General features: G+C 41.1%; 1 protein-coding gene across 1 annotated transcript; it reads right to left on the reverse strand.

Moving 5' to 3' along the window:
- Window positions 1-1,066: 1,066 nt before the first annotated feature.
- On the reverse strand, window positions 1,067-44,042 carry LOC135511256 (uncharacterized). The gene is made up of 27 exons (XM_064932878.1): window positions 43,943-44,042; window positions 41,733-42,295; window positions 37,011-37,106; window positions 36,233-36,466; window positions 35,951-36,098; window positions 35,452-35,478; window positions 34,838-35,373; window positions 26,516-27,042; window positions 26,238-26,328; window positions 15,397-15,987; window positions 14,967-15,062; window positions 14,352-14,585; window positions 13,836-13,998; window positions 13,727-13,753; window positions 12,624-12,994; window positions 11,272-11,476; window positions 9,585-9,604; window positions 9,377-9,485; window positions 8,467-8,594; window positions 7,898-8,238; window positions 7,601-7,796; window positions 6,994-7,089; window positions 5,103-5,336; window positions 4,878-5,025; window positions 3,069-3,095; window positions 2,184-2,451; window positions 1,067-1,337 (listed from the first exon to the last, which is right to left on the reverse strand). Exons 2-27 carry the CDS (start codon window positions 42,291-42,293, stop codon window positions 1,067-1,069), a joined length of 5,745 nt encoding a protein of 1,914 aa, XP_064788950.1. The 5' UTR covers window positions 42,294-42,295; window positions 43,943-44,042.
- Between the last annotated feature and the right edge of the window lie 11,539 nt (window positions 44,043-55,581).

Below are 55,581 nucleotides of genomic sequence, written 5' to 3' on the forward strand. Positions count from 1 at the left end.
CATGATTATTTTAGTCACATAATAATTAAACCTAGAGAATTGATAATATACAGTCTTCACATTTAATGATAGTCCAGACACATTTATATAACTCCAAGTCCACTGTGAATTTCACAACTTTGCTGTAGTGGTTTTCTTTCCTAGGACTTGGGTTGAATAACATTTTAGGGGCCATTTACTTGATAGAACATCTTTATTTAAAAGCTGCAGATTGAAGTACAAAAGTAAAAACTTTCCTGAATTTGCTGTACTGTATTTACATATTTAATAGGTTATTGTGTATGTAGTGAAATGCTTGTGTTCCTAGCTCCAACTGTGCAGTAATATCTAAGAATACACACCAATCAAAAAGTAAAACAATGGAATAGAAGTTTTAGCATGAGCAATGCCGGAGTCGGGACTCCATTCGTACACACACACGAAGTTGCTGTACTGTAGTTGTTTATAGCTTTCAATTTAGTTCTAGACTTAAAAATAGTATTAAAAATATATAATGAGACATAAAAAAGGTAAACTGTTCCACAGTAAGGATTTTTAGAAGATATATTTTTATCCAAAGATCGATCCCTTTAACAAATACTTAACATGTTTAGTTATTTAGTAAAGCAATAATCAAATAATCAAAGTATGGCAATACCCAGCTAAATGTCCATTTTTATTAATCCAGCTATCAAAATAGTTCAAATGTAAAGCATTAGACTTCTGTGTATTAAAGCAAGTAAGAATCTGGACAGTAAGGTCAATCAAACATTAGCTTTTCCTGACCATGTTACCTAACCTGAGGAAAACTCTGGGCCTTAGTTATATAGTATATTGGCTATCACTTGGGTACCACAGTTTTTCCTGGTAAGATCACACAGTGAGGAAGAACTCAGGCCCCTAACCAAGTGGCTAAACTGTGATTGGTCAACCTCTGAGCAGAATGAGTTGTCGTCAAGTTGCATCCCAAATGGCACTCTATTCCCTGCACTACGTTTGACCAGGGCCCATAGGAGTGCAGTCAAATTTAGTGTACTGTATAGGCAATAGGATGCCATTTGGGACACAAACCATGCCATGTTTTGTCTCAGCTATGTTTCACAGCACTGATGATGAGCGGGGCCGTGTTCTTTCCATCCTGGTTGAGACAGGGACTGAATATCGGATACAAACTCTCACTGAAAGTATCCACGAACGTGAAGAGGTGCGTGCGCGCCTTGACGTCGTAGAACAACAACTGGCCACCTTCATAGTCAAGGAAGATGCCAATCTTCTGGGGGTGAGAGGTCAGCTGGAGGGGCTGTCGAGTGGATGCCAGAGCCTTGACCTCCCCACTCTTCAGCCACAGGCACCAGTACCTTTGATGAATTGACATTAGATTATTATTCTTGCTAAATATCACATCCATAAATTATCTGTAAATGTATTAGCTAATGTTAACTAGCTATTTGTTCATGTCTATTCATGTACCCTTATCGGCAAGTGTCAGCAATAAAATTAAAACATCCTACTCAATATTTGAAAAAGGTAGGATAAAAAATTACTTTGCTACACTGAATAATATGCTTTATAACAATAAGGTCATGAAAGCTATCTAGACTCTGAAGCTTTTTGAATATGTTATTATAAATTTTGTATACATTTGTTTACCCACTTTCTCCCCAAATTCGATCTTGTCTCATCGCTGCAACTTCGCAACGGGCTTGGGAGGCAAACAAAGGTCGAGACATGCATCCTAAGAAACATGACCAGCCAAACCGCACTTATAACACCCTCCCGCTTAACCCGGAAGCCAGCCTTTCGAATGTGTCGGAGTAAACACTGTTCAATTGATAAGAGGTCAGCCTGCAGGCGCCCGGGTCCACCACAAGGAGTCGCTAGTGCACAATGAGCCAAGTAAAGTTACCCCAGGCAAACCCTCCCCTAACCCGGGCAACGCTGGGCCAAATGTAAACTGCCCTTTGGGACTCTCGATCACGGCCAGTTGTGATAAAGCCTGGGACTGAACCCGGGTCTGTAATGGCGCCTCTAGCACTGCAATGCAGTGCCTTAGACCACTGCGTCACTTGGGCAATTTGTGATATTTTGTGTTCAAATTTGTGGAAGGATGTGTTGCTTTTTGTATTACATTTGAACTTTTATCCTTAAAATGAATGACATTTTAATTGAAAAAGTAAAACAATTCAATAGAAAGTCAGCATTACCCTCCGTCAGGGCTCAGCTTTATCTCTCCTTTCCGGCGGGCCGATGCCCGCATCACACCCACAGTCCAGGCAGTCTTGCGGCCCACCTCAACCTCCCAGTAATGGCGTCCAAAGGAGAGGCCCTCGCGAGCGAGCACAAAGAGTGCAGGGCTGAAGCGACGAGTGCCTTCCGACTGGTTGTGCTTCCGTTCCTCGTATATCACCTGGCGACCGTCCTCTGACAGGACCAGGTTCCTCTGGGCAGTACCCGGGTCCAGGTACACTTCAGCTGGAGGAGCAGAGAGACAGCCATGTTGAGAACAGTGCTGATTCTATTTAGAACAGCATTGATTCTTATGGAGAAGAGAGTAAGTTATATTTGGAAGAGGATGGGTTATATTGTGACCAGTCCAAGTTCCATTTAAAACAATGCATGTACTGTAGTTGACCAAACAAAATGGAGGAGTGGACATATTCCTGGAGTAAACAACTGGTGGAGGCTGCTGAGGGGAGGACGGCTCATCATAAAAAGGTCTGGAACGACGCAAATGGAATCAAACACATTGAAACAATGCGTCTGATGTTGATACCTTTCCACTTACTCTGCTCAGCCCTTACCGTGCCGTCCTCCCCAATTATGGTGCCACCAACCTCCACTGCAGGTTTGTATCAAATACTAAATGTTATCATGACCCAGTACTGACAGTGAAGTATAGACGAAGCTGAATTATGGAGGTTCAACAGAGCCTTAATTTTCCTCTAATGTCGACCAACATTTTAGAAGTCCACAGGATTCTGTCATTAACGTTAAAACAAAGTTGTTTCAAAGAGTATGTTTAGCAAAATCACAGTTGAAAGTAAAATTCGCACCAATCTAAAAAACTAAATACAGGTAACTGTACTCACTTGCATAGTTCTGCAGCTGCCTGAGCTCTGCAAAAGACAGAGCGAGAACAAAAAGTTACTTGAAATTGGAAAGAATGAACCAAAAGACAGCAAACTAGAAAGCTATTTGACCCTAAACAGAGAGTACATAGTGGCATAATACCTGACCACTGCGACTGACACAAAATTAAGGAAAGAATTGACTATGTACAGACTCAGTGAGAATATCCCTGCTATTGAGAGCTGTAGCCGTAGGCAGACCTGGCTCTAAAGAGAAGACAGTCTACAGGATGTGCCCACTGCCAACAAAATGAGGTTGGAAACTGAGCTGTAATTTCTAACTTCCTGCCAAACGTGTGACCATATAAGAGACACATATTTCCCTCAGATTTCCCAGACCCACAAAGAATTTGAAAACAAATCATATGTTGATATCTCCCATATCTATTAGGTGAAATTTTGTGCCATCACAGCAGCAAGATTTGTGACCTGTTGCTACAAGAAAAGGGCGACCAGTAAAGAACAAAAACCATCTCCATATTTGTTGATTTATTTTCCATTTTGTACTTTAAAACTTCTTCAGGATTGGTGGGTCCCCTGCGGTACAGTTGAGCTAATGTAGGCTAATGCGATTAGCGTGAGGTTGTAAGTAACAAGAACATTTCCCAGGTCATAGACATGTAATATTGGCAAAAGCTTAAATTCTTGTTCATCTAACTACACTGTCCAATTTACAGTAGTTATTACAGTGAAAGAATACCATGCTATTGTTTGAGGAGAGTGTACAGTTTTGAACATGAAAAGTTATTAATAAACAAATTAGGCACATTTGGGCAGTCTTGATACAAAATTCTGAACAGTGAACACAATGGTTAATTAGATCAGTCTGAAACTTTGCACAAACACTGCTGTCATCTAGTGGCCAAAATCTAAATTTCAGCTGGGCTAGAAAAATACATTATGGCCTTTCTCTTGCATTTCAAAGACTGTACCAAGAAAAGCGTCAGTCGGCGCGGCCGGGCGAGCGACAGTCAGAGTCAAAGTCAACAATGGAGGTAAATAACCAGTGCTAATCCCACCTTCATGTGGCGCTGTCAGTAATGAGATGGAAACAACAGGTGACTAACAGATGGCTGACCTTTGGCATCTACTGTACTTCCATCTGATGACTCACTCTTTATATTTAGAGGTGCTAGTCCAATGACCTACATCTACATAGACACCACAGGAGGTTAGTGGCACCTTCACTGTGGAGGACAGGCTCATGGTAATGGCTGGAGTGGAATAGTATCAAATACATCAACCCAATGCCATTCTATTGATGCCATTCCATTTGCTCCTTTCTGGCCATTATTATAAGCCGTGATAAACACTGATGTAAGGTCAGTTTGGTGGGGTTTTTCTTCCCTGCAGTTGAGGTAAGGATTGAGTGAAACTAACTGATCCCTAGATTGGTGCCTACAGGTATGGAGAGAAATGGGATTTGGAAACAGAAAGTGAGGTCATAGTAAGCAAGTGAAAATGGTTGTCTCTCGATTTTCAGTTTTACACATTTGACTAAAGCCTTATACTGTAGATCAGGGGTAGGCAGCCCTGGTATTGGAGTGCCGTAGAACTTCATGTTTTTGATTTAACCGATGTGGAACACCAGGTGTGTTGAATTTAGGCAATCACTGGACTGATCAATTAGCTGAGTTGGTCAGGAGTGGTGCCAAGTGGCAAAATCCTGCAGTACCTGTAGCCTACCCCCGCTGTGGGTAGTGCAGCAATAGTTTACCCTGAAAAACAAGGTATCAATTGCTCTATATAATAATGGTTGATTTTTCCCACCTTTTCCATACAGACTCTTCAGTTCTTCCTGGAACCTGTCGACAAGGGTGCTTACGGATGATTGGATGGTTCCTAGGTAGAGGTCTGTGTTCACACTCACGCCTGACCAATTACTGGGCTCTGGGAGGGGCGCCAGGGTGGGCAGGCTCTGCAGGGGAGGACGAGGAGGGGTTTAACTGCGGGTGTGTGTGGGTCTGTGTATCCCCTCGTCATGTCTTAGCCTACCTGGAGGAAGATGACTTTATCCTGGTTCTGTGCCAGGGAGTCCAGCTCTCCGCTCCTCTTCCGGAGCTGGCTCAGTTCGTCCTCCAGACCTCGGGCCAGCTCCTGGGCATGCCTCTCCGCCTCACGCTGTCTCGTAGCAATCAGCTCCACTAGCTCAGCCTGGCTCTGCTCCACTAGACGCTGCAGCTCTGCATACACCTGCCAGCTGTCCTCCAACTCCCTCTGGGCAGTGCTCTATAAAGACAGGTGATAGAACAATGCCTCAATGTCTGTGTATGTCTATTTTCTAAATGTTTTATTTCACCTTAATTTAACCAGGTAGGCCAGATGATAACAAGTTGTCATTTACAACTGCGACCTGGCCAAGATAAAGCAAATTGACAAACACAGCGTTACATGGAAAAAACATTTAAATAAATATGCAAACATTTCAAAAACAACACAAAAAAAAACTGTTTTCACATTGTCATTATGGGGTAGTGTGTGTAGATTGAGGAAAACTATTAGAATAAGGTTGTAACGTAACAACATGTGGAAAAAGTCAAGGATTCTGAATACTTTGAATGCACTGTATACAGACATTCTGGAGATGGAGGAGAGTGAAGGATTTATCTCCATCTCCCTCTGAGCACTGCTATAAAGACGTGATGCAGGAGAGAGGTTGTGGTATGAAAACACACACAGCTGAGGTAGGTGTTTGAATGCTGCAAAGTGACTAAAGCTGTGGACACACCCACCCCAGTTTGCCAACAGCACAACTCACCAAACAGGTCTGGCTGCCTTATCTCCCTCAGCCCACATTCAAATATCTACCGGTTTGAGTTGGAGGAAACCGTGTGTGTTTTTTTATACTTCCTTTCCATTTCACATGTTCATGATTTCACAGGAAAAGTGTATAATACAAAAACATTGAAAATCAGAACCTATTAACAGAATTGGTTATCATGCCCCCCCATCATCCCTTTCCCCCCTCCCTCCCTCCAGTCAGAAAGTAACCCACCAATATATTCCGTCCCTCTGTAAACTCGTCCTCATCGCATTTTTAAACATGGCTCAAGTGAACTGCAGTTGCACTGTGCTCTATTTACAGTCAATATCTGACCAGGAGACTGGTCACCCAGTGTAGCAGTGAACTTAGGAAGCTTTAGTGAGTGGAAAGTACTGCTACAGAGAGAACTGGAGTTGTTTACTACCATTTAGCCTAGTCTCAATTGGCTGTGTCTACAGTATGGAATCGCTGCAGGAATTGACGCCACGACCTTGGCTACTGTCTGTCTATGCATTTGAGAGTGGCTACATTTTCTCTAGTCTCATGCCTCAGCTGTTTACCTAAACAATTGGCAGGGGTGGTCGTTTTGCTGATATTCGAATACCGGATTTCCCCTACAGAAATTCTACCTTATTAACCTCTTTGGTCCACAAAGGGAGTTTCCAGGAGGTTCTAGATAAGGAGTATAGGATTAAAACAGGGTGTGGGCACTCAGGTAAATGTTTACACTTGCCACGCCGGTTAGTCTGCCTAGGCCTAGGGGATGGACCAGAGCCATTACAAACATGGGAGCAAAAACACTTTCTATGGTAGTCAACTGTAAGATCTAGCGTAAGGGCTGGGGACACTATGCAAATGTATTCCATTTAATTTATACATCATATAACTTTATTCACCATATGTCAAGATAGATGTTTATGTTACAGAAATAATAGGAAGAACAAAAAAAAAGGTCTGATCAAGAGGCAGTATGCCAATCAACTAAACTGTACAATGCACTATTGTTGATTTGCTACAGTTTGCCCTAATGAATACAATCCAGTTTACACTCACTCAACGAAACACCACAAAAGTCAAAGGTGGTGCATTTTGATGAAATCACCATTTATACAAGGGACTCACTTTTATGACCCGTATGGAGTGGTTGATCTCCTCCAACTTCTTGGCCCGCTCCTTGATTAGGTGTTTAAGCTCCGACCTCCACTTGCCCAGATGACTCTGTGAGGGCAGAAAATATCCAAGTCTGATGTATAGTACAGTACAATTCCAAACATACACAAGAGGGGTGCTTTTGTTGCAATTACTGGCTAGATGTGATGCAGATGCTAGGTGTGATGAATGCCAAATCACCTCCATTACCCCAGTGGCCGGCTGTACCCAACAATAATGTATCCACAAGTTATATACTGTTACACATCTCAGCTTGCCCATCTGTCTGTCTGCCTGCTGAACTAATGCACTGTAGTGCTACACAATTTCTATAATTATGATCAACCAGGGTATCCTGTGCACTACAAGACTGTTAGCCCGCTGAGCTAAAGCCTGGCTATCAAGCCTATCTTTTTGCTGTATCTGTCTGTGGACTCAAATCAAATTTATTTATATAGCCCTTTGTACATCAGCTGATATCTCAAAGTGCTGTACAGAAACCCAGCCTAAAACCCCAAACAGCAAGCAATGCAGGTGTAGAAGCACAGTGGCTAGGAAAAACTGTACAAGAATGACTCACCATCTTCTTCTTCCACTCACGGTCGACGGAGACGATCTCGTGAGTCTTGTGTGAGGCTTCTGCGCAGGAGATGCAGACGCAGCCATGGTCGTTACGACAGTAGACCTCCAGCAGGCGCTCGTGCTTCTTACAGATCTTCTCTTCCAGGCGGTGCATGGGCTCAACCAGGCGGTGGGATGTCAGAGACTTCACCTTCCTGTGTTTAGGTCAAGTTTAGCTTATGTGTCAGGGTGCGGGTCAATTACCTTTCAATCATAGGGAGAAGGCGGAAAAATATTTATATTCTTTATTTCTCACTTGTGATGTCGGAGATGTGCGTCGCAGTATGACCCGGGACAGTTGAGACAAGACTTCAATGCCCTCATCTTCCTCCCAATGCATGCATCACATGGCACCTCGCCCACCCGGGCGAACTCTCCACCCTCCGCCGCAGGTGACTCTCCGTGAAACCCATGTCCCACCGCCAGACACCCAGCCACCGCACCCGCCTTCGTGTTCGGTGAAATCACCCCCACATCGAGCCCCTGGAACTGGGAAGAGATCTCGGCGAGGACACGGTTTATGCTGAGCTCCGGCCTCCGGGTGTAGCTCTTCTTACACATGGGGCACTGGAACTTCTTGCTGTGATCCCAGTAGCCCTACAGAACGAGGACGAAAGGGAGGGAAGAGGAGAAAGACACACATTTTCTTTACAGTCCATGGAAACACACACGAGGGGTTGGAAGCACGTAGTCTAGTATTCTTCCTAGGTTCCTTAATACCTTCTAGAATGTTTTCTTTGCTTTTCAGGGTCTAGGCCAGGTAACTGTAAAGCATTTTGTGACAACTGCTGATGTAAAAAAGGCTTTATAAAATAAATGTGATACCTGAAGACAGGCCTTGCAGAAGCTGTGTCCGCAGGGGGTCGAGACAGGCTCTACGAAGACCTCCAGACAGATTGAACATTGGAATGACTCCTCTGATAAGGTGCCCCCCCTCCCTGGGGATCTCACACCTGACGGGGGGGGGAGGAGAGGGAGGTGAGAGAGAGTGTGTGTGTGTGCGCGAGTGCATAAGAGGTAGAGACGAAAAAGCCAGTATGTTGGAAATGAGCACCACAGCCCTAACTTTTTAAACATCAACACAATGCTCACTCCCGTCAGCAAACAGGTCATGAAAGAGCTTGTTCCAAACGCTTCAGCTGTAAACCACCCCTGGAATGTAGAAATGCAGGCTGTACGTCTACCTTGTAGCTGCTCTAGGTTTTAAAAGAATCTGTACGGATGCGTACTGTCCGCATCTCCCTGTACAGTGCACTCTGGTCAAATGTAGTGCACGGAGAGGATATGGTGCTCTTTGGGACACAACCTACTTGAACAGAAATGACATGCCATGTTTCGATAAATACCTTTTCAACTTCAAATAACGATACTATTAACCAAACAGCTTAACAAATACAGGAAGTTTGAAGTTACAGGGAGAGCATATGGAAGAATAACCAATGTCAATTTCCACAGAGCTATTATCAAATTCATGCTAAAACAAAACAAAACACTGACACTATTCTTTCATGTTGACTTTAAAAATAATTTCTCCACCCATACCATTGATTCATACTTTTGTAAATTGTTCTATACTAGATCAACATTTCTTTAAATGCACTTATGAAAACACTCCTCACATGCTGTGAAAAAAAGCTGTCCAAACAAGTTTACAATCATTCTTGGTAACCAACTTGATGACATATATTATAATAAAAGGGATAAAAATGGTTATAAATATAAAAGGTTGACTTACTCTGCATGCTGATTAAGGTATCCTGTTTCTCATGTGTCCACACAGTCCCGTGTCTCTGTACAGGACTCCAGAGTGTTCTCCCTACTCCACTGTATTGTACTTGCAGTCTCTATGGAAATACACAACAGGTTTAGGCCCTGTGAAACTCACTAGTGTCTCTCCCTCGAGCTCAACATCACACCCTGCAGTATCTCCCTCCCTCTCTCACTTTAATCTGAGCAGTGAGCACTGTGGGTGTGTCCAAACTTCACCTGAGCCTGTATTCGCGAAGCAGGAGTGCAGATCTAGGATCAGGCCCCTTATCCAAGTCCATATGATCATAATACGGACAAAATGCAAAACTGATCCTTGATCAGCAATCCTAGTCAAATGCTTTACGAACACAGGACATGGTAGGAAATTAGCGCTTCTCTAGTCCCCACCTTTAAACACGCCCTACTCAATCCCAAGACATCACAATCACTCCAGAAGCTTAAGCAAAGTTGTCCAAATTGTCACAATTAGGCCTAGGCTATAATGGATTGTAATTTTGTTCCTTTCCATGAAAACATTACAAAAACTAACCAGATTAAGTCAAGATATACCTGTGACAATGCACACTGAAGTAGCCTAAGCACAAGTGTCGTTTCACTCCATTGCCATCAGTTGGAGCTAAACACAGATTGGAAATATTTGTGAAGTCGCAAGAGATATGGGTTTTGGTTCAAGATTCACATGACATTGACCAACACACTATTCTATTATCAGATATAGCTTCCTCTAGAAAACAGTCTGCTTGAAAGACTGTGCAATTGCTCAGTCTGGAATTGTTCACTAATCCAGTCACTACTCATGGCCTTAACTTCTGTAAGAATTGTATTGGTCAATGATTTGTCCAGTCATATACACTGTATATTTAAATTCAACATTCTTCAGAGTGTAAAATGGAGGTAAGTTGAGGTGATGTAGAAATTACCTAGGCAGCATCCCGATTCCCAACTCTGTCACTTGCATACTCCCAGTCATGATTGAGTGCTAACAATATCTCCTTCCTCCTGAAGTGTACACTCCCAGTTACAGATTTAACAGTGGTGGAAACTTTGCAGCAAATGCTTACACCAATCAAATGCTTTCCAATACATGACCTCTCAAGTACACTGAGAAATGTGTAGAAGTGGAATGCAGCCCAGATAAAAAAAAAAAAAATTGCCCTCTTACCATCTGCAGCATTCTGAACAGATTACCCCAATCAATTTGGAGTGGTTTGGGAATTGACCGTCTACTGTGACCATCACCTTTGCAAGTACCCAGTTACTGTAAGCTCCTGCCCAAGTCTAGCAGTACATGAGCCTAAACTTTGGCTGTCTGAAAACATTACTAGCATTCAACCCTTGCTTCCTCCATCCTGGAAAAGAGCACAATTTCATACCCCTCGCATAATCTCCTCCTCAAAACCGATTGGAGGAAGAGTTCAGAGGGACCCCTGGCTTACTCATCCAGTGGGTTTTGAGAATGAGACTAGAGAGGACACGAGGAGTATGCAATTGAGATTTTCCCCTGGGTCTCCTGAACTCCATTAGAGGGGAAGACCCAAATTGACTCAGACCTCCTTCAATAAGATTCATTGAGAAAACAAGGACAGAGGAAGCAAAGGTAAATCTTTTTATTTTCAAATTCAGCTCCCGTTAAATGAGAACAAGGCAATGCCACTATACGGTCCTGTTAGATGGGAAGGGAGAGATCGGTTTTCTACATGCAACAATAAGGAGCTTGAGTTAAGTGTTACTTTTATTAAGACATCTTTAAAAAACATTTAACTGGATAAAAATAATTGACAAGAACAAACAAAAAAAGGAAAGTGATCTTGACCAGAATTCTCCCCCAAAAGGCTTGGACTGGGTCTGAGCATCATCAGCATTGGTGGTTTGTAGCAGCAAAGGGTCTAACAATCATGACGTGGTTGGCGGGGTTGTCTCCAGGACTGATGAAATCAGGGCTGAAGACAGGGAAGAGTCTTGCATTGGTTGGCACGTGGTGGTACGTGTAGAGGTGATGACCGAGATTCACGTCGTAGAAAGACACGCGCCGCTCCCGCCCGTCAAAGTACACACCCACATGTGCCTGTAAAGTATAAAATAAGTTTATTAATAGTTACTTAATAAAGTAAACAAATTGCATTTGAATAAAATTACCCCTCCGGAATAAATACATTTGACTTGAATTTAAAGGTGTAGATATGATTCTGGATTTAGCCAACGTTTCAACTCCTCTCATTATGAAATGCGACAGAGCAGGATTTAAGAGGCATGCTTTGATGTGGGCATCTCGAGTGTGCCCACGTTTGTGTGTGTTCAAACGAGGGAAGCGTTTGTACTTCCCTGCCAAAACCCACAGTCAAATCACCCTTCTAGAAAACTTGAGAGCGTCTAACCAGGTCATGTCTGGAAGTAGACTAGCACGTCAGCCAACTTTTCGCCATTAAGCTTTCCATCAGCTGGTATGCTAGTTGTAAAATTGGTTCAACTTTGGATAGCCAATCTATGGGGCTAGTTCGCGACCATCAATAACTTACACAATATAAGTGGAAGAATATCTTCATGTTACACCTTTTCGTTGTCTCATTAAATGGTTTCAATATGTATATACACATTTCTACAATGTATAGTTGGTTTGAGGTCAATAAAAAAAAATAGCTATTGACCTTTTCAAATATTGTCCCATGTACATAGTGTAACTTACTGATGGTCTCCAACTAGCCCCATAGGGATATCCACTGTCAAACCAAATTGACCAAGGGCATTACAATCAGGTCGTGTTCTGCTGCAGCCAACTTGAGTGATGCCAGCTGTGGGCAGGATTGAAATAAACCCATGGACTTTTACAGTACCCCTTCATTCTGTGATATACATTTTTTACATTTAGCAAATCTCACTTTTGGACTTTATGACGAAAATTATTCTATTTACATGTTTTTTGAGACTAGAATAAAATGTTTGACTCATATGTATGCGACATATTGAGTGATCAAACATTAGAAATATTCAACTTGTATCTTCAAATATTCATCATGACACTTTAAAGGCTAGCTCCAAAAGACATGCATGAATCAAAATGAGAGAACCTTTTCCCAGTTCAAATATTCCAGTGTGATTGCTCCCTCTCCTGGTGAGGAACATTTAAAGTATAGTTGTATTTATTTATATAATCATAGAGGTGTATTAGACTCGAGAACACTTTGGGCCAAGTGCCCTCTAAACCATTAACATACCATTCTCCTTTGTGTTCCGACAGCCACAGGGGTTGTGTTGGAGGGCCAAAGCTTTCCCTCGCAGTGTACCAGGACCCAGAACCCCTTCTCAGGGGTGAGATCCACCCCTCGTGATTTCATGGAGGATTTAGTTGCCACACCCACACACCACACACCAGATCCCATCGAAGTCCAGTTCTCCACCTCCACCTCCCAGTATGCTCGGTGGCTGCTGAACCCCTGGGGGGCGAGGACGCACAGCACTTGGGTGAATCGCTGAGCAGACATGGGCCAGACGTTTCTCCTCGTGCTCTGGTCCACTCGGATCTCACGTGACGCCTGTTTGAACAGGAGCGATGGGTGGGCTGTGCTGGGGTCAGGAGTCACCTCAACTGAGAGGAGGAGAAGAGAAAGGTAGGGCTAGAAGAACGCAACAATCAATTGTTCCCTATTATAGGTATTTGGCCAGCAGAGCCAAAGGTTACGTAAGGGTTCATTTTGGGAGGGGGTATGGCTAGAGGACAACTTTATGATCAGTGGATAGATTAATTTCAATCCAATAGCAGACAAATTCCTTAGTTTTGCCATATTGTACACTGCTGTTATTAAAAAAAGTATATAAATCATTAGCACAGCATGACCCAATTCCAGCTCCAAATATTTTTGGGGATTAACGAAAAAAGTAGATTGTGTCAATTTACTGTTATATTGAATCATGTCGAACACCATAGTTAAACTCTGTGGGTAGTGCTAAAACAATGACTTCATAGTTGAATTCCTCCATTTTATGCACCTTTGCTATTATAGACAAGTGTATGTTTGTCCCTGGTACATAAACAAGTTCAGTAAGGGTTAAGGTCAAAGTTTAGAAATCATGAGGTTTACAGGCAGCACCTTCATTTGGGGAGAACAGGCTCATGGTAAATCAGTGGAATGGTATAAAACACGCAGTCTCCATCTGGTTGATACCATTCCATTTACTCCATTCTATTATTGTGAGCAGTCCTCCCTCACCGGCCTCCTGTGATGAGGTTAGCAATCCACCTTCCAGAATCATTCAATCTGCTGGGTGGATACGAAATATAAAACATGGGACGCAGACTCAGGAGTACACCTTCGCTCACCTGTGAACTTTTTAACCACGGCAATCTCTGTGGGATAAACACAGAAAGGTTACAACAAAATGAAAACATAACCGCAAAATGTTGTACATCAGACTGAGAAAGAAAAGACCTGGGGCAGCATAGCAATTTGTAGACCAGTTGCCCATCTTGGCTAGTTTGGCTATGTCTTTCATTAAGGTATGCAGAAGGTTTCCCAGTAGGTCCGGGGGGATGTCGATGCTGCATTGTTCTCCGACCCCATCTGGAAGAGCAGAAGGGAGAGAGGGAAGAATCTAAAAGGAGAAGGAACAAAGAGATATGGAATGAATGGGGTTGAACATACAAGCCAGTTAACCTGCAACAATGCCGTGTTTAGATTCTCCACACTTGTACCCTTCTTGGATTTAAAAGCGTTCGATTTTTTTGTAAGCAATGGCTGTAGGAACTTTCCACCATAGCTACATCTGACTTGGAGTGTAATTCAAAAAACCACTTTGGGAGAAGTGGAAGCAATTCAGAGTGCAGCCAATGGCCATGTACAAGAGCATCAAAACCATGATGCATAATTAGTCAATTGTGACATTTATGGATGCAAGGGGATTTGCAGAAAAGTCACTCTGGACTCAAGTCGACTGCAATGACTCACATTAAGAAACGCAAAGGAGTCTGAGGAGCCAATCAGCCGCTTCAGCTCGGCACCTCTGCTCGTCAGAGCTGTTATGTGATCTTCAAGCACACGCCTCCGACAGGAGGCTGTGCTCTTCATCTCATCCACCCTCCTACGGGCCTCAATGTTGTAGCTTTCACAAATCCGCCCCACCTTGCTGACCAGGTCTAGTTGGAACCCATTCACAAACTGGATCTGGCTCGTCGCTACATCCTGCAAGGGGCAAGTACACAAAACAGATCTAGGCGGTGTTTTCATTGATGTGATAACTTCTGAAAGTTCCAGATCGAAATACATCACATGGACAATCATTTAATCTCAATCAGCATGTTCGACACAACACATTTATCTGAATGTTCCAAAGCATTACACCATCCTGAACACATCCTAAGGTAAAATATATTCTCAGTAGGCACAACAATGTAAGCAAATGCCCCGAAGCAGTCACTAACCCAAGTGCATAGGCAAAACTGTCCCAGTCTTTGTAACCCCATGTGAGGTTTTTTGGAATGTTTTACAGTTGAATGCTATAAGAAAAGAATGCACAATTACAACGGCCGTGACTATAGACAATTCAAATGGAAAAAAACTCACCTTGCAATGATGGAATGAAGAGTTGAATTGCTCTGCTTCTTTCCGAGTGGCCTTCAGCTTCTCCTTTACCTCTGTTTGGGCTTCAGTCAGCTGAGCCTGAAGTGAAGACCATACGTGTTAGCATTAGTGCTGGGATAGAACAACAAAAAACATGGGCATATTCATTAGGCACCAAACTAATTCATAAAAAAATGGATGAAACACGTGAGGACCTACTTGAACAATGTTATGTTCCAAAATGTTTTGATATCATGTGCCTTAATGAATACAAATAAGGACCAGGATCGAAGGAAATCATTTCACATCAGAAACAAGCATTTATTGGACAAGTTCAGCTAGTCCCTCTCAGTTTCAGTCAGTTTGCTTCCGTTTGTTGCCTAGTGAATCAGACCTTGGATTGAGGAACCATGGCTCTAAAACTCATTCTTACCTTTTGAGCCAAGAACTCTACCTGCAGCGACACAACCTGGTGGGCTGGCTCCGGGTGAGTATCACACCCCCCACACAGCATGGTCTTGTCGGTGCGGCAGTAACGCTCCAGGAGCCTCTCATGTTTCGAACACATCCTCTTCTCCAGGTTAGCCAGGGGCCTGACCAGCTGATGGCTGGAGAACCGGGCATTGTGAACCACTTCATGCTCCAGGCAGTACGACGACACACACACCAGGCAGGTCTTGACAGCCTTGGTCATCCCGTATCCTAAGCACGCGTCACAGGAGACCTCTCCCGGAGCCACAGTGGGAATGTCTACGGCCGAGCCGCCACATCTACTCGCCCCCTTGAAACTTTCCACAAGGTCTCTCAGGACTATGTTGACCAGGATGGTGGGGGTAGGCGTGAACCTCGTATTACACACAGCACAGACTGCATAGTCTCCACTGCTGTTCCAGTCACCCTCCAGACAAGACTTGCAAAAGGTGTGTCCACACGGGATTGTGGCCGGGTTGGTGAAAACGCCAAGACAGATGGAGCACAAGAACTGGTCCTCTGAAATGGCGCTGTAAGACGCCATCTCTTCAAGCTGGGGACAACCGGTTAGAAAACATTTCAATAAATTTAAGTGGCACATGAATTAGTCTGAGGCAGACCAATTCCGATAAACACCCCCTCCCCTAATTGGATCTTTTGAACAATCACATCAGATCTTTTTCACAGCTAATACAATCGGTCTAAATATCAATTCATGAAAACAGATTTGGGCTGCCTGTCTAAACAAACAGCCTGTGAATATTGCATTGACAAAAATTAATGTGAATACTGAAAATGATAAGGTTGGAAACAACCAAAAACTGGTACGTTGTTCAGCCTATTGCTTGCATTCACATTTGTCCCAAAATTATGGTAAGGTAGCAAATGTTTTAGTGACTTAAAGTAACTGCCAGATAAAAGTGCACTTTCTAAAGTTTATAGTCTGTTCTCATATGCAAATAAATGTAAACTTGCATTGACAAAGCATAAATTGAAATTAAAAAAACACCTCAAACTTGTATCTCAAAGACAGTAAATTGGTGTCGCCATTTCCTCAGAACATGATGTCATCTCCCTAAGGAGAATGAGTTGGCCAATCAGCAGCACAGAGGAGGATGAGCTGGTCAATCGGCAGTCTACCTGCATTAATATTTTTTATGACGATATATGCCCACACCATTCTATTGTTAGGGGTACGCACACACCACAGGAGGTTAGTGGCATCTTAATTGGAGAGGACGGGCTCGTGTTAATAGCTTGACTGGAGTGGTATCAAATGCCATTCTAACCATTGTTATGAGCCATCCTTCCCTCCACAGCCTCCAATATTGCTCCTGAGTGGCGCAGTGGTCTAAGGCACTATCTCAGTGCAAGAGGAATCACTGCAGTCCCTGGTTCAAATCCAGGCTGCATTGCATCCGGCTGTAATTGGGAGTCCCATAGGCCGGCGCACAATTGGCCCAGTGTCGTCCGGGTTTGGCCGGGTTAGGCCTTATTGTAAATAGGAATTTGTTCTTAACTGACTTGCCTAGAATCTGCTTTTTAACCATACCAACCTTTAAAAATATATATTATTGGAAGGACAACTATTTCAAGCCTATTGTAAGTAGCTACAGGTCATATTTCATTGAAATCTGGAAACACTGGGCAGTTTAAGTGAATCGGATCTAGTTAGGAGGGCTTGAACTAACAGAACAAATATGGTGAAAAATACAAGTTTTATTTACAGTGCAGCCCAGTGATAACAGTGCAAGAGAGAACGTAACAAATATATGAATGTAAAATGACAACGTCGAAAAATACAAAACAGTAGAAATAGTCTACCTTGGACACAAAATTATTTGGATAACCTAAAAATCAGACCTAACTCACTCAGCTGAGCATATAACAAGACCTTCAACACACGTGAATGGAAGTCTGCATGTGTAGCCTGAACAGATACTCCAAAACCCAGGCCTATGGGCTATACAAAAGACCAGTCAAAACATGCATTACAAAATGCTAACAGGCACTGGGCAGGAGCTCACCAGAACTGCGTACCAGCACCTCAATTGTTTTGCTTGGGCTTGTGTTGCTCTTATAGATTACACTTTTAAGATAGTGGAACTCCAGCACCTAAATATAAACAGTACCAGCACCCAAAATGAGTAAGGCACCTATATCAGTCCAAGTCAAGCACTGTTCGTTACACATTGAAGACCACATGAATAATGATTGCGGCAGTCACTGACTTAAGCATGAGTGAATATATAGAATTTAACAATTATTCAGTAACTGCATAAACCAATGCATTTTACCGGAGTCACCCAGAGAGGTGATGCTTGCGCCCGCAAAACATGAGACGGGAACACAAACACAGGTTGGCAACAATAATGTATGTACAAGCTGGCTTGCTGATGCCATGTATTGGCTATTGAGGTTTTGAAGCCACAGTTCGGCCATATTGGCACTCCCCGATAGGAGCAGTTCTCCATAGGAATTAATTAAAATTCTAACGCATTTCAATTAAAGGTGAAGGACAAAATTACATTTTTGTCATCATGGGGACAGTAACATTTGTACAATTTTACCCATTTGTTAATTTTGTTAAGCTCACAATTTAATTTTAAAAGTATTTATTGCAGTGTCTAAGAATTAATGAGACAAAAATGAATGTAGACATTAACAAATGCTGTTCTATACCTTCCAAAGTGTATTTATAATGGTGGGTGAATAATAATATGGAGGTGGAGTGGCTTAAACACAGCGCCCCCAACAGTCATCTATATTACACACACCTAATCATCATTCTCTCTTGTTACCACCTAATGACTAACAACAACTGCGGGATAAATAAAAGGGGGGGGGGTCATTAGGTGGTGTTGTGGTTTCATCTCACGGTCAGTATGCTTTAGGTTTGTTATTTTGTATTGTTGCATTATTAAACTCATTCTGCACCTGCTTCCTGACTCACGGCATACATGTTTTACACGCAAACACATTTAATATATTTTCCACTAATATCCAATTGGTGTAAACACTGTTTTTCAAAATTTTTGATTGTGCAGTCCTTATGTTGTAATCTACCTCAGACAAACTATAGGCTATGCGTGCATCGCATATCTCCAATCCAAAGCCAAATCTACAATTGGCATCCTATTTCGCAACCAAGCATCCTTCACTCATGCTGCCACACAAACCCTCGTAAAACTGACCATCCTGCAGATCCTTGACGATGTAATTTAGAAAATAGCATCCAATACCCTACTCAATAAATTGGATGCAGTCCATCACAGTGACATCCGTTTGTCACCAAAGCCCCATATACACTACTCGCCACTGTGACCTGTATGCTCTCGTTCGCTGGCCCTCGCTTCATACTCGTCGCCAAACCCACTGGCTCCATGTCATCTACAAGACCCTGCCAGGTGAAGTCCCCCGTTAGCTCATTGCTCACAATAGCAGCACCCACCTGTAGCACGCGCTCCAACAGGTATATCTCTCTGGTCACCCCCAAAACCAATTCCTCCTTTGGCCACATCTCCTTCCGGTTCTCTGCTGCCAATGACTGGAACAAACTACAAAAATCTCCCTCACTAGCTTTAAGCACTAGTTGTCAGTGCAGCTCACAGATTACTGAACCTGTACATTGCATTGCCCATCTATAATTCAGCCCAAACAACTACCTCCTCCCCGACTGCATTTATTTTGCGCCTCATTATTGCACATTTTTTCCACTGCAAATCTACCATTCCAGTGTTTTACTTGCTATATTGTATTTACTTTGCCACCATTGCCTTTTTTTTGCCTTTACTTCCCTTACCTCACCTGCACACATCATATGTAGACTTATTTTTCTACTGTAATGTTTGTTTTACTCCATGTGTACCTCTGTGTCGAAATGCTTTGCTTTATCTTGGCCAGGTCGCAATTGTAAATGAGAACATGTTCTCAACATGCCTACCTGGTTAAATAAAAAAATAAATAAAAAGTGCTACAAACTTCAGACTGTCAAGAGTTCAATTTATATGTCTGACAGTGGCAAGGGAATAATTCTGCTTTCATAACCAAGTGGGAGTTCACAACACACGTTTACACTATGTAAATACACTTGAACGGCCCTCCAACTGGATATTACTAGTGGGAAACTAGCTGCATTTTCAGTAGGTAAATGCAACATGTTAAAAAGAAATATATTAATATTGTTTATATGCCAACTTGTTTACAAGCATGATAGTAGAGGTCGACCGATTATGATTTTTCAACGCCGATACCGATTATTGGAGGACCAAAAAAAGCCGATACCGATTAAATCGGACGGTTTTTAAAATGTATTTGTAATAATGACAACAACAATACTGAATGAACACATTTAAACTTAACATAATACATCAATAAAATCAATTTAGCCTCAAATAAATAAAGAAACAAGTTCAATTTTATTTAAATAATGCAAAAACAAAGTGTTGGAGAAGAAAGTAAGTGCAATATGGCCATGTAAGAAAGCTAACCTTTAAGTTCCTTTCTCAGAACATGAGAACATATGAAAGCTGGTGGTTCCTTTTAACATGAGTCTTCAATATTCCCAGGTAAGAAGTTTTAGGTTGTAGTTATTATAGAACTATTTCTCTCTATACCATTTGTATTTCATTAACATTTGACTATTGGATGTTCTTATTGTCACTTTAGTATTGCCAGTGTAACAGTATAGCTTCCATCCCTCTCCTCGCTCCTACCTGGGCTCAAACCAGGAACACAGCGACAACAGCCTCCCTCGAAGCAGCGTTACCCATCGCTCCACAAGGGCTGCGGCCCTTGCAGAGGAAGGGGAACAACCACTCCAAGTCTCAGAGCGAGTGACGTTTGAAAGATAGCTAGTTAGCGAGGTGCGTGCTAATTAACTAACCAGCCATTTCACATCGGTTACACAAGCCTAATCTCTGGAGTTGATAGGCTTGAAGTCATAAACAGCTGCTGGCAAACGCACGAAAGTGCTGCTTGAATGAATGCTTACGAGCCTGGACTGCTCGATCAAATCATATTGTAACTAGGTCTAACACACAAATACGAGCCTTAAGTCATTAATATGGTTGAATCCGGAAACTATCATCTCGAAAACAAGACATTTATTCTTTCAGTGAAATACGTAAGTGTTCCGTATTTTATCTAATGGGTGGCATCCATAAGTCTAAATATTCCTGTTACATTGCACAACCTTCAATGTTAAGTCATAATTACGTAAAATTCTGGCAAATTAGGCGGCCCAAACTGTTGCATATACACCGACACCACGTGCAATGAATGCAAGAGAAGTGACACAATTTCACCTGGTTAATATTGCCTGCTAACCTGGATTTCTTTTAGCCAAATATGCAGGTTTTAAAAATATACTTCTGTGTATTGATTTTAAGAAAGGCAATGATGTTTATGGTTACGTACACATTGGAGCAACAATACGCGAACGCATCGATTATATGCAACGCAGGACACGCTAGATAAACTAGTAATAGCATCAACCATGTGTAGCTAACTAGTGATTATGATTGATTGATTGTTTTTCATAAGATAAGTTTAATGCTAGCTAACAATTTACCTTGGCTTACTGCATTCGCGTAACAGGCAGTCTCCTCGTGGAGTGCAATGAGAGGCAGGTGGTTAGCGCGTTGGACTAGTTAACTATAAGGTTGCAAGATTGAATCCCCCGAGCTGACATGGTAAAAATCTGTCGTTCTGCCCCTGAACGAGGCAGTTAACACATTCTTATTTTCAATAATGGCCTAGGAACGGTGGGTTAACTGACTTGCCTAGTTAAATAAAAAGGTTAAAAAAAACAGCCAAATCGGTGTCCAAAAATACCAATCTCAAGTTTTCATAACAACCGGAAATCGGCCCAAATGAATCAGCCATTCTGAATAATCTGTTGACCTCTACAGGATAGATGTACTTTTAGCTTATGGTTTACGTAGCTTGGTGGCCATTAGCCAGCCAGTCTGTTTCTCAACGAGTTCAAAGAACATGAATGCAGCCAACTAGTAGTAGAGACTTCACAAAATGGTATATTCCCATATCTTTACAAACACAGCGTTAGACTAAAAGGCCTTATGAATTCCACTTGGGGATGGTGCAGCATAGTTCACATTTGACAAACGCTCATAACAAGAGCTTCCTAGTAATGGTTGAAATAAATAGAAGTTGATAGTATAGCCTGAACTTACTCCCAAATCAGGCTAAACCATTCTCATCAACAGGTATGCCTAGGTTTTAGGCTAGACAGAGACCAGTCGAGACTCACATGACACAATTAAAAGACACCGTTAAACATGTAAAACCACAAATAATGTAAGCATGAACAAATAACAATAATCTGAAACTGAATAAACCAATGCATTTTACCAGAGGAAGAGGCAAAGCGAGGGGAAAATCTGTCCACGAAAATAAGCCCAATAAGTAAATCAGTTTTTTAATGGAGGTCAATAATTGTGTCGAATTTGGAAAAACAAAACATTCTTTTGCTAATTTGCCACGGAAGACTTATTTGATGGAATCGAAGTTTCACAATGGCTCGGGTTGTTACATATGCACTGATAAGTGGATGCTTGTGGATTTAAAAAAAATTAAAAGATCAGAGTTTCGCTGTCATAGAGACTCATGGACGTATTATTATTTTTTTTAAATGGCAATAATATTTAACCCATATAAAAGTCAGTTAAGAACAAATTCTTATTGACAATGATGGCCTACTTGTAAAGTCGCCTCCAGTCAAACCCTTCCCTAACCCGGGCGACTCTGGGCCTATTGTGCACTGCCCTATGGGACTAGAGATCTTAGCCAGATGTGATACAGCCCGGGATCAAACCCAGGTCTGCCGTGACCTACTAGCACTGCCTTAGACCACTGTGCCACTCAGGAGCAAAAAGGGCTTCCACCATTTTAAATTAGCAACTGATGAGGGATACATACAAGTTGGGAACAAATCAACCAATTAAGAAAGAAATGGACGATTTTAAAGTGGAGACAGCCTCATTAGCACTGCCCATTTTGTCAGATCCTTAAGGGCACAGATACAAAGATGAGTCCTCTATCTAAGACCCATTGGTCACATGCTTCTGTCCCATTGGCAAGAATGCCCCACCTTTTCGCACGTTCTCCTGCCTTCCATATTTGAGAACATGCATTCCCATTAAAGCATTCACTCGACCATCTTATCAAAATATGACAATCTTTGATTTTACCAGGCACGGACATAATAGAAAGTGACGTGCGCTCGCACCCTCTAAAACAGCGCTAAACTGTGACGACAAACACAGGTGGATAAACGATTGTTGCAATAAATGGTTACAATGTTACAACATTTTTTTGTGAAGTCCTTATGTTGTATGTATGTTGTAATCCTTATGTTGTAATCTAACCAAATATAGGCTGTACATGGACACAAGTGCTTAAAAGTTGTCAAGAGTTGCATTTGTGTTTGACTCAGTTGAGAGGAAATTAAGGGTCTTGTGAATGCCATGTGGGGATGGTGCGGCATAGATCACATTTGACAAAAGTATTCAATTGAAACTCACCTGTCTATGTATGCAGAACACAGCTCACAAGGAAACAATTACCTTCCACTTCTGGGGGGAAAACACAATCTGATGAATTTCCTTGATTGAGTTCAGGTTGCATTTTGAAGACTGGTAAACTCCTCCCTCTTTCATGGAAACACCACATCACTGGAAGTTTTTAGTATGGGTATGTGCTCAATAACCATTGGGCTCACCGTACGGGACACAGAATGAAATCTTTGTAACGCTTTGTCCCGGGCTGCGTTCAGTACGTTTTTAAAATAAACAGAAACAGTGCTGACCCGAATGACCAATTGAAAACCGGGGAGGTTTTTGATTGTGGTTTGGGGAACGCCGACAACATGACCACTTTCGTTTAAATACGCCACTCATTGTTTCACCCATCGAACGGAAGAAAACATACCTCAAAGTCTGTTCAAGAATGTGTTGTTCAGTACAAATAGTTCCTCAAAGTAGCAAACGTTTAAGCGAACTGAACGCACCTCCTGTTCAGAGGTAACACTACACTGAAGAGGCATACAACCACAGGTAAGGACTCTAATTTTAAACGAAAAGGAGACAACATCACATACATTAAAAGAGCAAAATGCAGTTGCTATATCCATTTTTGGACTTAACTTATGACTCATGAACTTAGTTCAACAGTACCTGATCAGAACCCAAAATACAAGCTTGTTTTAGTCCAATGTTTGTCAACAAGGTAAATGTAAACACACTGTATACCCTTAAAACATGGTTAAAACCATACAATGTTGATATCATGGATAGTCAGTCCTTTCATCCATAACTCTATCAGTTTGAGAGTGATTACATTTCTCCAGCACATCTTTTTACCGAAACAGTGGTGGGGGGTATGTTGTGTTACTGTTTCAACCACTAACTGCCACTTTAAACCTTATCAAGGATAAAACAGCGAGATCAAACCACAACTGTTGGATTTGCTGGACTGTTACCTTTCATGCCATCTTACAGTCGCTCAGAGGAAGAGCAAATCTATTGTTTTTTTTGGATAGGCCATAAAATGTGACTTGTCACTCCCTATGCAAATGTAGGATATGAATCCTGACACTTCAAGTCAGCTCCGCTTAGAGAGTGTGAGCGGAGAGCAGACTGATGGGGCTTGGTGAAACTATAAAGCACGGGACCCTAAGACGTTCAGAGTGCTTTGTACTGAACACCAAAATGTGAGTCAGAAACAGTCCTGAACCACTCAACACTTCAATGCTTGAAAAACATCTTTTTGCAATCATTACCAAATTGGGGTGAAACATGACACCAGTTGGTACTTTTATGCAAAAAAATACTGTATGTTGCCACTTTCAGGTTTAAATCAATTCATCAGTTCGTTAGTGGTTCTCAAAGCTCTCCTCGGAGAGTCATTTAAAATGTTGTTGTAGCCCTGAACTAGCACACCTGATTCATCTAATCAACAGCTTGATGATTTGATGACTAAATAATTTAGGTTTCCTATCTTTGGAGTAGATCATTAACATTGAACATCTGGGGGTTCCTGAGGAGAGGGTTGAGAACCACCTTGCAGACCAGTGTGTACCTGTGGTCTCAGGTCTCTGTGAAGAAGGCCCAGGTAGGTCATGGACATGCTTCAGGGCCATGCAGATTTTGACAGTCCATGATCTAGGATGAAATCCAGTCAGTAATTTATGTTTAGCCTAAAACAAAATAGTTTTGATGTAGTGTCATCAATAGAAATGGCTGTGTTCCAGGCTGACTACATTATAGAATCCTGCCAGATCTCACAACAACTTGATAGGTGAACATATCAGCTAAGCTATGATCTATAAATCTGACAACCGATTGCACAGTAGATGACTTGGCATGCAACAATTGGTTGATGCAATGCGACATCTGCAATGTAGTCAGTTTGGAACGCAACCAATCTGTGTATGTGTCCAATAACATTTGATTTGGATAACAAGCTCAACAATTATTTTGTCATTTTAATCATTTTACCCATATTAAACTGTATTGTTATGAAATGCAGCCTACAATAAATTGTTAATTAAGTGCAGAGGTAGGATCAATTAGTTAGCCAATTCACTTAAATGAACAACCAGAAATATGTATAGCTTTTCTGGTTTATTAAGAAAGCTAAACGTATGTATCTTTGGTTGTTGTTGTTTTGTCAATTAGACCAGTGATTCTCAACTGGGAGGATTTTAAGGGGTCACAGGACTTGTGCAAGAACATATTTTAATTTAAAACAACATTATTTTGAAAGGTAACCGCTGTCGTACCTCATATTGTTGCTGGCAGTGCATCTGCAGTGGTGAAATGGCTGGCTATGTTCGGTCTCAGAAGGTTTTTGCGCTACACACTCACTGACCAATACAATAACACCCCCCCCTCACCACACACACACACTGATCCAATGAAATGACATTCTGCAACATTGTTCAGTTTTAAATGTGCCACATCCAATCAGATAATACAGATCTTCTTCTGACAGCTAGCTTGGTTGACAGCTAACTATGCAAATGTGTTTTGAAGGCATTGTACACCTGGCTAGTTAGCTGTCATTTAAATCATGTAGGCTAGCTGTCAGAGTAATATCATCGACACGTTCTTAAATGTGCAGCCCCCTCTTCGTCTACTGCTGCTTCCAATGTTAAGAACAACAGCCCGGTCTCTGTCAAGAAGAGAAAATACCACCCCGACTTCGTAAAATACATCCTATGCAACAAGCTTTTAGCTAATGAGAGCATGAAAGGCATCTGAACAACTAGCGTCCATGCCACAAAAATAACACCACTGACTTTAAAAAAAAGTCAATATCTGGAGACCTCACAAGATTAATTGAAGAACGTATCGATGGTACAAGAAAAGACACTTCGCTCATCATAGCAATGCGATGGGCCACAAGATAAGTACAACACCAACAAAAAACACACCAGCACAGAGGATCTCACAATCCCTGCTGTGGTTGATATGTGCAGTGAAATCTTGGGCGAGTCAGCCGCCAACAAACTTAAAACCATACCCCTATCCAAATGACACCGTGAGGAGGAGAATACAGGACATGTCTGAGGACACAACACGCCAGACATCAGAGCACGTTAGTGCAAATGGCCATTACGCACTGCAGCTTGATGAATCCCCAGATGTGGCAAACCATGCAATTCTAATGGTCTATGTCAGACACGTCTGGGATAATAACTTTGCGGAGCAGTTCCTTTTTAGTGGTGATTTCCCCACCACCAACAATGCAGAGGCTGTCTTTAACACAATGGATATGTACCTGGGCTTCGTGGGGCTGGCCTGGGATGGGTGTGACCACTGATGGGGCAGCGACCATGACGGGAAAGCACTCCACGGTAGTAAAGCAAATCCTGGAGAGAGCACATAGTGCGACATGGAACCACTGCTTCCTACACATGGAGTCACTGGCAGCGAAGGACATGGAGTGAGTTCCACGCCACTCTCCAGGATGTGATCAAGTGTGTCAACTTTATCAAAAAGAGTTCCACGAATATCAGGTGTTTCCATGCCTTCTACAGGGATATGGGGAGGGAGCACCAGCAGGTGTCTCCAGGCCTTCTGCAGGGATATGGGGAGTGAGCACCATTAGGTGTCTCCAGGCCTTCTGCAGGGATATTGGGAGGGAGCACCAGCAGGTGTCTCCAGGCCTTCTGCAGGGATATGGGGAGGGAGCACCAGCAGGTGTCTCCAGGCCTTCTGCAGGGATATGGGGAGGGAGCACCAGCAGGTGTCTCCAGGCCTTCTGCAGGGATATGGGGAGGGAGCACCAGCAGGTGTCTCCAGGCCTTCTGCAGGGATATGGGGAGGGAGCACCAGCAGGTGTCTCCAGGCCTTCTGCAGGGATATGGGGAGGGAGCACCAGCAGGTGTCTCCAGGCCTTCTGCAGGGATATGGGGAGGGAGCACCAGCAGGTGTCTCCAGGCCTTCTGCAGGGATATGGGGAGGGAGCACCAGCAGGTGTCTCCAGGCCTTCTGCAGGGATATGGGGAGGGAGCACCAGCAGGTGTCTCCAGCCCTTCTGCAGGGATATGGGGAGGGAGCACCAGCAGGTGTCTCCAGGCCTTCTGCAGGGATATGGGGAGGGAGCACCAGCAGGTGTCTCCAGGCCTTCTGCAGGGATATGGGGAGGGAGCACCAGCAGGTGCTTTATTATGCAGAGGTCCGCTGGCTTGTTGGATCGCTTTTATGAGCTTTGAACGGAGATTGCTGCATTTCTTTCAGAAAACGAGTCACCTCTCTGGCCGAACATTTAAATTGTTAGGAATGACTCGCACAGGTTGCCGAGCTGGCGGTTATTTTTGAGAATCTGAATTCACTCAATGTGTCAATGCAAGGGAGGGGCACAATCTACACTGCTCAAAAAAATAAAGGGAACACTAAAATAACACATCCTAGATCTGAATGAATGAAATATTCTTATTAAATACTTTTTTCTTTACATAGTTGAATGTGCTGACAACAAAATCACACAAATTATCAATGGAAATCAAATTTATCAACCCATGGAGGTCTGGATCTGGAGTCACACTCAAAATTAAAGTGGAAAACCACACTACAGGCTGATCCAACTTTGATGTAATGTCCTTAAAACAAGTCAAAATGAAGCCTCCACGTGCCTGTATGACCTCCCTACAACGCCTGGGCATGCTCCTGATGAGGTGGCCGATGGTCTCCTAAGGGATCTCCTCCCAGACCTGGACTAAAGGATCCGCCAACTCCTGGACAGTCTGTGGTGCAACGTGGCGTTGGTGGATGGAATGAGACATGATGTCGAAGATGTGCTCAATTGGATTCAGGTCTAGGGAACGGGCGGGCCAGTCCATAGCATCAATGCCTTCCTCTTGCAGGAACTGCTGACACACTCCAGCCACATGAGGTCTAGCATTGTCTTGCATTAGGAGAAACCAAGGGCCAACCGCACCAGCATATGGTCTCACAAGGGGTCTGAGGATCTCATCTTGGTACCTAATGTCAGTCAGGCTACCTCTGGCGAGCACATGGAGGGCTGTGCGGCTCCCCAAAGAAATGCCACCCTACACCATGACTGACCCACTGCCAAACCTGTCTCAAAGGCGTCTCCAGACTGTCACGTCTGTCACATGTGCTCAGTGTGAACCTGCTATCATCTGTAAAGAGCACAGGGCGCCAGTGGCGAATTTTCCAATCTTGGTGTTCTCTGGCAAATGCCAAACGTCCTGCATGGTGTTGGGCTGTAAGCACAACCCCCACCTGTGGACGTCGGGCCCTCATACCACCCTCATGAAGTCTGTTTGTGACCGTTTGAGCAGACACATGCACATTTGTGGCCCACTGGAGGTAATTTTGCAGGGCTCTGGCAGTGCTCCTCCTGCTCCTAATTGCACAAAGGCGGAGGTAGCGGTCCTGCTGCTGGGTTGTTGCCCTCCTACGGCCTCCTCCACGTCTCCTGATGCACTGGCCTGTCTCTTGGTAGCGCCTCCATGCTCTGGACACTACACTGACAGACACAGCAAACCTTCTTGCCACAGCTCGCATTGATGTGCCATCCTGGATGAGCTGCACTAGCTGAGCCACTTGTGTGGGTTGTGGACTCCGTCTCATGCTACCACTAGAGTGAAAGCACCGCCAGCATTCAAAAGTGACCAAAACATCAGCCAGGTAGCATAGGATTTGAGAAGTGGTCTCTGGTCACCACCTGCAGAACCACTCCTTTATTGGGGGTGTCTTGCCAATTGCCTATAATTTCCACCTGTTGTCTATTCCATTTGCACAACAGCATGTGGAATATATTGTCAATCAGTGTTGCTTCCGAAGTGGACAGTTTGATTTCACAGAAGTGTGATTGACTTGGAGTTACATTGTGTTATTTAAGTGTTCCCTTTATTTTTTTGAGCAGTATATTTGAACAGAGGGACAAAGTGGATGCCTTCAAGATGACGCTTGCTGTTTGGGCAAATCATGTTTCTAACAGGAGGATTGACATGTTTCCCAATGCTGATTTTGACATTCAGTATCTGATCAACAAAGCGCACTGCGACACACAGGGGGAAAAAACATTAAACAGCATCTTGTCAAGCTGCAGGGAAAGTTTTGACTACTTCCCGGAGTAGAACTGGAGACAAGACAACTGGATACGGGACCCCTTTCGAGTGGAGATGTGAAGCATCACGTTGCCAAGCAATGAAGCGGATCAGCTGGTCGAGCTGTCGTTTGATACTGGACTGAACATGCACTTCCTGGAAATGACACTGCCATAGTTCTGGTGCAGTGGGAGAGTATCCTGCTCTCGCATGTCATAAAATCAGAATCATGCTACCTTTCAGCATGACGGTGACTTCTCTGCTGTGGTCTTGCTGAAAGTAAAAGCAGAAACATACTGGAAAGCCAGCATGATCTCCGAGTTTCCCTGTCAACCATCACACCAGACTTCTGTCGTGATGTTGTATTAGTTAATGTGACGACTGTTGCTCATCGAATGATTTAAAGGTTTCTAATTGCGTGATTAAATTAATCACGCAATTAACTCATTAACCTGGGGCACCATGGGAAAATGTGTTTCTATTTTCCAAATGAACTCTCAGAATATCGATTTTACAACAGTCGCTGATTAATCAGTTTCCTCTACAATCTCATTCTGAACATCGCATAAATATAACGGCTGTTGGTGGAAGAAGACCAAAGCGCAGCGTGGTATGTGTTCATACTTTTATTTAGAACTGAACAACAAAGAGAATGAACGAAGCAGTTCTGTCTGGTGCAGACACAAAACATTAAACAACTACCCACAAAAACCCTGAGGGGAGAAGCTACCGAAGTATGGTTCTCAATCAGAGACAACACTAGACAGCTGTCCCTGATTGAGAACCATACCCGGCCAAAAACACAAATATAAAAACATAGAAAAAAGGACATAGAATGCCCACCCTAGTCACACTCTGGCCTAACCAAAATGGTGAATAAAAGCCTCTATGGCCAGGGCGTGACAATAATCAGGGAATCTGCACGGACCTGGGTCCCACCAATGAGTTCACACCAGTCTTAGTTGATTATTTATTAACTAGAAAGCTAAAATTGTTAAAATATACACATACACAAAAACACAGTCTAGGCTATTGATCAGAACTTAGTATAACGGGCCAACACACTATGGTGCGTGTCACCCAAAATGGGGATTTAAGAGAGAGAAAGAAAGTACATGAGATAAATATACATTTGGGTGCATTTGTCAGCTATGCTTATTTTAACCCTAGACTTGCCCCAAACTGCCGCTCTTATGGGTCAGAATATAATGATGTAATTATGTATTGGAGGTCTCAGATGTGAAGCTCCGCGTGGGTCGTTTAGGCTTCTCAATGACGCACTTCTCCTGCGCAGCTCTCTGGTTGTCCTCACGATGTCAGTGTCCTTTTGGTTTAGTGGTCTGATTCCTCGCCCTTGCTCTGATAGGGGTCTACTGAGGACAGACAGCTCTGTAGCTCAGAGCTCACAGCGTAGGAATGAAACCGTGTAGATACCACGATTCGATGGAGAGTGGAGGCTAGGTGGTCCGGCTTGAATTCAACCGCTTAGAAACAGCTACTCATCAGTAGCATGGGTAGAAAAAGATTTCTCTCTTCAACCTTGGGTTGAGTTTTGGGTTCGTTGACTTTTTTGACCTCGGCTGCAGCTCTGGTCACTTAGTCTGATCTGTTCATTCTTAACTCACAGGTCTTATACCCTCGGGTCAGAAGTGGGCGTCACCACCTTTAGGGCAAATCTCTGGGCGTACCAAGTTAAGAGGCAAGGTAGATAGTTGTCTAAAATTGGATTTGAGTACAAACTTCACATTTCATCTATACCAAAACATTCTCTTTGATTTGGATATTTTCCACACAACGTATATCCTAGGAAAACTCTTACAGTTACAATGTTTTCGTAATAACGTCATCTATTAACCTTTAATAACAAAACAAAAATGGCATACATTTCCATAGATGGAATATCGTCATGACCACCATTGTGGCTGACAGAAACCATTGTCCAAAGTCCCTTTATTGCATGTTTAATGTTCTGATGCTGATTCTCCATAGTGAGAGGACAAAGGAATGTTGTCTGTGGCCTAAGATTTACCAGGGGCGTGAGGGTTCATAAACCCCCCCACATCTTCAGACCCCTACGTCTCTCCTCCTCTGTTGGGGGTGAGAGATAATCTGTAGGGTTGTGGTCTCCTGTAACCTGACCTGATCAGGACAGTCATGACACTTCAATAAACTGATCAAACTGAAGAAACACCCCCAGCTTTCCCACTGTAGCCCCCCCCCACACACACACAATAAAATAAAAGGTTAATGAGTTACTGTTCACTATGTTCATTCTGACATTCATACATTTTATTGAACTGGTTAAATACTTACACCTTTAAAAAAAACTGTTTTCAAACTTCACATGGTAATTGTGGATTTAAGGATTCCTAATGATTGTTGTTTATTTCTACTTTAAACTAATATGTGTTACTGTTTAATAACATTATTGGACTGGTTTTGATGTCACGTTCTGAGTCTGACAATTTATTACATCCCACTCCTAATTAAATGGCGTATTCTCTTGAATTGCTAAATGTTTTCTCAGATAAAATGGCTGGGTAATGAATTTCCAATTTTTTTTATACCTCTTTCTCCCCAATTTTGTGATATCCAATTGGTAGTTTTGTCCCATCGCTGCGACTCCCATTCTGACTCGGGAGAGGCAAAGGTCAAGAGTCGTGCGTCCTCCGAAACACGACCCCGCCAAGCCGCACTGCTTCTTGACACAATGCTTGCTTAACCCGGAAGCCAGCAGCACCAATGTGTCGGAGGAAACACCGTACACCTGGCGACCGTGTCAGCGTGCATGTGCTCCTGTTGCTCGCCACAGGAGTCTCTAGAGCGCGATGGGACAAGGACATCCCGGCCGGCCGGCCAAACCCTCCCCTAACCCGGATGATGCTGGACCAATTTTGTGCCACCTCATGGGTCTCCGGGTCGCGGCTGGCAGCAACACAGCCCGGTATCGAACCAGGATCTGTAGTGATGCAGCTAGTGATGCAGTGCCGTAGACCGCTGCGCCACTTTGGGAGGCCTGGACTAAATTTGCTTAAGGTTACCAATGATCCGCCCCTTTTCCCCCACAATTTTCGCCTAAAATTACATACTCAAATCGAACTGCCAGTAGCTCTGGACCTAAAGCAAGGATATGCAAATTCTTGATATCATTTGAAAGGATACACTTTAAAGTTTTTGGAAATATGAAATGAATGTAGGAGAATAACGCATTAGATCTGGTAAAAGACTATAAAAGAAAAAAAAATGCTTTTTTTGTATCGACTTTGAAAAAAATAAAGGCCATAATGTATTATTCAAGCCCAGGCGCAACTTAGATTTGACACTAGATGGCAGTGTATGTGCAACGTTTTAGACTGATCCAATGAACCATTGCATTTCTGTTCAAAATGTTGTTTTAAGACTGCCCAAATGTGCCTAGTTGGCTTATTAATAACTAAGTTTATAACTGTGCACTCTCCTCAAACAATATTATGGTATTCTTTCACTGTAATAGGTACTGTTAATTGAACAGTGCAGTTATATTAACATTATTTATTGCGACACATTTGATGGTAATTGTGCTTTTCGAAATAAATTATGATGGCCAAATAATTAACGTCTGCGGGGCACGTAATTTATCGACTAGTAAAAAAAAATATTTGCAGGAAAATAATTGTCCTGACTTTCAAGAATTTCAGATCTACAGGAGTTCAAGTTTCACCAAAGCATGGATGTATAGATACGTTGGCACATGAGAATGATTAGAATAAGCCTATTGCAAATATTTGTAAATTCTTGAGTTCTATCCATGCTTGCATTTGCGGATTACCTAAGAAAATATTCAGACCCTTTGACTTTTTCCACATTTTGTTACATTAGACTTATTCTAAAATGGATTAAATAAAATACAAATCCTCAACCTACACAAAACACCGCATTATGACAATGTGATAACAGGTTTAGACATTGCAAATGTATTAAAAAAAATAACACATACAGTTGAAGTCGGAAGTTAACAAACACCACAGCCAAACACATTTAAACTAGTTTAAAGTTAACGCGTTTAAACTCATTTAACATTTTATACAATTCCTGACATTTAATCTGAGTAAACATTTCCTGTCTTATGTCAGTTAGGATCACCACTTAATTTTAATAATATGAAATGTCAGAATAGTAGTAGAAAATGATTTATTATAGCTTTTATTTCTTTCATCGCATTCCCAGTGGGTCAGAAGTTTACATACACTCAATTAGTATTTGGTAGCATTGCCTTTAAATTGTTTAACTTGGGGCAAACGTTTCGGGTAGCCTTCCACAAGCTTCCCACAATAAATTGGGTGAATTTTGTCCCATTCCTCCTAACAGAGCTGGTGTAACTGAGTCAGGTTTGTAGGCCTCCTTGCTCGCACACGCTTTTTCAGATCTGCCCACAAATTTTCATCATTGCCAAACAGTTCTATTTTTGTTTCATCAGACGAGAGGAAATGTATCCAAAAAATATGATCTTTGTCCCCATGTGCAGTTGCAAAACATAGTCTGGCTTTTTTGGAGCAGTTGCTTCTTCCTTGCTGACCGGCCTTTCAGGTTATGTTGATATAGAACTCGTTTTACTGTGGATATAGATATTTTCGTACCTGTTTCCTCCAGCATCTTCACAAGATCCTTTGCTGTTTTTCCGGGATTGATTTGCACTTTTCGCACCAAAGTACGTTCATCTCTAGGAGACAGAACGCGTCTCCTTCCTGAGCGGTATGACAGCTGCGTGGTCCCATGGTGTTTATACTTGCGTACTATTGTTTGTACAGATGAACGTGGTACCTTCAGGCATTTGGAAATTGCTCCCAAGGATGAACCAAACTTGTGGGGTTCTACAGTTTTTTGTTTTTCTCCCTGAGGTCTTGGCTGATTTCTTTTGATTTTCCCATGATGTCAAGTAAAGAGGCACTGAGTTTGAAGGTAGGCCTTGAAATACATCCACAGGTACACCTCCAATTGACTCAAATGATGTCAATTAGCCTATCAGAAGCTTCTAAAGCCATGACATAATTTTCTGGAATTTTCCAAGCTGTCAACTTAGTGTATGTAAACGTCTGACCCAAAGAATTGTGATACAGTGAAATAATCTGTCTGAAACAATTGATGGAAAAATTACTTGTCATACACAAAGTAGAAGTCCTAACTAACTTGCCAAAACTATAGTTTGTTAACAAGACATTTATGTGGAGTGGTTGAAAAATGAGTTTTAATGACTCCAACCTAAGTGTATGTAAACTTCCGATTTCAACAGCTGATACTATGCACACCGATACAAATAAAAATCGTTATTCTTTTTGTGTTACTTTTTATTTTAGCCTACTTGGTAAATATTTTGTTCTTCTTGAACTGTACTGTTGGTTAAGGGCTTGTAAGTCAGCATTTCATGGTAAAGTCTACATCTTTTGTATTCGGTGCATGTGGCAAATAAAGTTTGATTTGAAATACAGTATTTCCATTTGATAAACCGTACATTTCAAAAATGGATATTAGAATAATTAGGATTACATTTCATTTTGTCACAATAAGGAAGGTAAATATAATCAAGATATTTGGAAAATGTATTACAATAAATATAAAAGTTTCAGACCCCCAAAGTAAACTATAGTTGAAATGAGTCCACGTCCCATGTCCCCCATTGCGTAGATGCCTCTATTCCAAATGAGAGTGAAAGGAAAGATGGGAACATTTGACCGTGCCCATCTAATTTATCTACGGTTGAAGCATATACAGTACATTGTAGCTGGAGCTACACTATGCATGGAGTGTACTGTCACTAATTTACCTGCACCATAGTAATCATAAGAGGAAGGTCTTCATTTCTTTCTGCAGTAAGACAAGGATCAAATATGGGAAAGATTTTCTCTGAGAATTTGCACCCTGTGTAAGTGAATAGGTGAGACTTTGCATCAACATCAAAGAATGACACTTGGCCTTCCTTATAATCCAGGAAGACACCGACTTTCTGGGGTCGGGGAAAAGGTAAAATAAGGCGTGGAATTTTTGTGAACGCCAGATATTCCTTGCCATCCCTGTGACACAGAGTCCATAACCCTTTCTCAGGCTCAGGTGAAATTAATTCCTTCCTAGGCACTGTCTCGCAAGCTACTCCTATAACCCAGTTTGATTTCTCCTGTAACCCAACTTCCCAATAATGTTTCCCATAGTTGTACCCTTGTTTGGCCAGGATACAGACATCCTCAGTGAATCTCTCAGGATTATCTGGGACCTTCAATTTCCTTGGCGATTTTCTCACATGTTTTCCATCATTAGAGAGGATAAGCCATGGGCCTGCAGTGTTGGGGTCCATCGTCACGTCCACTACATTAATGTAGAAAAGTGAAACATCACATGCTATTCTCTGCACTGAAATTACATTTCTTAAATTATGTTCTGTACCTGCATATTTCTGCATCTCTTTCAGTTCTGTGGAAAAACAAGTCAAATTAGCGGTTAACTGTTACAATGAGAGGGACGTTTTAATGTCCTGACTGTCCTTATTTGTTGTTAAACCAAGAGAACATGTATATCACAGATTTATGACTGGCATGTTATTAACACTTACACTTGACTGCTGACATGAACCATTTTTTGGATTGTATTAACAGTGGACTAATGAACAAAATACAGAAAAAAAGTATTTTAAGCCAGGGGTGACAAACGCAATCCATGGACGGCCTAGTGTCTGACGGTTTTAGTTTTTTTCCCTTTCAATTAAGACCTAGAAACCAGATGAGGAGAGTTCCTTACTAAATCAGTGACCTTACTTCTATCAACTACAACGGAGGAGTGAACCCGCAGACACTCTGCCCTCTGTGTAATTAGTTTGACACCTGTGTTTAAGGCAAAACATTTAAAAACCCTGTAACATTTTAAATACCCTGTGATTCAAACGTACCAATAGCTGACAGCTTTCTTATTTGGTCTTCGGTGGAGTCTTTCACTTGAAGCACTGTATTTCGAACACAGCCCAAGAAGTTGACTTGATAAACAGCAACATTAGTCCAGCTTTTATATTCTGGAAGGGTAGTTTGCTTGTAAAAGCTCTGTTAAAAGGAAGGTAAAATATGTTACTGTCACCATATCTCACAGGCCTGAAATACATAGCTTTTTCTTTCAGGTTTCCAGCATAAGGAATGAACAATATGAGTTTACATTTTTTTAAAGTACTTCCACTGACCTGTAGAAGGTCGAGATGGTCCTCAGTGTGTGAGAGCTGCTCCAGCTCAGTACTTCTCCTCTGTAGCTCAGTGATTTCCTGCTCCAGGTCATTGATGAGCCCTTCTGCCTGCCTTTCTGCTGATTTCTGCTTCTCCTCAATCAACTCTATGAGTTCAGCCTGGCTTGACTCAATAGATTGCATCAATGCAGTGAAGACTTCAACACTGTCCGCTATTTCACTCTCTGCATTGTCCTGATAGGAATTGACATTGATTACATCATAGACATCGACAGTAGATTTAGACTAATACCCAATGTGTTTTAGTTATACATGTAGATAAATTGTCCAGCATAATACATCTTGAAAAATTACATTTATGATTGGAAACGCATCAGCGCTGCAACAACAAATAATGCTGAATACCTTGACATGCTGAATTCTTGAATCAGTCCCTCCTGGATTCTGCTATATGCATTTTGATAAAACTATCCCCGGCATATGTTAAGGCTATTTCCACAACAAACATTTTAAATCATCGCAATATTGTAGCATAAAACTGACCTATTACCACAGTACAAAAAGATGGCTCGCAATTTCAACCAATCACTGCACATGTACGACATATGGTTCAATCATGCCCCATGTCAACACACCTTTTCCTCATCAGTGCATTCTTGTCAAATTGGAAAACATTTTGGCATATTGTCATGCAAAATGTCAGAATAGCTGCAGCAAATTCAAGCATCACAAAAAATCCCTGCGGAATCCTGGGGGGACTGTTAATCTAAGGACTCACTCTACTTAACTTCACTGAAGCGTTGATCTCCTCCACCTTCAGCTGCCGGTCTTGGATCATCTGCTGCACATCCGCCTTTGACCTCCGAATAAGAGCCTGGGGACAACACGAGGCTACATCCTTCAAACTCAACGCTGGACCTCAAACCCAGTTCCACTGCATTTCTTTCCCATTGTTCCACTCTAATCAGGGACTGATTTAGAGCTGGGACACCAGGTGTATGCAATAATTATCAGGTAGAATAGAAAACCAGCAGGCTCTGGACCTCATAGGGTAAGAGTTGAGTACCCCTGGGCTACACTCTTTCATTTATTCCCAAAACGTAGCTGGTGTAGGGCAGTTTCTTGGGAAAAGATAACCTTATGTAAGGGATTATCAACAAGGGGCTATATGTTCCATGGAAAGTAATGAAATACATGGAAGGTGTGTTCCACGACATGCTAGCGGAGTGGAACTGACATTACACAAAGTTGCATTATTTTCTATATATCTCATAGATACCAAATTGAATATCACTTTTATACCATGGCTATAATTGAACATATTTGCCACTAGAAATGTGTTCAACATATGCTAAAGTAGTTACTAATGCTACTAGATAGCTACAACAGTCGCCGTGGTAACCAAACAACAGACAGACCTGCTGGATTAGTTGACCAAACCATAAGTGCTATGTAGCTTGTTTTGGGTCGCAGGTTTAGAAATGGCTGAAAAATGGCATTTGATGTAGAGCCAACTCTGCAAATAGCACTGCTGGGTGAATAGAAGGGTTCAGCACAATTGAAAATATATGCAAGTAAGAAGTTCTAATTGGATGGTTTTCAGAGATGGATGGGAGGGGTTGAAGGTAACTGAAAAAGATAACTATTGTAAAATGTACAGTGTATATATTACACTGAACAAAAATGCAATTGCAACATGAAACAATTTCAAACATTTTACTGACCGATGAAGTTGGAAGTTTACATACACACATGCCACCTCATGATGCCAGTCCTGACTATGCTTCCCATGTTTAAAATGTTGTGTGAAACATGCTAATATAGGTACCATGACTTGGGATTTGTGCCTTGTACCTTGTTCATAGACTGCTTACGGGGTAAGGAAACCAATACGTAACTTTGCAATTTGAGTGAACAATCAATTAAAGAATTTAAAAATTTAAACTTTTTCAAAATAATTTTAGTTTCTATGACTTCATATAAAGATATGTATACCTGTACCTCACAAATGTTTTGATAGAAATGTATATCTTAAACTGTTGCTTCTATTTCTTTCAGTACTCGATTACTAAATCCAACACTACTATGCACTCTGTTCAAATGGAAAGGTAGCATTTACAGTTGAAGTTGGAAGTTGACATACACCTTAGCCAAATACATTTAAACTCAGTTTTTCACAATTCCTGACATTTAATCCTAGTAAATATTCACTGTTTTAGGTATGTTAGGATCACCACTTTTTATTTTAAGAATGTGAAATGTCTTGCACACGCTTTTTCAGTTCTGCCCACAAATTGTCTATGTGATTGAGGTCAGGGTTTTGTGATGGCCACTCCGGCCACTCCAATACCTTCACTTTGTCCTTAAGAAATTTTGCAACAATTTTGGAAGTATGGAAGTCATTGTTCATTTGGAAGAAACATTTACAACCTAGCTTTAACTTCCTGAGTAATGTCTTGAAATGTTGCTTCAATATATCCATATAATCTTCCCACCTCATGATGCCATCTCTTTTGTGAAGTGCACCAGGCCGTCGTGCAGCAAAGCACCCCCACAACATGATGCTGCCACCCCTGTGCTTCATGGTTGGGATGGTGTTCTTTGGCTTGCAAACCTCCCCCTTTTTCCTCCAAATATATGGCCAAACAGTTCTATTATTGTTTCATCAGACCAGAGGACATTTCTCCAAAAAGTACGATCTTTGTCCCCATGTGAAGTTTCAAATCGTAATCTGTCTTTTTTGTAGCAGTTGTGGAGCAGTGGCATTTTCCTTGCTGACCGGCCTTTCAGGTTATGTTGATATAGGAATTGTTTTACTGTGGATAAAGATACTTTTGTAGCTGTTTCCTCCATCTTCACAAGGTCCTTTCTCTGTTGCTCTGTGATGGATTTGCACTTTTTGCACCAAAGTACATTCATCTCTAGGAGACAACACATTACCTTCCTGAGCAGTATGACGGCTTCGTGGTCCCATGGTGTTTATACTTGCATACTATTGTTTGTACAGATGAACGTGGTATTTTCAGGCATTTGGAAATTGCTCCCAATGATGAACTAGACTTGTGGAGGTCTACAATTCTTTTTCTGTGGTCTTGGCTGATTTATTTTGATTTTCCCATGACGTCAAGCAAAGATGTACTGAGTTTGAAGGTAGGCCTTGAAATACATCCACAAGTATACCTTCGATAGGCTAATTGACATCATTTGAGTCAATCAGAAGCTTCTAAAGTCATGACATCATCTTCTGGATTTTTCCAAGCTGTTTAAAGTTAGTTTGTAAACTTCTGACCCACTGGAATTGTGATACAGTGAAGTAATCTGTCTGTAAACAATTGTTGGAAAAAAATCCTTGTGTCATGCACAAAGTAGATGTCCTAACCGACTTGCCAAACCTATAGTTTGTTAAGGGCTAGGCCCCTTTTGTTCTCCATTTCTGCCTGAATGACGTGCCCAAAGTAAACTGCCTGTAGCTCAGGCCCTGAAGTCAGGGTATGCAAAAATTGGTACCATTGGAAAGAAAACACTTGTTAAAATAATGTAGGAGGATATAACACAATAGATATGGTAGGATAATATAATACAATAGATATGGTAAGAGAAAATCCAGAGAAAAACCAACTGTATATTTTCTTTTGGAGTGACCATCCTCTTAGAAATGCACGAGAAAGGTCATATTGTAAATTATCTCCCTGGATACAATTCCTATGGCTCCCATAGGGTGTCAGCAGTCTAAATTCAAGGTTTCGGGCTAGTAACATCAAAAACAAATAAGAAATAACCATTTTTTTAGTAGAAGGACACAGTCTTGGAAATCCGTGTTTGCGCACTCCATGAAGAAATTACACACATGCTAAAAACATGCTTCTTTCCAAAATAAATATTATAGTTTGATTACATTTTAGGGTATCTGAGGAGTAAATAGAATCATATTTTGACTTGTTGAAACAAAGTTTTTAAGGGTAGATTTTTGGAATCCTTTTTCTGCAAGTTGAACGAGTGGATTATTCTAATCGCTGTCGCCAACTAAAAGGACTTTTTGGGATATAAATAAGGATTTTATCTAACAAAACGTCACCACGTTATAGCTCGGTCCCGTTTGGATGACAAATTGAAGATTTTCAAAAAGTAAGTGGATATTTAATCTTTATATGTGAATTTATAAAACCTGTGCTGGTGTAAAAAAATATTTTGATGTGGGGTGCCGTCCTCAAACAATCGCATGGCATGTTTTCACTGTGATAGCTTCTGTAAATCGGAGAGAGAAGTTAGATTAACAAGAATTTAAGTTTTCAGCCGATATAAGACACTTATATGTACCTAAATGTTTAAAATCCATAATATTTTAATTGTCCCGCTAGCGGGACACTGATTCTAAAGAGGTTTAGCAAGAATTTGTAGAGTGGTTGAAAAGTTAGTTTTAATGACTCCAACCTAAATGTATGTAAACTTCCGACTTCAACTGTCGTTACAGTTCTTATATGGAAATCAGTCAATTTAAATGACTTCATTAGGCCCTAATCTATGGATTTCACGTGACTGAGCGGGGGAGCAGCAGGGCCTTGGAGGGCCCACCCACTTAGGAGCCAGGCCCAACCAATCATAATGAGTTTTTCCCCATAAAAATAGTTTTTATTTCAGACAGAAACACTCCTCAGTACCCGCCTCCAACCAGACAGTCCTGCAGGTGAAGAAGCTGGACATGTGGGTCCTTGGCTGGCGTGTTGCCAATTGAACGCTCCCTCAACTTGAGACATCTGTGGCATTGTGTTGTGTGACAAAACTGCACATTTTAAAGTGGCCTTTTGTCCCCAGCACAAGGTGCACCTGTGTAACAATCATGCTGTTTAATATTCTTGATATGGCAAACCTGTCACGTGGATGGATTATTTTGGCAATGGAGAAATGCTGTCTAACAGGGATGCAAACAAATTTGTGCACAAATCTTAAGAGAAATGAGCTTTTTGTGCGTATGGAACAATTCTGCGATTTTATTTATTTTTATTTCAGCTCATGATGCATGGGACCAACACTTTTGATGTTGCGTTCATATTTTTGTTCAGTGTAGCATTGTTGTCTGTTAGTTTACTCCAATTAGGGGAGGGGTGATTGGGTTATGGGAAGGTAAAATTATATTTAAAAAATGAGAACTATATGGGCGATTGGATATGATGCAGACATTAACATGGATAGAACCCACAATCTGCAATAGTAAAGCTGATCTACCCCCTAAGCTACCCTGCCGGGGCGGCAGGGTAGCCTAGTTGTTAGTTAGTGGTGGACTAGCAACCGGAAGGTTGCAAGTTCAAAACTCCCGAGCTGGCAAGTCTGTCGTTCTGCCCCTGAACAGGCAGTTAACCCACTGTTCCTAGGCCGTCATTGAAAATAAGAATTTGTTCTTAACTGACTTGCCTAGTAAAATAAAGGTTAAAAAAAGAAAAGAAAAAGAGGTTTGTATATTTAGTGTTAAAAGGAAAATGTTAACGTCGTTAGGAAGAGGTACCATCTTTAGTTGCGATTCTGTTTGTAGTGGCACAGTGTGGTGATGTTTGTGGTCTGTCTCAGCACAAAACTGACACACACATGTCTGGTCGCTCCTACAGAACAGCTCCAGCAGCCTATCATGCTTCTTGCACATCCTGTCCTCCAGGTTCTCCACAGGGTCAATCAGCTTGTGTCTCTTCAGATTCACCACTCTCTGATGAGGCTCCAGGTGAATCTCACAGTAAGAGGTCAGACACACCAGGCAGGACTTTAGGGCCTTGAGCTTCCTCCCAGAGCAGATGTCACAGGCCACTTCTCCAGTTGCAGCAATGCACCCTTCATTAACTCTTTTATTCCTAAAATGATCAACAACTTCTCTGAACGACGTGTTGATTTGAAGCTCAGGCCTTCTGTAAAATGTCTCCTTGCACAAAGGACACTGGCACAGGTCACTGATGTCCCAATACCCTCCGATACAATTCTTACAGAAGTTGTGGCCACATTGAGTGGAAACTGGGTCAGTGAACAACTCTAGACAGATGGAGCACTGGAATTGGCTTTCATTCAGGGAGGAAGCCATATCTGAAAATAGATACATTTGTTTGTCAGGCCATGTGAATCTTGACACAAACCCCAAATATCCCATCATTTACAAAATTATCAAAACGCTTGTGCTTGTGTTCACAAAAAAAAGTATCAGTTTGTCAATGAGTGAGATGAAAAATGTCTTTAAAGGGAAATTTCAACTTAACATTTGTGTCTGAGGCACTTCCAGGTCACAGATATGTTTCACACATAATTGGCCAACAGGACGCACCGAATGACCACCTCTGGTATATTGACTGCGTGGACAACATTTATAAGGTAAAAGCAGTCCTGTTCTGCAAGGCCTCTATTATACCGATCACACGATACGTTTGTGTGTATTTTAGATATGGTTGTCCGCGTTCGATAGGAACAATGGCTCTATCAGCTGATTCATCGCTAGATGTCGAAGGTGACCAGTGTGGTATCACCTGAAAAGCATCAGTCTGGTATACTTTTGCAAAAAATATATGCTTCACGAGATGTCTGCCTGGCTGTCCTGAGAGGGTATGTCAGGTTGAGTCTTTCAGTATTTTACCGATTGCAGCTTTATCAGACGTTTTGTCTTGAATGCAATGTTTGAGCTCAAGATATTTGACACATACAGTACACTACCGGTCAAAAACACCTACTCGTTCAAGGGCTTTTCTTTATTTTGACTATTTTCTACATTATAAAGTAACAGTGAAGCCATCAAAACTATGAAATAGCACATATGGAATCATGTAGTAACCAAAAAAGTGTTAAACAAATACATTTTAAATTTTGAGATTCTTCAAATAGCAACCCTTTGACCAACCTTTCGATGCCTTCACTAAAATTCTACAATCTAGAAAATAGTAAAAATAAAGAAAATCCCTTGAATGAGTAGGTGTTCTAAAACTTTTGACTGGTAGTGTATATGCAAAAGCTTTCCAGACGGATGCTTATCAATGATATAATTTTGTTCAACTCTTGGTGAGGACTTGCCGTTTGTGACAAAACAAACTGTTGTTATTAAAGTAATGAACATAGCTCTGCCATTCTACAGTATAAGGTGAAATGTCCCTTTAATGCCCTTGGTTTCTAAGACCATATCAGATGATCTCTAGAACAGGTTTAACAACATACTGTAAAAGTACAGGGTGACACATCAAGAATGGGAACAAACCAACATTAAGCAATAAGGTTCCTGAGAAATGACGCCATCTTTTATAAACATGAGGAAATATCATTCTTGGTAAATGCTTGTAAACATTTTTTATATAAATACATCTATACACTTAAGAACTGTTCAGCCCCAAACAAATTCACTTGAAAGCAATTATATTCATCCACATACAACAATAAGCGGTGCATTGCGACAATGATTTTAGCACTTTCAGACATTGTAGAAAACCCAAGCTGCATATTCCATGACAGGAAAACTACTACAAGATATAACACCGAACAAAAAACCATCTGACATTTATTATAATGGTTGGGATTAAGGCAACTTTCCCCCTAAGTACAGAGGAAGGCATTTTTTTATATATTTTTTTTTCGGAAATGTACTCATTTACTGCATAAGTATTAGAATACCATGATAAAGTTCAAAAAAAGTATGCTGTTTTAGTATTAATTTATGTTGATAATATGAAATTCCATTACAAGGAACGTTCCTACCTGTGAATGTGTTGTCTTTCCTATTTACTTTCACTTTACATCAGGGACAAAGCATTAAATACTCCTCCTTCAAAAGATCTGTCTGCCAAAAGTTTGACGCCCCCCCTCCATTTTAAAGTAGTCCATTTCTACTTCTGTGAATTTATTGGTACATGCCGCCACCTACTGTGCAGGATTGTGTATAGTTTAAACAGGTATAAAGCCAAGCAGCTAAACACTGCTGGAAAATTTGCTCAGAAATATAATCAAAGATGGTGGATAAATAAGATACTCAGTCTGTTTTCCATTGAAATAAATTGTCAAGGTTCCTGTCTGTAAGTTCATGGTTCCTCAATCTCTGGCATGCTAACAAGAGAGAGGGAACAGTAGACTCTAGGCTACTTAGTGTCACCAGAGTGGCCCCACCCAAATAGAAAACATTTGGGAGTAGAGTGTTTTGCTTTGCCTTCTGTCTCTGGTATAATGCATTGGCTGATCCCTCCTGCTGACCGAGAAGAAATTCTATGATTCCTCCTGGGGTAGCCTAGCGGTTAAGAGCGTGGGACCAGTAACCAAAAGGTTGTTGGTTAGAATCCCTGATATGACTAGGTGAAAAATCTGATATGCCTTTGAGCAACCCTAGTTGCTCTGGATGAGAGGGTCTGCTAAATGAATAAAGTGTAAAACTGTTACACCAACAGGAGGCTGGTGAGGGGAGGATGACTCATAAATGGCTGGAATGGAGTGAATTGACACATGGAAATAATGTGTCCGATACCATTCTGTTTCAGTTATTACGCTTCCTCCCCAAATAAGGCAGCCACCAGCTGCCTGTGTCTGAAGTAGACCCCTGTTGACTACTTTGAAATGGTGGAAGCCATAATTGGCACTGGCCATGATAAAACTGGCTTTGTGCTTTCAGAAGCATTCTAGACTGTGCTATCCAAAGATAAATAAATGCTACCTTTCCTGTTGAACAGAGTGCATAGTAGTGTTGGATTTAGTAATGGAGTACTGAGAGAAATAGAAGTCACAGTTTTAAATATTATTCATTTTTATCTAAACATTTGAGGTACAGGTGTACATTTCTTTATTTGGAGTCATAGAAACTACAATTCTCTAGCAAAAATATATATCATTTGAACATAAAAGGATAGTTCAATCAAATTGCAAAATCACATATTGGTTTCCTTACCCCGTAAGCAGTCTATGGACAAGGCACAAATCCCAAAATGTAAAACAACAGGGGAAGCATACTCGGGACTACACCTTTGCTGACATGTGAATTATTTAACCATGGCAAGCACTGAGGGATAAACAGAAGAGTTAAACTGATTAGAAAAACATACAACTGCTAAATGTTCTGGGCCTGTATTCATATGTTGTCAGTAGGTGTGCTGATTTACAGTAAATCCAGCAGTTCCCCTCTGAATGTATAATCTGACTCTGGCTTTTGGTCTGACTCTCACTATTTGGTATTTTGACCAATCAGATCAAATCTTTTTCAAATTACCAGTTAGTGAAAAACAATATCAGAATTGGTTTCCTTGTGTAAACACAGCCTAATTGGTCTTTTGACTATTCAGATCAGGGGCACATTCCTCCTCATACCTTACAATGCCTGGATAGGTATTTTAAGTATAAGCTAACAACATATTTGACCTGTTTCAAGAAGCTAGGCATATGCTGCACGTCACTTTCAGAGGAGAGCCATTACGGGTTACTTTGACAAATTGTTTATCGAAATATGTTTCGTACTGATGATTTATCTCTCCAGAGAACGCATTCCCACTGCCCCAGAATCCAATTGCGTCAAGCTATACACCACTCCAGCCGACATTTGGCATTGCACATGGTGCTCTTCTATGGAAAGTAATTTCATGAAGCTTCCAACAAACAGTTATTGTGCTACAGTTGCTTGCTGAGGCAGTTTGGAACTCCGTAGGGAGGGTTGCAACCGAGGAAAGACGGTCTTCTGTGAGCTTGTGTGGCCTACCACTCTGCGGCTGAGCCGTTGTTGTTCCTAGACTTTTCCACTTAACAATAACAGCACTTACAGTTGACCAGGGCAGCTCGAGCAGTGCAAAAATGGATGTCTTATTGGAAAGGTGGCATCCTACGACGGTGCCATTTTGAAAGTAACTGAGCTCTTCAGTAAGGCCATTTTACTGCTAATGTTTGTCTATCGGATATGGCATGGCTGTGTGTTCGATTGTATACCCCTGTCAGCAACAGGTGTGGCTGAAATAGCCAAATCGACTAATTTGAAGGGGTATCCACATACTTGTTTATTTATAGTGTACCTTAATATATGACCATTTTCAAGAAGCTAGGCAAATGTTGCATGTCACGACTTCACAGGTAAGGTATTTGAAGTTTATTTTTTTCATTTTTTGTAAAAATATTTTCATTGAACCAGACATTGTAGAGTCTTCCCCCGTCACCGTCAGCAAAAGAAACGGTGATCAACAGTGTTGTCACTGAAGTTGACAGTTTTGAAATCGGTGGAAGCAGAGAAATGATTTACAAGTGTTGAGATAGTTAAAAAGATAGTTGATAGTTGTAAAAAACACCTGTCTCTGTACTAATAGCTAGCTAACGTTAGCTGGCTGGCTCACTAGCTAATGTTACGTGCATAATCTGTGTAGTAATATTATTTGTATCTCAGAAAGCCATTTGCATTGCTAGATATAGCCTAATGTTAGCTAGGTAGCTACAGTAACATTGAACCTACTGTAGTTGGTTGGCTTTAGCTACCGGCAGATTCATGCATGGTGCATGCGTGGAATTATGAGATAGGATTATGGTTCATAGTTTAGCTAGCTAAATATCTTAACAAAAGACTCCACTATTTAAGTAATCATTTCACCGTATCGCTTACACGTTCTGTATGCTGTGCAGGTGACAAATAAACGTTTAATTTATTGTGATATAGTGTGTGATTACCAGAGATTGTAATGTGAAGAACAACACGACCGGCACCAAAATCAGATTAGAATAAAGGCAAAGGACTAGATGAAGTGTATTTTTACCTAGAGTTTTTCCTTATTGTAGGCTATTCCTTTCACCACTTTTAGTCTTGAAATCTTTGGGTGTTTACTACATTACCATAATCACTCTGTTTAGTACATGGACTCCATGTCACTCCTTGAAGACATGGGTGGGGCTAACATGGTGACCACACTGCTCGCGTTGCAAAATAAATGCACACATACATGTTAATTTTAGGAATAAGGCCTGTTTTTATTTTGAAGCCAGATATAATGTCAAGATGCTTTGCATAGTGGAGATCAAGTTTATCAGCCCAACCAGGCAATGTATAAGACTAGATTGCGCAGTGAGATGGAACAGAGTAAATATGCATTTCAACGTCATAGCTTAAGCTTCAGTGGTAACTTGTTGAATAGACATCACCTGGAATGAGGTTTAAACCAATCAGTGCCCATGATTAGATCCTCCCGATTAGGACACATAAGGTAGACTTGGGTTTAAAACTCCTTAACTATGTTTATTTTTAGACCAAACTTATTGTAAACACTTTGTTTTCCCTAAATCTTTCCAGCAACATTCTTCAAAATGTTTTTTGCAACAATTACAATTTGACACAATCACCATCCCTTCATGTACGCTATTATTTGATTGAAATAACTGACTTTACTTTACAATATACGTACGTATACAATGTCCTCCATAATTATTGGGATGGTGAAGCATTTGTGTCTTTTGGCCCTGTACTCCAAAAGGTTAGATTTGAAATCAAACCATGACTATGAGGTTAAAATCTCTGATGGCCTTGAGATAGCTGTTTTTCTGTCTCCCAGTCCCAGTATTGATGCACCTGTACAGACATCATCTTCATGATGGTAGCAGGGTGAACAGGCATTGGATCAGGTGGTTGTTGTCCTTGATGATATATAACATACTATACAGTCAATTTAACATAATTTAGTTCATTAATGTCAAATGCAGAATGATGTACAGTAACAAAGTTATTTTGTATCCACACAGGAATAACTGGAAACATTTCAGACACTATATGCTCCTTTCCCAAGTCAATGTGATATTCATTTGATTATACCTCATATAGTATGTTCCGGAGAGAAGACCAGTTATGTAAAACATGAATGACCTCTTTCTATATAGTTTGGACCTTCTTATGGCTGTAATCCCGTTAACGGAATCGATATGACAACAGTCAGTGAAAGTGCAGGGCGCCAAATTCAAACAACAGAAATCTCATAATTAAAATTCCTCAAACATACATGTATCTTATATCATTTTAAAAGTCATCTTGATGTTAATCCCACCAAAGTGTCCTTCAAATTGGCTTTTCAGCGAAAGCACCACAAACGATTATGTTAGGTCACCGCAAAATCACAGACAAACACAGTCATTTTTCCAGCCAAAGACAAGAGTCACAAAAATCAGAAATAGAGAGAACTAATCCCTAACCTTTGATGATCTTCATCAGATGAAACTCATAGGACTTCATGTTACACAACACATATATTTTTTGTTCGATAAAGTTAATATTTATATCCAAAAACCTCAGTTTACATTGGCGCCATGTTCAGAAATGCCTCCAAAATATCCGGAGAAATTGCAGAGAGCCACGTCAAATAACATAAATACTCATCATAAACTTTGATGAAAGATACATGTTTTACATAGAAGATACACGTGTTCTTAATGCAACCACTGTGTCAGATTTCAAAAAGCTTTACGGCAAAATACAAGATTCAATAATCTGAAAATAGCGTTCAGCCACAAAAGCAAGCCATACAGTTATCCGCCAAATTGTGCAGTCAACAAAACTCATAAAAAGCATTATAAATCTTCACTTACCTTTGCTGATCTTCATTGGAATGCACTCCCAGGACTCCCACAAGAAATGTTTGTTTTGTTCGGTAATGTCCATCATTTATGTCAAAATAGCTATTTTTGTCAGTGTGTTTGGTTAACAAATCCAACGTCAGGAAGAGCGTTCACTAAAAGCTGACGAAATGTCCAAAAGTTCCGTAACAGTCAGTAGAAACATGTCAAACGATGTATTGAATAAATCTTTAGAATGTTTTTAACATAAATCTTGAATAACGTTCCAACCGGAGAATTACATTGACTTCAGATGAGCGATGGAACAGAGCTCCCTCTCATGTGAACGCGCATGGTTAGAGCATGGTCAGGTCATGGCAGACCTGACTAATTCCCCTCTCATTCGGCCCCCCTTCACAGTAGAGGCATCAGACAAGGTTCTACAGACTGTTGACATCTAGTGGAAGCCGTAAGAAGTGCAAACTCATCCATATCTCGCTGTGAATTCAATAGGATCTTGGTTGAAAATCGACCTGCCTCAGAATTCCCACTTTCTGTTTGGAACACTTAAACAACACAATGTCTGTTGGTGGAATTGTTCTTTGTGTAGGGTGTTACGCTACAGGCTGGCTTGCGCTAGGTTTCTTTCAAACCTAGGTTTGTTTGTTTTGTTTAATCCGGTTCATGTTTACCGTGGTTGTGCTTTGTGTTGCCTCACCTGTGCTTTTGGGCCAGGGTGTAAATTAAAGTTCTCTCTGCTCTCCTGCGCCTGACTTCCCGGCAACCAGTCACTCACCCCTCTCAGACCATGAGAGTCCTTTTGTAATGGGGTGAGTGACTGGTTGAAACCAAGATTGAACTCTTTGGCCTGAATGCCAAGCAGCCTTATTCTAAAATGGATTAAATAGATACAAATCCTCAATCTACACACAATACCCCATAATGGCAAAGCAAAAACACGTTTTTATCAATATATGTACATTTAGAACCTTCCAATATCTGTACTTCTCCAACATTTAGGAATTAATTGTAGAGTTGCCAGACAGAAGCCAATCCTCAGTAAATGGCACATGACAGCCCGCTTGAATTTTCTCTGGTCTCTGGTCTGATGAAACCAAGATTGAACTCTTTGGCCTGAATGCCAAGTGTCATGTCTGGAGGAAACCTGGCACAATCCCTACGGTGAATCGTGGTGGTAGCATCATGCTGTGGGGATGTTTTTCAGCGGCACGGACTGGGAGACTTGTCAGGATCGAGGGAAAGATAAACGGAGCAAAGTACAGATATATCCTTGATAACCTGCTCCAGAGCGCTCATGACCTCAGAATGGTGCGAAGGTTCACCTTCCAACACGACAATGACTCTAAGCACACAGCAAAGACAACCCAGGTGTGGCTTCGGGACAAGTCTCAATGTCCTTGAGTAGCCCTGCCAGAGCCCGGACTTGAACCCGATCGAACATCTCTGGAGAGACCTGAAAATAGCTGTGCAGCGATGCTCCCCATCCAAACTGAAAGAGCTTGACAGGATCTGCAGAGATGACTGGGAGAAACTTCCCAAATAAAGGTGTGCCAAGCTTGTAGTGTCATACCCAAGAAGAATCTAGTCTAATTGCTGCCAAATGTGCTTCAACAAAGTACTGAGTAAAGAATCTGAATAGTTATCTAAATCAGTTTTTTTATATATATATATACATTTGCACACGTTTTTTAAAACTGTTTTTGCTTTGACATAATGGGGTATTTTATTTATATTGATGAGGAGAAATAACAATTTAATAATTTTTAGAATGTAACAAAACGTGGAAAAGGTCAAGGGGTCCAACTACTGTACGAATGCATTGTATAAAGTGAGTTCCAAAAGTATTGGGACATGGACACATTTCTTGTTATTTTGGCTCCGTACTCTTTTGGACTTTTCATCCATATCGGTATAACTGTTTCAAAATTAAAGCACTTTGTGAAGGGGGGGGGGGAATGCACACAATGTGTATTAAAGTATAGACAGTGAAGAATGTGGTCCAATATTACTAGCAGGCAATGCCAACATCAAGATTGTGACTACATTTTTTGTGTACCATCATCTTTGAAATGCAAGAGAAAGGCCATAATGTATTATTCCAGCCAACTCAGCTGCAATTTAGATGTAAACGTTTTAGACGGATCTAGTGAACCATTGTATTTCTGTTCATTTTGTATCAAGACTGTCCAAATGTGCTTCATGTGTTTATTAATAAAGTTTCATGTTGTGCACTCTCCTCAAACAATACATGGTATTCTTTAACTGTAATATCTACTGCAAATTGGACAGTGCAGTTAGATTAACACGAATTTAAGCTTTCTTCCAATATCAGATATGTCCTGGGAAATGTTCTCGTTACTTACACCCTCATGCTAATCGCATTAGCCTACATTAGCTCAACCGTCCCATGGATGGGACACCGATCCCGAAGAAGTTTAAACTCTTGAATCTCTGGGGGCAGTATTTAATTTTTGGATGAAACACGTTCCCGTTTTAAACAAGATATTTTGTCACGAAAAGATGCTCGACTATGAATATAATTGACAGCTTTGGAAAGAAAACAATCTGACGTTTCCAAAACTGCAAAGATATTGTCTGTGAGTGCCACAGAACTAATGCTACAGGCGAAACCAAGATGAAATTTCATACAGGAAGTGAGCCAGATTTTGGAGGTGCTGTGTTCCAATGTCTCCTTACATGGCTGTGAATGCGCAAGGAATGAGCCTACACTCACACTACACTTTCTGTCGTTTCCCCAAGGTGTTTGCAGCATTGTGACGTATTTGTAGGCATATCATTGGAAAATTGACCATAAGAGACTACATTTACCAGGTGTCCGCTCGGTGTCCTCCGTTGAAACTATTGCGTAATCTCCAGGTGCCTGCATTTTTCCATTTTGAACAGAGGAGAAACCAAACTGCAACGAGTCATTTATCATCGAATAGATATGTGAAAAACACCTTGAGGATTGATTCTAAACAACGTTTGCCATGTTTCTGTCGATATTATGGAGTTAACTTGGAAAAAAGTTTGCGTTGTAATGACTGAATTTTCTGGGTTTTTTCTTAGCCAAACGTGATGAACAAAACGGAGCGATTTCTCCTACACAAATAATCTTTTTGGAAAAACTGAACATTTGCTATCTAACTGAGAGTCTCCTCATTGAAAACATCCGAAGTTCTTCAAAGGTAAATGATTTTATTTGAATGCTTTTCTTGTTTTTGTGAAAATGTTGCCTGCTGAATGCTAGGCTTAATGCTATGCTAGCTATCAATACTCTTACACAAATGCATGTGTAGCTATGGTTAAAAGCATTTTTTTGAAAATCTGAGATGAGAGTGTTGTTAACAAAAGGCTAAGCTTGTGAGCCAATATACTTATTTCATTTCATTTGCGATTTTCATGAATAATTAACATTGCGTTATGGTAATGAGCTTGAGGCTATAATTACGCTCCCGGATACGGGATTGCTGGTTAACAACCAGTGTATCTTTAATTATATGTAAAACGTATCTTTCGTCAACGTTTATGATGAGTATTTCTGTTATATGACGTGGCTCTTTGTAATTACTCTGGATGTTTTGGAGACATTTCTGAACATGGCGCCAATGTAAACCGAGATTTGTGGATATAAATATGAATATTATCGAACAAAACATAAATGTATTGTGTAACAACATGATGTCATTTGAGTGTCATCTGATGAAGATTATCAAAGGTTAGTGATTAATTTTATCGCTAATTCTGCTTTTGTGACTATCTTTGGCTGGGAAAAATGGCTGTGTTTTTTTGGATTTGGTGGTGATCTAACATAAATATATGTTGTGTTCTAACCAGAGCGTAAATGTGCTGCTGGAAACAATTTAATTACGCTTTTTTCCCCCGAGTTTACTGACACGGCCATATTCAACGGGTATTGAGCGATCATAAATCCATTATTCTGTGCTCTGATACACTCAGACTAGAGTGCTCTAAAATTCGTGTAGATATTAGGCTGGACACATGACATTTGTAACGTTCTTTTCGAATAAAAATGAGTTCATTGCATCCGCCGTGGAGCCCAGTTTCATACTATGACCATATTTCCCAGCTGCTTGCTGTCTTTTTGAAGTAATCACGAAAAAACAGGCCTTATTTTCAAGCATTTTTGCACCCTGCCAGCTCCTATTTGTAACGTTCAACGTTGGGAGAAATAGAGGAGGACCAAGGTGCAGCGTGTTAAGTGTTCATCTCTTTTTAATAAGAAATACTGAACAAAACAGTAAAACAACAAAACGAACAGTCCTGAACGGTGAAACAAAACACAGAACAGAAAATAAGCACCCACAACTCAAAAGTGAAACCAGGCTACCGAAGTATGGTACTCAATCAGGAACAACGATTGACAGCTGCCTCTGATTGAAAACCATACCAGGCCAAATACAGAAATCCCAAATCATAGAAAAAAGAACATAGACAACCCACCCAACTCACACCCTGACCATACTAAAACGAAGACATAACAAAAGAACTAAGGTCAGAACGTGACACTATTAGTTCTATTGAGCACTGTGGCATTCCGAATTTTCTATTCCCAGCTTATTGTTCAACGTCACAATGCCTGCTTCACTGTTGTTGGCAATGAGAGCTGCTCAGTTGTTTCATAGTTAAAATGTAAACAACAAAATGTAAATAACAAAAATAATATTGGAACTCTGCAGTCTTCATTGTTTCCTATGGGGGAATATTTCGCCAAAATATCTCGCAATGTGTATATTTAGATTTTTTTCAGGTCAGGTGAAACCGGTGTGAAATTGCAAGCTAGTTAGTGGGGTCCGCTCTAATAGCGGTTCAATTGGTGACGTCACTGAGAGCTGCGGCTTTTGTGAAGCGATGGGTAACAATGTTTTTTTCCAGTTTTGTCCGACGAAAAGATTGTAGTGGTAAAATAAAAAAGGGATCAATTTTTAATGGAATTCCATTCATGTCCATTGAGAAAGCATCACAACTACACCATTTAGCTAAGCTAAGAATGACGAGAATAATCAAGTCAATAAACGTTGGGTAGTTAGCCAATAGTTAATATACTGGCAAGTATGATGTATAACTATTAATGTTAGGTAGCTAGCTAACATACCAGTACATACTGCTGTAATGATATACTATGTGGTTCGTAAGGAAAGTGTAGCAAATTGTCAGCCAGCATAACGTGTAATGTAACTTCTTTGAAAAGTCATTACTTTATTACATTGAGTAGCAAGCCACCAATTGGTCGTTAGATCAAATCTGGTATATGATTTTTTTTTAAATCACACCTAGCTAGGCTATGAGACTATTCTTTAGTAAAGGTTGAATAGTCTATTGTTCTGCTATTAGCCCCCTCCCCAACTTGCAACAAATTTCTGTTCCCATCTCTCATCCTTTCCCTCTTCCACACGTCATCATTCTGCTCCTGAGTGGCTCGCCTGTGGGCGTGCTGGCACGATATGGCAGTCCTTTCCGGTTGTGCGTCAAGAATTCTGCATACGTTTGTAGGGAGGTGTGCTTATTCACAGGCAAATTGTTATATGCTTATGGAGGTACATTTGTGTCTTTGTCAAGCAAAACCTTTTGTATTTTCAATCAAAAATAATTGTTCTGAAAGCAACTTTTTTTAGACACAAAGGAAGTCAAAGCGGATGAAGATTGTATGTCAGGTAAGCAGCACTGGGCTGTATTGTCGTATCCTAAAAATCGCATCTGCTGCCTGAGATTGAATGATCATATCATTCAGACTTTTGTCTGAATGGCAAACGGTTGTCTACATTAACTAACATATTCCTTTCAATTGTACGTTTTTTGCTTGACTCGTTATAATGTTATAACAACTTACATCTGGTTCCACCGATGTTTTGTCAGCCAACTTTGTTGAAGATCGCCACAAGGCAATGGTGGCTCGCGTCAAAATTCATCATTGGAACCACTCGATTTGAATGGTCATTTAAAATCTAACTCCCCCTTGTGGTGGTCTAGAGAAATGAAGCCATGATACTCCCGCGGTGCAAGCTCGCAACTTTTAAAGGAGGAACCACTGTATGCATATACTGTATCTTATGCCATCTATTGCGTCTTACCTATGCTGCTCGGCCATCACTCATCATATACTTATGTTCATTCCATCCCTTTAGATTCATGTGTATTAGGTTGTTTGTGTTGCTTTTTTTGATTACTTGTTAGATATTACTGCACTGTTGGAACTAAAAGCACAAGCATTTCGCTACACTCGCATTAACATTTGCTAACCATGTGTATGTTGCCAATACAATTTGATTTTGTTTTAATTCCCATTAACTGATCCATTTTGGTGAGTTCTGTAAGAGAAACATCGTTAATCTTTCTTAGAAAATCCATATGAAATCATACAAAGATTGAGTAAAACTGAATTGAATTCTTCATATATTGAGGATAGATTTGAGATACATTTCTTCTCTTTTAGTTCTGCTTTGACTTCATATGTAATGACGTGGAGTAATGAAAAAAACATTCTGTAAAACTTTAGGATTTTGAATACTACAAATTAATTATAATTATTGATGCGTCAAATAGTAAGTCAGTTCATGAAAGTAGACATATTTGATCTTACTAATAGGCTTCTGTTTCTCCTGAATATCTGGAAGTAAAAAACACACCTCTTAAAATAAATGACCGGTGAAACCCTCATCACATGTTCAGAAAAAATACAAAATATGTTCTTATTCAAATAAAAAGAGATTTAGTTATACACACCAGTTCCAGAAACACAGGAATCACTAATGCAGAGTTGTAGACGCGGTTGTTGGAGTATCATTGACATAATTAACCTTTTCACA

The sequence above is a fragment of the Oncorhynchus masou genome, chromosome 23 (assembly GCF_036934945.1).
Source record: "Oncorhynchus masou masou isolate Uvic2021 chromosome 23, UVic_Omas_1.1, whole genome shotgun sequence".
Classification (NCBI taxonomy): Eukaryota; Metazoa; Chordata; class Actinopteri; order Salmoniformes; family Salmonidae; genus Oncorhynchus; species Oncorhynchus masou.

Bases quoted from the DNA above. Each gene is read 5' to 3' on its own strand.
- LOC135511256 (XM_064932878.1), bottom strand. From the start codon at position 42,293: ATGGCTTCCTCCCTGAATGAAAGCCAATTCCAGTGCTCCATCTGTCTA. The intron at 11,477-12,623 runs GTATGTTAATGG...TATACTTTACAG, and splicing joins TCGGAACACAAAGGAGAATG to GCACATGTGGGTGTGTACTT. The intron at 9,486-9,584 runs GTGAGAGAGGGA...GTATTTCCATAG, and splicing joins TGCTCACTGCTCAGATTAAA to AGACTGCAAGTACAATACAG.